This window comes from Ostrea edulis, chromosome 10, assembly GCF_947568905.1.
Source record: "Ostrea edulis chromosome 10, xbOstEdul1.1, whole genome shotgun sequence".
Taxonomy (NCBI): domain Eukaryota; kingdom Metazoa; phylum Mollusca; class Bivalvia; order Ostreida; family Ostreidae; genus Ostrea; species Ostrea edulis.
Genome location: NC_079173.1, coordinates 39,132,728 through 39,204,816, shown reverse-complemented (window position 1 = coordinate 39,204,816; position 72,089 = coordinate 39,132,728). Strand labels below are relative to the sequence as shown.

Genomic DNA, 72,089 nt, shown 5'->3' with positions numbered 1-72,089 from the left:
TTTTTTGTCAACAAACATGGTTGGTGTTGGGTGTTTCAAACCTAGGTGGGTTTTTTCAACCCTAGGTTTTCATGGCCTTTTTTTGCACCACTTTTGTTTCCAGTAAAGATTCATGATATTGTATTTTATCGTATTTGTTTTTATACCCCTTGCAACAAGTTGTGGGGGGGGGGGGTATACTGGAATCGGGTTGTCCGTCTGTCTGTCCGTCCGTCCGTCTGTCTGTAGACGCAATGGTTTCCGGGCTCTAAAGCATTATCCTTTCCACCTACCGTCACCATATCATACATATGGACTACCCATGGGATGAAGATGTTCCCTATCGATTTTTGGGTCAAAAGGTCAAAGGTCAAGCACACTGAACATCGAAGTAGCAATATGGTTTCCGGGCTCTAAAGCCTTATCCTTTCCACCTACAGTCACCATATCTTACATATGGACTACCCATGGGATGAAGATGTTCCCTATCGATTTTGGGGTCAAAAGGTCAAAGGTCACGCGCACTGGACATTGAAGTAGCAATATGGTTCGGTTTGTCATGCCATTTGTTTTTTACACTCAGAAAAGAGGTAGTTTATACCTATTACCAACACCCTTTGGGAGATTGGGGTAAGCGGGGGTATTCTTAGTGAGCATTGCTCACAGTACCTTTTGTTTGTAACAATATTGTGGCTGGGAGAACGCTGTTGTGTATTACTTTTATATATTGCATTTCTAGTCAAGATGTGGGTATGTCTCCCAGCCAATTTCGTTCTGTATTTTTAGGACTCACATTTTTCGTCATTTTAAATAAATGACAATGATTTACACCTAATACGTTTTTCTGTTATGATCTATATGGAAACAAACAGAGCTGCAATATTGCCTTGGAGTAAGAGCAAATTTTAACATAAACATGGTTATTGCAAGTATTATGAATGTTATTTTTGTCAAATCATACCATTAATGTGAACAATTTTTTTTTTAAATTTTACTTTCTGTACGCGACAGCTCATTGTAACATTCATTTTGTTTTGATTGATTATACATATTAAAACTTACAACACGTGTAACAGTCTTTCATCATCGACAAAATATCATTTGCCTCATTATCTTGATAATAATTTCATAGACTACTAAATTCATATTCATACACAAAGACCTAGTCAGTTAGATCTCAAAATGATGTAAGAATTTTATCATGTCAGGGAGTAAGACACGGAGAGACTTAAACATAACATTGAAAGGCAATAATTATTTTTTAAAAAGTTATGTGTTTTGGACAGATTTCAAAGCAATCCGGTTTAAAGCTTGATGATGTTTGTCCGTCCGTGTAAAAAATTGGTTGAATTTCTCTGCAATGGTAAGGGTCATTTACTACATATTTTGCCTGTACTTCATCAGTTAGCAGTTTTAATTTCCATAAATACCAGGTTTCTCCGATCTAGTTCACACTTGAAAGATTTTCGTCCGAAATCAGGCCATGTCGATTTTGGCGGTTTCTGGTAATTTCCATAAAATAATGCCTGACATGAATAAATTTTGACTCTGTTAATTAAAATGTTTGGTGATGGTCAACATGTCGGACTATCGGACCGTCGGAATATTGGACCGTCGGACTATCGGACCGTCGGACTAACGGACCGTCGGAATACTGGGCCGTCGGACTATCGGTCCGTCGGAATACTGGGTTTGAACCGTATATTAATAGGTAAACTATCGGTGGTTTCACTGCAGCAATATTTTTACATCTAAATGTTATACCATATTGTAATCTTTCCTCGTCTCAGCTTTGAAACTTGTCTTTTCGAAGAAGAAAAATCTTAGTAGATATCATTTAATGTTTAAAGCACTGTATAAGTGGAATGGAAACTTTAGCAGATATAAATATTAAATCTTTGCACCTTTACACTGGTGATAGGATATTCTGTAAACCTTACCCATGGCAGCGGCAAATTCATCGAACCCCTCCCTCTCACCCGTGTCCTCCCAAGTCCCGGCGAAGTTGGCCATGTTAATGTGTCCGATTCTAGTATCAGTAAAATTTTGATGCCACAGCTAGTCTCACTCAGCTCGAACACCGGTCCAAAGACATTTCGTATCCAAGACATTTTGGCCCAGACGTTTCGGCCCTAAAAGTTGTACACTTCCGTCCATCTTTTTGAGACACATTGATTCAATTTTTGGGTCATATGAGTTACTTAGGTGACCTATTGCCATTTATCTGCGTCGTCCGTCCTGTGTTATCAATTGAACATTTTTAAATTCCATTCCAATTCTTTTCAAATTTGGTATGAAGCATATTTATGTCAGATCGTGTTAATATTATATTATGTAAAGTATATCATCAGTATGGGCACTTTTGGGAGCATTTGTGTTTTAAAACAGGTTTTTTTTTATACTGCTGCTGCTGAATATTAGAATATTGCTTAGATATTCAGAACATAAAAATTATTTTTAGATTTCATAGCTCGTGGGGCATGTGACACTTTTAACTAATACTCGGGTGAACGATTAGGTCTGTGGGTCTCTTGCTTTTCGTCTGAAACACTTTGTCCCATTTTTTTTTAATTTTTTTTTTTTTAGGGGAGGGGAGTTTATATTATCACCCGTAATTACGTCTCCACAATATATTGTACGTTGACACTTGGGATAAATGGCATCTGTTTCTGCCTATTTTTGGGTGTGTGTGTTTGTTTTATATTACCCGTATTTTCCACTCAATAACACATAGTACATTGACGCTTCGGCTCATACTAGTATGACATATAAAAAAAAAAAAGACGCACATTATAATATCCTGCAACTTTTTCACATGTTTCATTTCATTCTTAATTCATCCTTTATTCACGTGTTAGATCAGAGGGGCAAAAGACATGGGGAAAGTATATCATACCGCAGCATGAATGGTTTTCTTTACATTTTCCAACAAAATAGTTGAAGTAACATTCAATTAAGTAATATCCACAACCTCGATACATCATCCCATAATGCAAGTCAAAATAAAATACCAGTTGGTCATTTTGTTGAAGGACTCGGGGGAGGATGGTACCGGTTTGTTAGCATCCAATCCCAGAACGGCCAAATTCACGAGATTAGATGCGGCAGTCAATAGGCCGTCCTGGCCTGGGGGGTGATAAAGCCTTTACCGTACTCATACTCATAGGGGCTAATCCCGTTTTGGAACCGAACTCTGTGATACCATAAATATAGATATCACAGAGTTCGGGCCCAAAACGAGTTTAGCCCCTGTGCTCATACTCAAATTCAGCCATGTTTGTCTTGAGTACAACTCTGAGCAAGCTCCGAAGCATACTCAAAAAATGTTGAGCATGTACTTCCTTTGAGTATGAAAATGATTCTATAAAAGTTTTATAACCTTCTCTTTTGAGTATGAGTACGATTTAGAGCAGAGAGTTTGAGTACAAAAACGTGCTCAACATTTTCATCAACGAGTAAAATTTTCTGGATATGCATCTGAATTTTTTTTTTTATAAACCTGCAGTTTTTTTTTTTAAACATCTGTGCTACCTAAATCTTAAAATATAAGTAACTGACTTCATTTTATTCTCAGTTTATGGTCTTGGGGCCAGGACATTCCTCTTGTTCTGAGAAACCGCCGGAGCTATGGACATCCACTCCTATTGGATCACAGATGAGCGACCGACTTCATCGACGCTGTTGTCAACCTAGCTTCGTTAGTTTCTTAGATACGGTGTTAATCACTTATACTACCCCTCGTTTACAATATGTTACTCTGTATATACTGTAATTAATTGTATGTTGCTACACGTACAACGAATCTCATTTTATCCTAATCTAGACTGAGATTCGGCTCGGCTGAATATTTGGATTAACGCCTTCACTGAATCTCGGAGCAGTCGTTCATAATTCATGTCTGGTTTACTTCCAGTTTCGGTTGGTTCTAGCAATTAATGTGCTCTTAGGAGACATTTATCTTACCATATTCTTGAATTTTTTTTTATATGTATGTATAGGCCTATATGAAAAGACCAAATGATACAGGTCGGGTATTTTCCATTGTTATTTACGTAACTAAATTACGGGTTATGTACGTAAGTAAATTGCGGGTTATGTACGTACATGTAACTAAATTACGGGTTATGTACGTAAGTAAATTGCGGGTTATGTACCTACATGTAACTTAATTACGGGTTATGTACGCAACTAAATTACGGGTTATTTACGTAATTAAATTACGGGTTATTAAAGTAACTAAATTACGGGTTATGTACGAAACTTTATTATATACCCATCAATGTATCGTTCGTTGATACTGTGGATTTCACAGTGTGTGATCCGGTTTTCCGGATCACCACACTGTGGTTTTCTGATTCCGTATCAGTATCCTCTGAAACTGATGCCGTCACAATGACGTCATAATGCATCAACGCAACGTTATTTGTGGAAAATATTGACCACGTCACTAAACAAAACTGCGTACACAAAACAATTTCATGGTATGTCTGTGGTTTTGATAGTTTGGATTACATTTATTATCTTATAAATGTGGATTTAAAATGCATAGGGGGTATATAATAAATTTATCATTACTACAGTAACTTGATCCGAAGAGTTGGATCACGTCTCGTTGACAGGCGCGGATCATCAGATCAAACTCGACGCTTCGCGTCTCGTGTGATCTGATGATCCGCGCCTGTCAACTCGACGTGATCCGACTCTTCGGATCAGGTTACTGTAGTAATAATATATATATATTACGGGTTATGTACGTAACAAAATGATAGGATATTTACGTAACTAACTTACGGGTTGAGTACGAAACTAACTTACGGGTCAGATGATTTTAAAATTATATTCAACATCAGCCAAAGTGTATTTTTTAAATCTTGGTAATGATAAATTATGCGAATATTCTAAAAGATTTAGATGCTTTTGAAATCTTTCCATACTTATTACTTACTAAATGTACATGCACGTGATAATTTTGGATGGATGATTATTTGATTTGAGAACTGCGCGAGTACTTTCGGATTCACCACTTCAGTTCCATGACATTTCGTCGAGCCCTTATGTTAGCTGCAGATCTGTAGCTCTCTGGGAAAATATTGAGACAGATTAGAGAGCTACAGATCCACCCCTTCTAAAAACCTGCAATTTACGGCACAGAAAAAAATGTGCATGGTTGACAAATTTTGGGTCGAAGTGTTCAGCTTTCGGGGCAGACTCGTCTTTGGGCCTAACGTCTGGGTACCGTTGAATCGATTTCTAGTTAACTATAGTTCTTTTCTTATTTAAACCCCCACCGAATGAAGTTTGAAAACTTAGTCAATCAGAACCGACTGTGTCATTAATGAGAACGAAGTATAAACAAATCGATATGTTGAGGATTTTCTTATCTTGAATCTGAGTTCTTCTGCACGTACCGACACCTACCACTGGAAGACAATTGACTCATGTTCAACATTATTTAGCTTACCTGAAAAACTTGATTTACTTTCATTAAATCCCATTTCATCACACCAAACTGGCATTCATGTTATAAGCAAATTCTAACCTACATTCATTACATAAGTTTCCTTATGCAATTTACATAATTTGTACTTTTCAATTATCATTGTGCCTCATCAGAAGAATATCGATATGTATGTAAAACTTTAAACCTCCCATGTGCATCTCTCTCTCTCTCTCTCTCTCTCTCTCTCTCTCTCTCTCTCTCTCTCTCTCTCTCTCGTGATGATTCAGTGATCGGGTGATCATTCTACAATAATCATAACTAATACGGTGTCTCACTGCTACTGATTGTAATATTGAGTGTATGTAATGCTTCCAAATATCGCCCCGACTGATGATAGTTATATTCCTGACCAAAGCGCAGTAATGATGAACAAACGTCGTCAGTTTTAGCTGAAAAGAAATAGAAAAATCAGTAACAACGGCCAAGAACTAGATTCCTGTTATTTTACAAAAACCCGCCTTTTTCTGAAAATGAAAAGCTTCACATCCTTTCTCAAAACACTTTCAGACTTGTATACTTTTCCAGCTGACTGCCACGGTGGTTTAGAGGTAGAGCGTTCGCTCCTCATGCGGAAGATCCCGGCCGCGACAGACCGAAGTCGTTAAAACAAGTAATGACAGTTACTCAGCCAAACACTCGGCATTCAGGGCCGTAAGTAGGGTTCTAAATCAGGGGAGGCAGGGGATTGGGGGCCGCCGATTGACTTTACGACTGAAAATGACACTTTTTAAATCCCAATTTATCATGTTTGTGTTTCATTTGTACTATGTAAAGAATCGTAATATGGTGTCAAAGACAAAGGTGCTTGTCTTCATTTTAAACATATATCCTATAATATAACATTTATATAATTTTATTTTCTTTTTTGCCAAAAAATCAGACGAGGCAGTTGCCTCGTCTGCCTCATCGGCAGTTACGGCCCTGGCATTAGGTGTGAATGTCACGGGTCCTCGGAGATGACCTTCAAAACGGAAGTCCAATGTCATTCTCGAGAGGGACGTTAAACAATCAATCAATTTGCCCAGTCATGCAAGAGTTTCCAATACGATCTCCGACTCATCCAAAGATTTGTCTCCCCTCCTCCCAATAACTTAGATATATACAACCTTTTATAATACATATGAGCTGACTTTACATTTTTATTAGTCATTACATGTGCCCCAGCCGCCGCGGTGGCCGAGAGGTTAGCGCGTTCGCCCTGCATGCGGAAGGCCGGGGTTCGAATCCCGGCCACGACAGACCTAAGTTGTTTAAAATAGGTAGTGACAGTTCCATCGCCAAACGCTCGGCATCAGGTGTGAATGTCACGGGTCCTCGGAGATGACCCGTGTCACAGTACGGTAGGTGTGGCACGCTGAAGAACCCTCACTGCTCAATGGCCATAAGCGCCGAGCAAGCTCCAGTCAGCTCAGTATATTCCGTTACGCTCCAACTCCAATATCATTCGTAGGGGAAAGTAGTCCCGGAGAACTGACACTGTACGGAGTTTGAGCGCCGAGCATAAGCCCAAAATTGAAGCCTTTCACTGGTCTTGGTGACGTTTCCATATGAGTGAAAAATTATCGAGCGAGACGTTAAGCAAGATACAATCATGTAAACCAAGTTTGTAGAAACAAGATGGGATGCCAGTACCTAAGATATAACAAATATAGATTATTGTGAAATGTCGTGTATGACCTTGTATAATTTTAAATATCTTTAAATTGAGTGCTGTGATCGTACTAAAATTCCTGTTGATTTATTTAAAAATGTGAAATTTTCCCATATGATTTGAGTTACAAGTGTATGAATTGCTTTCATAAATGAAATGCTCTATAGTGAAGATACGAAGTTTCTTATTTATATTTAAAATCAGGCGCAAGTAAGAGAGTGCTTTAAATTGAAATCAACATAGACATTTTATGAACATACATGTAAAGCAAAAAGAAAGAAATTTGATTTATGAAAATGGATGAAGGTATAAACTGCTTTGTGCCAGGATACTTTATGAAGAGCTTACCACACCGTAAAGCATCGCAGTTTACATATACCTTCATGTATTTTTTTTTTAAATGAAATTTATTTTTCATATATATATTTACATTCTATATTCATGTCTGTAGCTATAAAACAGACATGTATGTTTATCAAGATCAATACTGCAATGTTTACCACTGCAGCGCGTTTATAGTGAGGAATTTAAATCGCTTTCATTACAATATTGTATAATGTAAATATTCCAAAATAAAATCGATTTCCCTGATATCCACAAGCAAACAGCTGAAGTCAACCTCAACACTGTTTATCAAAGTGTTATTTTCGGAATGAAAGCCTTGTATATTTTGTATTATGGACGTATAAAACATGATACTTGTACAAATATTTCAACAGCAGAAACAAACTGTATACGGTATTCTTAATATTGATTTTTTAATATAAATTTTTATGTATATGTTGGTAAACTTTTCTCGAGTACCAAGAGATTTGTTGCCGTGCGAAACGATTTGGTATAGACAAGACTCCTTTGTTCCAAGTGTAAAACACGTGTTAAGTCAAGGTTAAAGACCACAGTCAAGGTTAAAGGTCACTTGCTTATCGGTATCTCATCGATAGATGCAAACAAAACATTGATGTAAATATCTTTATTTGAATCGCGATGTCGATAAAAGTATCGTGAACTGAAGTACAGATGACACCTTTAATTATAACGACATATTGGAAAAGAACACTCAGTCACTTTAAGCATTCCAGCAAATTACTTCACAGAGCTCCTGAATGACTGGAGACAAGCATCTGATACCGGAAGTGTTCACAGGTCACGTGCTCCCTACAGCCGTTTTTGTTTGCTAGACATTGTCTTCCCAGCCGAGGTAACCATCTACAACAGGAAATGAACTAATTAGTTAAAATACCAGTCGTCATTTCAATTAATAGTGACGATTAACGGTAATGCGGTACGACAGATTAACGGTATGACAGATTAACGGTAATGCGGTACAACAGATTAACGGTAATGCAGTACGACAGATTAACGGTAATGCGGGACGACAGATTAACGGTAATGCAGTACGACAGATTAACGGTAATGCGGTACGTCAAATCAATGGAAATACGTTACGTCAGATTACCGGTAATGCGGTACGACAGATTAACGGTAATGCGGTACGACAGATTAACGGTAATGCGGAATGACAGATAAGAAGTAATACATGTACGACAGATTAATGGTAATACAGTACCTCATATTAATGGTAATACAGTACGTCAAATTAATGGTAATACGGTACGTCAAATTAATGGTAATACGGTACGTCAAATTAATGGTAATACGGTACGTCATATTAATGGTAATGCGGTACGTCATATTAATGGTAATGCGGTACGTCAAATTAATGGTAATACGGTAGTACGTCAAATTAATGGTAATACGGTACGTCATATTAATGGTAATACGGTACGTCAAATCAATGATAATACGGTACCGTGGTCATCCTGTCTCCGTCCACCTTTCTGTTCACTTTGTACTCTTTCCATGTATCATCGGACTTGGCCTTCATATCTTCATTGATTTCATTGTCGCTAACCACATGCACTGTGAACTAATATAGAAGATTAAAAAATCATGAAATGCACACATCTAATATACAATTCTTTGTCATATCTTATTTTTACAAGCGTATGTATGCTCTTTGCATTTTACTGCAATCTGGGGAAAATTTGAAAGAATGAAAACCTACAGGGCGAAGGAAAGGGAGGGAGAGAGATGTAAACTTCTCCTGGACTCAGGTGAGAGGGTGAGAGATGTAAACTTCTCCTGGACTCAGGTGAGAGGGAGAGATGTAAACTTCTCATGGACTCAGGTGAGAGGGAGATAGATGTAAACTTCTCATGGACTCAGGTGAGAGGGAGAGAGAGAGATGTAAACTTCTCCAATAGAAGCACTATATAAATAGGATTTTCAGACTTAGGTGAGAGGGTGAGAGATGTAAACTTCTCCTGGACTCAGGTGAGAGGGAGAGAGAGAGATGTAAACTTCTCCTGGACTCAGATGAGAGGGAGAGAGAGATGTAAACTTCTCCTGGACTCAGATGAGAGGGAGAGAGAGATGTAAACTTCTCCTGGACTCAGATGAGAGGGAGAGAAGTAAACTTCTCCTGGACACCTGAGTCCACCTCTGGAGTTTGCCACACTCTCCATTTTGTATTTTTTTATGGTATTTGTAAAATTTATCACTGTACTCGTTGGGTTTTTACGCACATGGTAGTTTGTGTTCAGTTCGGATACAACTGGACAGTGACATATAAGTTCTTTTGTACAAAGATTTGAAAACACGAAAATAGCCCAAAGGTCAAAACCTTTCACCAAACGCATCTCTACAAATTATCTAACTTTGATATCCTTGTTTTGGTCAAGCGATTAAAGATCTATAAGTTTATAGCTTTCTGTGGTCAAGCAGTTCAACTCTAAACATAAAGGCCTTAATATTCTTGTTTGGATAAGTGTTCAAAGTCAAAAGTTCATTACAATTTTGCAGAATTTGACATTCTTATTTGGTTGAAGGTCAATTCTTCACTACCAGTTTACCGACCTTGACACCATTATTTTTATAGACCTTGACATCCTTATTTGGTTCAAGGTCATATCTTTTCTATAAATTTACAGACCTTGATATCTTTGCCTTCCAGACCAGTATCGCATTTTTCCTTTCCGATGTCGAACGTGTAAGTTTTTTCCTTGTCTGGGAAAAGGGAACTCTTCAGCACCAGTGTCCACGTGTTACCGTTGATACTGTACTTCAAGTTGTGCCTAGTCCCGCGGTATTTCTCCGTCATTTCTTTACTGAATCCTTCAACAAAAGTTTGAAATAAACCAAAATTGTCGTTCCCTAGTTGTTGTTGGTTTTTTTTTTTTTTGTTTTTTTTTATTTCTTTATTTATTTCATTTTTTAATTGTCAGGGCCATTACTTTATTTTGGTATTGATAATCAGGTACACAGAATCACGTACACACCGCCCCCGTTTTTGACAATGAACTTAATTTTACGAATTTCATATTTAAATAAAGGTAGAATAGATGACTTCCTCAGATCAAACCAGAAGTTGTATAATAAAATCGTCATCTATAGTATTTTATTTCTATTAAAGATTTTGCTTTTAAAAATTCAATGAATCAATCAAATATTAGAATATTTCTGTTGATGCTCAATATAAACACTATATAAATAGGATTTTCAGATAATTTAATTGTTTATTATCATTTCTCTTCATTTGGTACATGGTTTAAAAATTGCCAAAGTATATGACCCCCCCCCCCCCCGCCAACAGAAAATAGAAATATTCATACATTCTGTAAACCAAATCGTAAGGTACGTAAATGTTATTTTAATTTAATAAGAAATGTATACACTCTTTCTCTTTTTTTAAATGACTAAGTCCATAAGAAGAAAAAAGCCTTTAGCTTTAAGAAAAATTGTTTAATCGATATCAGGTGCACATCTTCATATGGTGGGTAATGAATGTACAGATTTTCAGAAATACGCATGCACTAGTTTCTTAAAATATGCACGGACAAAATCATGTCTACAGACGAACGGACGGACACACGGACATGGTAATTCCAATACATAACCCGGTATTAAAATCTGATCCGAAATATGAAAAAGAGTAGAAGTGGAATGAAATCTTTACCATATCGAAATCAGTATATAGAAAGCAAAAACGTGTACCTCTACATTGAGAGGAATTTCAGAAACCTACACTATAGACCTGTATATACGCTAAATCTTACCCATGGCAGCGGCAAATTCATCGAACCCCTCCCTCTCACCCGTGTCCTCCCAGGTCCCGACGAAGTTGGCCATTTTTATGAGTAAGGTTCTGATCTCAGCTAAACACCTGGCTAGATTCCTTCAACTGTTGGTTGTCAGAATATTTGATAATCCCACGATCGATGTAGTGGACTCGGGACTTTTAATTATAGTAGTTGTGCTCTAAATCCTCACCGAGTAGTTTGCTAATATTTGTGTTTAAACAAGTATTCAATATCTAAATTTATGCAGGGTCCGTGCTTTCAGCTCTTAAAAATTGCGTAATAATTAGAACGGACGGCGTCATTAAAGAGGACGAAACCTTAAGGTTCTCAATGACATCTAATTTTTCGTGACATTTCAGGTACAATTCACTTGCATCCTGTCTTTTTGTACGAATAACATGGGTATATCATATCGCCAGGTCTGTTTTAGAATAAGCATATTTTGATAGTTCCTGGTTGTGGGAAGTAACACTGCTGGATCCGCTCCTATGTATTACTGAGGGTTATACATGTATATATACGGACTACAGGGTTAAGTCCGAACTAAATTATGGTATCACAGAGTTCGGGCCCAAAATGGGCTTAGCCCCTGTGATACTGACATTACAAATAACAAAGGAGAGCAAAATATTTGGATCATTTGGAGATCGAACCCTTCATGATGAAGAAAATGAAGATTTCATTAAGAATGTTCAAAACGCGGCTGAGACTTAATGCAAAACATATGAATGCATGGGTTGATCTATACTTTGGGGCTTAGTTTGGCTGTAATAAGGTACAAACATTTTTAAAAATCCAACTGTTTTGGAGAAATCATTGAAATGAAATGAATCAAATATGGGATTCCCATACGGTATATTGTATTCGTTGTACTCGTGTATCTATATCTATATATATATATATCTATATATATATATGATTCAATATGGGGTTTTTCTGTTACACCAGCTAAAACTTTGAACCACTCTTCACATCCTGCCTCCATGCAGATTCATATATTTGGCAAAATTCTGTTTTACATGTAAAACTTATACGGTACCAATTTTGATGCACCAGATGCGCATTTCGACAAATAATGTCTCTTCAGTGATGCTCAACCGAAATGTTTGAAATCCGAAATAACTATGAAGTTTTGGAGCTAAATATAGCCAAAAACAGCGTGCCAAAAAAGTGGAGCCAAATTCGTCCAAGGATAAGAGCTATGCATGAGGGAGATAATCCTTAATTTTGAAATGTATTACATAAACGGCAGGAAATTAAGTATTATCGACTTAGATACGTACAGTGTCTATAAAAAAACATTATATATGTTCTTGTTTATTTTTTTCTTTTGTACGCACAATTTTTGTGATATATACAATCAAGAATTAGTTACGGGATCCTTGACATTCAATCTCCGTTTTCCAATCATTTTACAAATCAGGGTGGCTTGTTATTTAATTTCCAAAACAAAACAGCACACAAGCACAGAAACTGTAAATATACTGCAGAAGTTAGCTGCAGATCTGTAGCTCTCTGGGAAAATCGACAGCCCCAGAGAAACATAGGCCTGCAGAAGTATGCACGAGCACAAAGCTCGGCCATTAATCGGTTACAGTAGATCAGTGTGCTCGCCTCGCAACCTGGACCTTTAACATTTAAGGAGGTACTCTACATCGTCATAATAGCTGACTTCCTTTTAAAACATGGATGTAAATAATTATAGATATCAGCAATATTTGTCTGTTGGTTCAAACAACCATCACCTAGCTGAGTGTTGGCACGTTGACTGAGCACTAATAAATAAGAGAAGGGAAAAAAAGCACGTCGACTGCTGAAATGTTGATCGCGGGTTCGAGTCCAGCAGGGGTTTTAAATTTTTTTTCAGATTGCTTTTCTACTAAAACTGCATGTTTTGATTAATAAAGTAAATTTGAAAGTTTTCAATTTCAAAATATTGTTGTACATATCCTCCACTTTTCATCCATATCAAATTTCTCTGGTATAGCATACCTCCTTAACATTGGTAGTGACTATTCCTGACATTAACAGTGGAAGTCTTGTCTTTCAGACATTACTAAACGTCAATATTAGTCAGACATATGGACGAAAAGAGAGAAAAAATGACCTTGAAGTACATATATTTCAAGGTGATGCAATATTTACCATGATATATTGGAAATCGTACGCAAAACGTTTTTAAAAAATGAACCAACACTCACTCGAGTACTGCGCAGCATAGAACATCAGTTATATATTTGTGTGCAGTTGATACAAGTGTGTATCTATTTAAAACTCCCAAGAGCTGAATGCGCTTCTGGACAAAAAAAGGTGTTTCATTCCGGTCATCATTAACCTTTGTGCCAAGTGCGAGATGTTATTTTGTAATATATCTCAATCCCTAAGTTTTCCATCAGACGGCTGTTTTCTTCTAATTATTTAAACCCTTTTACACATTCACGGATGAGACGCCGGATCATTCCAGATCCGTGATGGTCCATGGCATTCCGTCATCACCGTGTACAAATCGTGTATGTATTTGTCGTCGTCCGGGACCATCCGGCTTGGTCAAGGCAAACCAGGAAAAAAATATGAAACATTTTTTATTTACCCCGGATTGTCCCGGACGAAATCCTCCGTATTGATCTGTGTATGTACCGTGTACCTTCGTGTATCAACAGAGAGGTCTGTGTATCAACTGAGAAGTCCATGTAGCCACCAAAGTAACCGTGTAAAGTTCGGGGTAATCCGTGTACGAAACTTTTCTGCTGAAGAACCCGGAATGGCGGATGTACACGGATTGCTCTCGGTAACTACACGGACAGTCACGATAAGCACAGGGGAGAAAGACCGTGATAATCCGAGTATCTCCGTGAAACAACTGTGGATGGACCGGCAGAAACCGTGATCTACCGTACGCTCCGTGATCACGCCGGCATATTTTAGCTACCGTGTTTATCCGTAAAGCCCCTTTCACACATTCACGGATGAGACGCCGGATTGTCAATCCGTGATGGTCCGTGACAATCCGCCATCACCGTGTACAAACTGTGTATGCATTCGGCGTCGTCCGGGACAATCCAGCTTGGCCAAACCAAACCGTGAAAAAATTAAACATATTTAATTTTTACCCCGGATCATCCCGAAAGAAAATCCTCCTTATTGATCCGTGTATCAATCGAGAGCCCCGTGTATCAACCGAGAAGTCCGTGTATCAACCGAGAGGTCCGTGTATCAATCGAGAGGTCCGTGTATCAACCGAGAAGTCCGTGTATCAACCGAAGTAACCGTGTAAAGTCCGGGGTCATCCGTGTACGAAACTTTTCTGCTGAAGAACACGGAGCATATCTACGGTCTGTACACGGATTTCTTCCGGTAACTACACGGACAGACACGATAAACGCAAGGCAGAAAGACCGTGATAATCCGTGCACCTCCGTGAAGCAACCATGGATGGATCGGTAGAAACCGTGATCTTCCGTACGATCCATGATCATGCCGGCACCGACCGGTATTTTTCCCCGGGACATACATGTATGGGTAGCTACCGTTCTTATACGTAGAGAAACCGGCGTTTTCCGTGTCTGCATCGTGATAAGACCCAATCTCTCATACAGAGTTCTCGATCCTTACAGTGCTCACGATCAGCACTGTCAGGATCGACAACTCTGTATGAGAGATTGGGTAAGACCGTGTTGACACTGGCATTACGACGTCACAGAACCCAAAGACGTCGTATCACCCCGGATGTCTAGAATTTTGCATCCGGCGTGGACCAGCTCCTGATCCGTGAGTGTGTGAAAGGGGCTTTAGGAAACCGGCGTTTTCTGTGTCTGCATCGTGATAATTAATTCATAAAACCGTGTTGACACCGGCATTACGTCACAGAACCCAAGGACCCCGGATGACTAGAATTTTGCATCCGGCGTCGACCGGCTCATAATCCGGAAATGTGTGTAAGGGTTAAACCATAATTGTCTGATTTGTGAGCATCAATATGGAACACAATGCTTCATCACCTAGTATTTACAAAATAATTTATTTATGCAAATAAAAATCTTAACCTTAGTCAAATGGCACACACATACACACCCAACTCATGAATTTCACAATATGCCTCCATGTTCAATGTAGAGCCTGAGCTCCATTGCAATAGAGGTTTACGTGTTCAATACAGCTGTAGCGGACAGCATAAGGAGGAACTTATACTGCCTCGTTAGAGAGATAGCTTTTCTAGTGATGTGGTAGAGTGTCTCTCTTGATCACGCAAGTTACGCAACGGCGAGCGTGATCAGCACTTGGCTGGGTGACCGCTACACGTTGCAAATTGGTGGCAGCGTAGTGACTCTGGTGTTTGGTAGGAGACCTGCTTCAGGTAGTATCTCTTCGGAGATCTGGGTACGGATGTAGATTCGTCCGGGGACGACGGTGGTTGTCGTCTGGAACGGTGCGTGTCGTTACTGAGCAGGTGCCAAATACTCAGAGAGGATTCACGCTAAGCTTCGGGACGAAGCTTCCCCGAGTGTGTGTGTGGGGGGGGGGGGGGGGGGGGGGGGGGGGGGGGGGGGCAGTGTAGCGGACAGTATAAGGGGGAACTTATTCTAGCTTTTCTAGTGATGTGGTAGAGTGCCTCTCTTCTGAGGCGAGCGTAATCAGAACTTGACGGGGTGACCGCTACACCTTACACAGCTATGACCCTAGTTTTCTTTCCTAAGTGTTCATGAACAAAGAAGATTCTTATCAAAAATCGGTATAATCATGTTTGCTGTGATCTAAAATCCACGCCTAGAACCTGAAAATATTTGTATGTAAAAGAAAACAGCGAGATTATGTAACAAGAGGCCCATGGTCCACATTACTTACCTGAGTCAACTTGGTCCATATCTAAAGATTTTCCCTATATATTCGCATGTAAAACTTTGATTTGTATTGTGGCCTCAACCGACTCCCGGGAGCCCTGATTTTTACAAACATGACTCTATACTATGTCATAAAACGTTCATGTAAATGTACACTTTTCTGGTCAAATGGTTCTTGGGAAGATTTTTTTAAAACTTTCTCTATATATTTGTATGTAAAACTTTGATTCCCTAAATTGTGGCCCAAGCTTCCCCATTATCGTGGAAAGTGAAAAGTTTACAGACGGACAGACAGATGACAAGCGATCAGAAAAGCTCACTTGAGCTTTTAGCTAAGGTGAGCTAAAAAGTATCTATAGTGGGAGCGCATAAATACATTTGCCGCTTGAAATCTGTTAGGTGACAATGAATAGCCGTACGTGAATGATGGGAATCCCAACACGATCCATCAGAAGCAACTGTCTAAATTTAGGTTTGAAAACGCATACATCAACGAATTACTAACAGGTATTTGATATTTTATTTCTCGTAAACTTATAGTAAAAAAAAAAAAAAAAAATTTACACAGCTTTACGCAGATAAGACCACCGATAATCTTACCTCTGGAAGTCTGAACTGGACACGTGATTGTCACTTGATTTCTTCATTAAAAATCCACGAGTGACAGTTAATTGTAAACATTTTTTTAAAAAAAAAATAACAAGAGGCCCATGGGCTACATTGCTCACCTGAGTCCTCTTGGCCCATATTTAAAGATTTTCCCTATATATTCACATGCAACGCTCTGTTCTCTATTGTGGTCCAAACATGCCCCCGGGGGCCTTAATTTTTACAAACTTGGATATGCACTGACAGGAAGCTTATATCTAAATGTAAACTTCTCTGGCCCACTATTCTTGAGAAGATTTTCTCTATATATTTGTATGTAATACGTTGATCCCCTATTGTGGCCCCACCTACCCCTAAGGCCATTATTTTAAAAACCTTCAATCTGCACTATGTCAGAAAACTTTTCTGGTCCAGTGGTTCTTGAGAAGATTTTTTAAAAGATTTCCCCCAATATGTTTGTATGTAAAGGTTTAATACCCTGTTGTGCCCCCACCCTACCCCTGGGGGCCATGATTTCAACAAACTTAAATCTGCATGCACTGTGTCAGAAAGTTGTCACGTAAAAATTTGTACTTTCCTGGCCCAGTGGTTCGTGAGAAGATTTTTAAATGACCTCATCCTAGTTTTGCATTTTGTGATTATCTTCCCTTTGTAGGGGGCATGGCCCTTCACTTGAACAAACTTGAAGGATGCTTTGTAATAAGTTTGGTTGAAATTGGCCCAGTGGTTCTGGAGATTTTTAAAAGTTGTTAATGTATTTTCACTATTTTGCAATTATCTCCCCTTGGAGAGGGTGTAGCCCTTCATCTAGACAAACTTAAATCCCCTCGCCCAAAGCATGCTTTGTGCCAACTTTGGTTGAAATTGGCCCAGTGGTTCTGGAGAAGAAATCGAAAATGCAAGTTTACAGACAGATGGACGACAGGTGACCAGAAAAGCTCACGAGCTTTCAGCTCAGTTGAGCTAAAAACCAAATAAGTATGACATGTGATACAGCCTCAGATATACGTTCCTGCGATGATTTAAGTTTCTTTTCACAAGATGGATAAATTCTGACCATACAATTTTATGATATTCCAAATTTTCCCTTATCCAAATTCTGTTTTACTGCAGTTTTTGTGATTTCTGAGAAAAAGACCAACGGTTGGTTAACAAAGGACAGATACGGATGGCAATAAATCATCCTACTGATCGCATGGAGAAAATTTGAGTAACAAAACAAGATGTGTTTGTGAAACACTGATGACTCCTTATAGCCAGTCGAGGTCATGAGGACAAAAAAATTGGGTACAAAAAGGTCTTGTTGCAAGGAAAACGCATGTGAAAAATGAAAGCCCTATCACCCTCATCAAAGTTATGGCCAAGGTTAAAGTCTTTGTGGATAGACCAAAGACTACATGTATATGATCCCCCAAATCTCTGATTACGGGGGCATAAAGATCAGTAATTTGATTCCAGTGTTAAAGGTAGAGATCAACATTGAACAAACTGTTCCAAGATGACATACCAACATGCCAAATAGCATCAGCTTTGTCAAAAGGTAAAAATATGGTGTGGACAAGGCTTACAGAATTAAAGGAAAACAATACTTTATGCATTTGATTAATGGGAGAGTCAATGATTCCAGAACAGGTATCCTCTACAATTTTGTAGTTCACACACCCACATCAAAACAAAATAAAACTGTTTATTTACATAATTTATATCAAAATATTAAGTGACTCTCTTCATAACATGTAACAATATCAAAGGACAAAAATGTTGTCCAAGATATCAAAAACTGTTTTCATTTAACAAATATTTGTACCAAACACATAGATACTTGCTTAATATGGCCTGTTCTTACACAAAAAAATTAATAAATTTCTCCTATAACACAAAGTTTTCACACACTTCAGTAGCAACGGTTTGATAATTTGCACCTCAGACAATGAAACTGTTTACAACTTGATATAAAAGAAAATCAAAGGGATAAAGCTGTAATTTGTTGATCCAAGCGGCAACTGGCACCTTTCTTAACGTTTCCTATAGCTAATTCAGACATTGTACTGTACATCATCACTGTTATTTTCAATGTAAAGTACATAATGACCTATAGTAACTACATGTTTTTGGTCCTGGATAACAATGGAAGAAAGTTATTTAAAATCATTAAGAGTGCTGCCATTAAGGGAAGGGGACACAGTTCACAAACTGAGTAGGTGTCAATGGTTTTCAATTAACTTACCTATCTACGAATTTGCAAAAGTGCTTAAGTCATAAAAAAAAATTGACTTCAATACGAGAAGTAATATCTCCGATTCACCAGTTTTTAAAAGCAGAAATATTTCGGGGCACACTGTCTTAAAAATGTATGGACAATCAAGACGGAAGGCAATGTGTTGAACATTCAAATTCAGCAAACCAAAGCTGATGTCTAATTAATTCAAAATCCGATTTAAAAATAAAAACACAAGATGTGTCACAAAACATTTTCAGTTTTTCTGAAAAAAAAACCCAATGTATGTTAGATAAAAAGAAGAGAGGCGGATACTGAAACAGTAAAAACACAACACGTACAAGTATCTGGTCACCAGTACAAAAATCATATCAACACATAACACACACAGAATGATACGGTCCTTATTTCATCCAATTTACAATCCAATTTTGATCAGAGTGTAACATGTATTATTCTGTATATAAAACTCTGTATTCAGTATATAAAACAAAGAAGACGTTCAGGCACAATTCTTCTTCCCAGTCGATGCATTTGGACTAAAACTTGTCACTCATGATCAAAATTCTGTGTGCACAGGTGTGCTAGGCATGCTCTCTGCGTAATAGGTTTTTTTTTTTTAAAAAAAAAACCAAACCCACATCATTGCTACATAAAGTAACCAACGAAATCTGTATGCAATACATCTAATACAACCCGTCTGTGATGGACTGGTTAATGCCACGTTTATGTTACATTCCTGTAGATGTAGACGTCGCCACATGTATTCACAAACAATATTCCCAGGTCTATCACAGGCCAGCATGTTGTAAAACTAAATAATGGAGTAGTTTAGAGTTTTCCCACTATTGTATACCAACAAATGAAATCACCATGCATTTATCCAAATCTGCAAGGATTAACAGACAAAGGAGGAATATTTGCTATAAATCTGAGCAATTAGCAACAATAACAGTTTTCTCAAAGCTGCACATGAAACATAATGTAACATAAGTATTATGAATATAAAACACATGAGATCTTCTAATAATTATAAGCAAGAAAACCCATTCTTTAACCTCTATTTCATCAAAAGGCAGACATACTCTCATAAAAAAAACTGGCATATTACACTAAATGCTTTGTAAGGTGTTGAAAGATATATGTATGCATGATGAAATAAATGCTTTCCCTTGCTTCAAATTCTCATCTGTACAAAAATATTGACTATGCAAGTCTCTTGGTCTCTACATTCTGGGTCAGTATGTCTCGACGCAGACACTTCAATAACGCCTCAATGCATTGTCCATCATAGCACTTTCAACGCAGTAACAATTCCCAGTTGTCTCTGTGTGGCCCTTCACTAGCCCTCTTTCTGACAGTACAATTCTTTCAGTGCCTTCAGTTCCTCAATTAATGTTTTGTTTTGATTTTCTAAAACTGCTACTCGGTTTTCCAAACACTTCACATAATCTTTCTTCTTTCTCCGGCACTCTCTGGCTGCTTCCCTAAAATCACAGTAACATATATATGTAAACTGACTCACATTACAAACATGAAAATTACAATATATAAATACTCGTATGCAATACGAATAAAGCAGTGTATTTTCTTGCTGAACATGAACTACAATCCTTATACAGTATTCAGTGTATTTTGAAAAACATCAATTTGTGAATTGTAAGATTCTGAGTAAAACTTTCTGAAGTTGACATGATTTTACTTGGTATTTAAAGTACATCATCAAGTACTAAAAGTTGCCAAAATGCAAAGGGCAATACCTTTTATGTGTGCAATGTAAATCATAACAAATCTTGCCATTGTTGTCTACTAGCAACTCTCAATATGGGGTGTTCTAGAATTATGGGGTGGGGTGGGGACAATTGAATTTCTTTTTTAACAGGTGGATTTTGAAAGGTAGTTTACATGCATAAGCATACATATTTACAAGTAACAGAATTTAGTATTAAAGACCAAACGTCTTAATGATGTTAATGTGAACCACCCTATGGCAAACAATCTTGAGAGAAAAACATCCTATTACCTTAATTTTGAAAATTTAAGACATTTTTCCACTCCTGACAACCAGTTAATTTTGTCATTCCTTATATTGTGAATTCTATACACTGTAATACTGATTTGAATTCATATTTCCTGGGCCTGTAACCAGTACAGTAAAATTGAACTCTCAATTTGTTTACATGCATGAATATTTTGTTATTTCTGTGTATATTGGCTAATGATTTTATGGATTAAAGAAAGAACGTGAAGTGTTTCTATCTCAATAACTTCACATTTCTAATACTGTTAATTAATACATATAACACACTTAGCACAAATCCATGCTTATTGTCAAGTTATACTTATTCCGTTACCAGAAGAAAATGATTTTGCTAGGATAATGATATATATATATAAATTATAAAGTTTGGTTATAACGGACTATTGTTTTGCTGGTCCTGGAGGTTTGCTATAACTGTGTTTTACTGTATAATAAAGTTAAGTTATATAACAAACTGTTTTTGTTGGCCCTGGAGGTTTGCTATAACCATGTTTTACTGTATAACAAAGTTTGGTTAAAATGAAATGTTTTTACTGGTCCTGAAGGTTTGCTGTATTTTAAAAATAAAATAAAAAAGAAGTGGTACCTGTTTTTCAGTAGTCTCAATTCTCTCTTCCTTGAAGCTTCCTCAGACAAATTCTGTGGACTTGACATGGCACTTCCTGCTGTTGCCATGACAACACCCTGGGGTAATGCCCCTGATGTGGCAATCTGGTAGGCCTGCACTGTTCCTGACATATCTAGAAATTCAATGAAAACCTGAAGTCTCCATAAGGTGAACTAGACCAGTGGACAAGTCCTACAGGGCTCATCCATACTAGGGCACATTTGAAAGATGAAGTCCAGAAACACTCCCGAGTCTCAACAATAAGCATGTTTGTTTCACCTGTCTTCAAGTTACTACACTAAATTCTTTGACCTCAATTTTCATTAATATTCAAGATATGAAAAGGAGAAAATACAAATGTGACATATTTTCTCAGTTTCACCAGAACTAAGTTGAAGTGCTAATTTTTGTAAACAGTTTTTCTTTCAGTCAAGTTAAACAGAGTACAGCTTTGGAAATTGTCCTATCACTTATCTGTACTTAGAAAGATAAATATATGACATAAATACATGTATCAAATTTATACAATAATGTGCTCCATGTTTTTTGAAAGAAAATTTTTGTGATAAATTGCCATTTAATAACAAAATGCTTAAATGACAGCAAGGTGTCAAATTTCTGATTCAATGTCATTCTGATCAAACTGAGAAGAATTGAATTGCATTGGGATTTTTGCACAAAATACACCTAACCTTAAAACAAATGCAAGACTTGATATTTTGATGGGCTTTTATCGTATCAGTTTGGGGCATAATGCAAACATGTTATTTGAGAAAAAAATTGCACATAAGTTATTTTACACACACATACAAATTTTTTTTTTTAAAATAAAGCATACATTCATGATATAAAAGAAGATGCAGTGGGGTCTAATTTTCATTTTCAAGTGACATTTATATCAACAATTTTTCGCACTTTTCCAAGATTAGGCAAGCTTTTAAAATAAAAGAAACATTTGTTTTTGTCTTGGTGGTGCATCAGTAAAAATCTGTGGTGCACGTGGTGTGAAGTAAAGTGGGTTGACACAAAATAATGTGAAGAAGTTAACTAAAAATAACCTGGTTGAGTTATTAATGAAAGGAAAGAGTACTGTGTAGTTAGATGATAGACAAGAGCAAAGGGGGATAACTCACTGTAACAAATAACATGTTTGCATTATGCCCCAGGCGATAAGGTCCCGCAGTATAGATAAAGTGAACAGCAGGACTGTCACTCCAGTTTTTGGGAAATTCATCAGAATTTTCTTGTCCAGATTGGGAATTTTTAAATTAACATACAATTTACTCAAGTGTTAAGAGTTAAAAAGTAAAGCCCAAGATAGACTCGCTCCATTACATTCATTTAGTAACCCACACACCACACCCCCACTGTAATACATGGAGTATAACCTAGAAATCTCTGTGTTTTGACAATAGGTGATATTTCGTTTAAAGCGAATGGTTCACGATTTTCGATATGAAATATTAAAGATATAACTCATAAAATGTTGAAAGCCAAATTTTGGACCTTCTGAATGCAAGAAGAAAAGCAACATTTTAGTCTTAACTCTGTGTTATGTAAACAAAGACTCAAGTCTTTTTAGGTTTACAAACAAACCAGTGAAATATTAATTTTGTAATATAAAGCATCTTGATTTTGCAGTCATAAATTTAACTTTTAAATGACACATTTTACCTAAAGAATACTTGAAATGTGATAGATATAATAAACTTAAATCGATATCCTTTTCTTTTGAAAACTTTGTAAACAATAACATACCACAATCTTTGTTTACCAAACAAATGATAAACTCTCCAAAATGAGCTTCTGTGATAACGCATATTATAACCTTAATTTTTCGTGAAACCTTTTAAACACATTTAAAGCAGTAAATTTTGATCATGAAACAAACTTGGGGAAAATCGTGAATCTGTCCCCTTTTAGAAGCTCATACCCATAAAAGGGGGCACTATGCAGACACTGATAAACAAGGGACCCAAGAACATTTCTCGAATTTTAACTCTTTCCAGATAGATGATATTTGAGTTTGGGTAATAGAAAATAGTCGCAGGGGACCAAATCTGGCCTGGAGGTAATAAACTTTTTTGAGCACAATTTCATTCTCAAACTCCATGCTCTAAATTGTTATACTCAAATGGAGTGATTTTTCGAGCATGTTTAAGTACATGTCTGCTCAGAGTTGTACTCAAAACAAACATGGCTGAGTTTGAGTAAGGTAAAAGTTTTAAAACCTCCAGGCCTGGTGAATACGGAGCATGTGGGAAGACCGTTACCTTCTCCGGCTTAAAAATACTGTTATATTACATGCCTTACGGGTGGGTGCATTATCACGCAAAAGTTAGAGGTACTGGAATACCATTTTCAGGTGCTGAATTTTGTAGTAGTTTTATAGTTTTTCAGATCATTTCTAAAGAACTTTCCTATGTCAGACCGGTTTTTAGTTCACAATGCACGATTTCTGTTAGAAAAGGCAAAGATGACATTATTTTTGAAAATCCCCAAATTAGGAAATTTCTAGACTACTAATTGGAATATTATTGCTTATTTTCCAATTGGGTTGGAAAGGGTTCCTTAGTTTGGAATCATTTTAGGGAGATTGACGACCATGAGCAGCCTCCAAGAAAATCTCTTAAACACAATATATCTACAGACCATGAAGACAGATAGACGAAGTGAAACCAATACTCATGCCCCATACTTTACTTACGGGGTATAAAGAAACATCTAAGCAGGAAGGTGGTGTCCTTCACTTTCTGGTGTACTTGTGTACATGCTGCTATTGAATTATGTCTTTAGCTGTTCAACGTATTCAACATTAGGACTGTGCATTATACACTCACCAGGGATATAAAACTGTCCATCTGGCCCCTGTGCATACTGTACAATAGTGGCACCTGTGGCAGCAGAGGTGGTGGAAGGGTTGGCATTGGTCATTGTGAGCGTCTGTAAACCCTGGGACACCGCTACTCCGTCGGAGTTGGCAATTTGTATCGTCCCTGCAGGAAGAACTGAAATAGTTTATCAGTGTTTAGCAAAAGAAATAAAGACATTTCAATCTTGCTTGCAAATGACAACAAACAAGATCAATATGTCATGTTTGTGAAATACTACCGAGTACATGTTTCTGATACAAGTTTGCAAATGACAACAAACAAGATCAACATGTTAGACATGTTTGTGAAACGCTACTCGGTACAATTTCTGAAGCCAAGTTTTGTTGTATTTATTTTGACATTATCCAGAGTACTGTCAAAACATGCAAGTCTACTGGGGGAACCTCACAATTTGATTTTTAATTCAGTCTTGAAAAATTTCTTTAATACCTTTCCCATTTTAATAGAGCAATATACAGAACCCAATACATTACACAAATTTATGGGACTCAAGACCCGGTACCTGAATTGTACGAACAGTACTATATATCACCATACTTTCTATAAGTTGTTACATAACCTTTTTCTGACAAAGATTTGACCTGGACTTTTTCGTTCTCTGACTATGAATGGTCTCTCATGGAACATCAAGGCTAAAGGACATATCAAAAACAAAATGTTCCTATTCTTGAGCTTTTCAGAATAAATATGTAAATATATAACTGAAGATGCTTTTGATGTGTATACCTATCCCATATGTTCCCATTCTTGAGCTATTCAAATATGTAAATATATTACTGAAAATGCTTTTGATGTACATCTATCCCATATTAGATTTTGTCCATAGGGCATTGGACTTTTCCAATATCAGTGATGTGCTATGGTACGCAAAAAAAATAAAATCTAAATGGCTATAAATTGAAAGCCTGCACTGTTGTAGATTTTATTTTACACCGTTTTATCAAGTGTATGTCATGACAAGTACCATAGATACTATCAATCTTATAACTATCATACATAATACAAGCTTCAAACTAGTACTTAAATATAAAGCAATACATTTAGTTACAGTGCAAGGTTAAGAAATTTAACTGGAAACGTTCTTAATTCAGAATATTGAATATTCAATGTGGCAATATTGTGGCTTATTGCTTAATGCGATTTTTTATCCTAGAGTTACTTTCCCTTTTAAAGAAGGAATAAGGCTATAAATAGCTTCATACACTTTCCTCTTTTATGTAAACAGCAATGTCCGTCGGATGGGACATTAAAGGGTGTCCCGTGTCAAGGATCACAACCCCCTTGGCACACAAAATATCGTTTCCCTGATTTTCGAAAAACTGTAGGCTCACTGGGGGCCGTCAGGGAAACTCAAACACTCACAACCAAACACAATTTATTTCGTTAACTGCCGTAAAATATTGCCAAAACAGCGTAAAACCTCAATCAATCATGTAAACAGTAAGAGATATAAATCTGTGAAAACACATTGAAATTTTGTTCCTACCCGACTTACCATTCATTTAAGATGATATCCTTACACATGTACAGTAAAAGTTTACTAATCTGACATGTTCCGGGAAACAAAGTTTTTTGTCAGATAAGATAGAATACCAGATTTCATGGTGAAAGAAAATGGAAAAATATGATTGGAAATGAAAACTAGATTAAACAGGTGTCAGATCAGACAATCCCAACAATAAATAAATATTGTTTCAAATAATACAGGATGCAAGGCTTACATTTTTAATAATGTATTGGGTGAGATTTAATACAACATACCTAATCAAGCACTAAGGTAGGTAGCTGTTAATTCACTAAGATAAATTAAGTTATACAGGAGAACATGACCCTGCAATATAATTGTTATAGAGATAAACAAAATGTGTTGAGTGAGAGGAACCATCAATATCTAAGGATCATAACTCTGCCAAAAGTAATACAACCAGACGCCTGCCAGTACATGACATGCGTATTCTCACGTTATATCTACATCCTAAATTTCAAAATGTCCAAGTATAACAGATATGATGAGCAGAAACTTCCAATTGGTTGAAATTTTTAAGTCAAAGAGACACATCTCTGTCAAATATTAAATCAGAACTTGACCCGGAGTTCTCATGTTGTACCTGTATGCCATACAGTAAATGTGTTTTATTTATACTCTAAAGTGCGATGGCCTGCGCCAAAGTGCAATGGTTTATTGATGTTGGATGTCAAAAGTGTGATGGTTATGCCACAGTGTGATGTTCCCTCTCCTCTAGACACACTATGTATACTACAGTGCAGTTTGGTCTGGCACGCCAAATTGCTATGGCCCATCATTTGTAGGTGAACCATACCATACTGCTATGGTCTGATACGCCAAAGTCCGATGGTATGGTGTGTGTGATGTAACATTGACATCATTTGTAAATCTTTCGTCGAAGTTTGCACTAACGAAGGTTATATATCTAGTGCAATATGCAGCAGAAATTAATTTTCATGAGTTAGTGTGGATTTGATTTAACACTTTCTAAATGTGCTATATAAAAAAAAAATATAGATATGCAATACATTTATCAGAAGCTGCTTTCTGCAAAAATACACAACCATAAAATGTAATACAATTACAGTATATCATTTGATTATGTGCATCCACAGCAGAGATAATGAACGAACACCGAATTATGATAGAATGACAAGAATGGGTAACACTACATGCCCCAACCAATTTCATGACGAGGCATAAAAATCATTAGTACTGCTAAACATTGCAATACCTGTTCAGGTAAAAACCTGAGAAAAAATCAATAGGAACTTTTGCACCATCTGTATCATAAACACAGCCTTTCACATTAGAAATTCAAGTTCTTTCAGCAATATGGCATATTGCAATTTAATGTTGGAAGGGTGTCCGAGAGTCAAAAGATCTATTTTACCTCTCAGTCTTTTCCACTCAATATCTGAAGAACCCTTTGCTATATCAAACTTATCCAGGACTGAAGGTCAGGGGTCAAACTGTACATACTAAGATAGAGTCCACTTAAAATCTTCAGAACCATTCACCTGACAGACATCAAACTTAGTTCACTGGTTTCTCTTAAGAAGTAGATATCCCCAATTGATTTTGAGGTCATGTGATTAAGGGTCAAACTGGACACAGTAAGGAGTAAATGATTCCTATTAATTTATAGGTCACAAGATCATACTATTGTGGGCATAAAATATTGTCCACTCAATACCTTGAGAACCCTTTCCTTGGCAGACATCAAACTTGGTATGGACACTGGTATGTGTAGATAACCCATATAGATTCTGAAGTCACAAGGTCAATGATCATACTACTCTGGACATAGGATACTGTCTACTCTGTATCTTGAGAACCCTTTGCTCAACAAACATTAAACATTGTACACTATTGCCCACAAAAAAGTAAATGGCCCCCATCTGTTTTCAAGTCACAAGGTCAAATGTCTGCTCAGTATCTTAGACCAAAAAAATATATATATGTTGGTTTCCACTTTCACCTCAAAATTTTTAAGGGTCAGTAGGTAGGTAGTTTTTTTTTTTTTATATAGGTTGAATAATTTTCTAATGATTTAGTATTCTACTATGCAGTGTGCGAAACTAACTTTAAAATCCTATAGACTTTCAGTCCATAGTCATTTCATTTCCTATAGACCACAACAAATTCCTGTAGACTGAAATTTAACATGCAATATTCATTGTTATTAAAAAATAAATAATAGACACAAATTCGATTTGGAAATTCATTCATATTTTAATTATATTCTTTTTCAATTTCATGCACAAGCTTTTCAATTAGAATTTTCGTTTTCTTTTTCATTTTGATCCAGTTCAGTTTCACTGTCTGATTCTTCATCTAAGTCACTTCTACTACGTTTCGTTTTCTCATAATTTTCTGCGACTTTAGCCTTGCTGGAACTTGTACTGATCATGACCGCCTTCCGTTTGATTCCAGGGAATGCATCTTCCACATATTTTTAATCGTTCAAAAAAGGACATTTCAAATTTGCACGAAAACAACGTACATTGAAGTAAATATCAAATTGATCCCCTCTCCCCCCAAATGGAATAACCTGATTCGAATGATTTGTAATTACTTTGTGGAACATTTTATTACAGCTAAGGGTTGAACAGAAACATAAGCGTAATACATATAAACTTGTCCTGCTTCTCATATATGTTAATAAGCGGCGGGAAACCAGTTTTTTACTCAGAATTCCTATAGACAAGTCGGTCTATAGCTATTTCAATCGTTTTAGACCGACTCGGTTTTCTATAGACATTGTCTATCGGTCCATGGTTAATTTTGCACACTGACTATGCATAAAATAAAGTGATCATTTAGTAAACAATTAAAGTTATATGATGAATCAATACATTTCTTCACTTTACGGTAAACAAAGCTGTTTCTGTGTTTTGAAATCTGTCTAGTATTAGTGCATTAAATAAATAACTTAATAAGTCAATATATATACTCTTGTTGTAGTGATGACAGTTGCAAAATCTGTGAGAATGGAAAAAAATGTGTTAGGGATGGCAGAAATTTATAGGGTAGGTCGAGAAAGTCGAAACCAACATATATTTTTATTTTGGCCTTAAGAGATCAAACGTATATAACCCAAAAGTTGATGTTTTTCAATATTGCCATTGGTATGGAGTAAACTGCAGTGTCAGTAGTACTTTCCTGATACTGGACCCCCGAGATGTTGAAGGCAAGGGGGGTGGGGGTTAGGGGTAAAGTGCAGCGTCAGTGGTACCTTGCTGATACTGGACCCCGGAGATGTTGGAGGCACCCTCACCCGAGTCTCCGTCCTGACTCTGACTGCTGTTAGATTCTTCTTCTATCTTTGATACTGCCACAGGTGATGAGAGCTCATTCAGAATTTTCCTGTCCAAGTAATCACAGCAGCATCAGTAATGAAAACAAGCATGTATAGAGGTAATACATTCGACTCAGGTTTTCAATAGACACCAATCTGAAATAACTGTGATAACATCAGTGTTCACCAAGGACTCTAAATTTTACTGGACATCTGGTCCAACATATCTGTTCAATTCACCAGTTTGACCATCATTTTACTAGATCAGAGAACAATTCATATTCATCTAGAATAGCAGGTACATATTTAATGAATGAATGCTGTAGTTTCATATAATTTCCATCAATCATAGGAACAGAATAACTTTATCACAAATGTCAACAAGTGTTTTCTTTTCATCATTGTTCATCTGGACAGTCTGACTCTATGGGAAATGCATCTGGACACTGGACTTTACTCAGTCTAAACAAAGCCCTGTCTTAGGGTTGCATGATGTAATAACAGAAACACATTCCCCATACACTGCATTTGGACCACTTAAGGCCACATTTAAAAATATGTTTGTTTCCCCTCTCCCGACCCTAAATTTCAGAGGAAGGTCGGTAGGTAGGTAAACAGTTTTTTTTTTTTTAGCTAGCAGAATTTTATTTATTATGAAATTCCCATAACCATTAACAATGCCCGATACCAAACGTCGTGAAGCACATCATCCATGTTTCCTCATCAAACTCGTATAGTCAGTTCTCGCGTAAATTCTGCTTTGATTGCCACGTTTTGCAATTAGGGAAGGTGTCGATATTTCGGACAGTACTTCATGTATTTTGGAAATGCTCATTATCTAACCACTAAACTTAGGCATTGGACTACATGTATACATATTGGTTGATTCGACGAACATTGGGTTTCATCAGAATTTTCTCTGCTATTTATGCCACATACTAACACTTAAATAAAGTTAGGGAGAATGTTGCAACTATGGACAATGGTGTTAGTTTTGGACACATGGTGTTATAAAATTGGTAAACTCGGTTGCTGTCTTTTATTTATGGTTCACTGACATTTTATGCTTTTGTTTTTTGCACATTATCTTAATTTGTATATGATAGTGATTTTGATTATATTTTTAAATGATATCGGTAGATCTAGTTTACCAGAAAACATTTCAACGGGACTTGATTTTGCCGATCAAACAAAATGGATGCTGACATCAACCAATCAGAGCTGAGTTACACATGTGCATATAATTAGGTGTTTTCCAGTTTGTAAATATAGCATTAGTTCAGAAATAAGTTAAATTGAGAATGCTTCTGATTGACTGTCAAAAATATCGCATCCGTCCGAAATATCAACACTTTCCCCTACTGAAGAACACAACTTGCACACTGGATGCCCCGAATTCTCTTGTTTCCTCGCTCCTCGTATAGACAACATTTCTCCATCTCGATCTTGCAGATCACTAGTCCGAATTGCGAACCGAATTCAATGTTAAACTCACTTGTAACTAATCAATAAAACAATCATGATTCTTGTACTTATTAATATCGATTAAAAGAAAATATCAATCCAAAATTCGATATTAAACAGAAACCAACAGTTGTAGTCAACCGAATTTTCACTGCCATTTGAGCAAACGAGTCTCGTGACTCAAAACAAAGCTCGACAGTTTGATAAAATGTTTTCAAGAGACTGTTTATGTGATGAAAGAACCCATAAAATCGATATTAGTAAGTACAAGAAGAATCGTTTTATTGATTAGTTATGAGCTTAAAATTGAATTCGGCTTGTAAGTATTTGAAATCAGCCAGAGAATGCCGCCTCCAGCTGGAGGCGGCGAAATTTCTAGATTTCGGACCAGAACACCTCCTGTATTCGTATTATTATTTTTTAATTTTGGATCGAAACCAAAGAAGATATAGAAAATTTTTGTCATTATAAAATACTGATCTGCACCAGAAACGACCTTGAAATTTTCTTAAAATTAAAAAAAAAAAACTTCACCAGAATGGCGTAATAAAAACTTATGGGTCGGTGTGAATTTTCAGACTCGGTCGGGCGAGGGGAAACAAACAATATTTTTATTTTGGCCTAACATACAAACACATGAAACTGTTCTACCTGTACGATGGTCTCCTTGAGAGCATTTCCCGCCTTTTCTTGCTTTCTGAATCATCAGACAAATCGTCATCTACTGGAGCCACCTTGAAAACCAAACTTATTATAGAAGTATGAATGACAATTAAATTGCACATGACTATCACAAATTTACAAAGATAAAACTTTTAAAAAATTCAAATCCCAGGACTTTTTTTTTCCAGATTTCATTCTGACATTAAAAATATGTGTTCTATTAAAAAAGTTCAATGGATATCATAATTCAAGACAATACAAGCATTTTTCCCCACAGAAACCAGTTCTTTATTTATTGATATCAAAACTACATGGATAAGGAAAATAATTCCATTTGGTATGCAAAGTCTATTCTGCTGAGTATCAAATTCCTTTAAAACTATACATTCTTGATAATTTCCCCTTGTATACGTGTCCATGTACATCATGTACATATATATAATAGGGTAAAGGGGATTCAAATAATTGTTCAACTCCAAATGAAAGGTCATGGGGGAAATTATCAAGAATCTATAGTTTTAATAATCACAAAAGCTCACTAGAGACTATGGATCAGAAGACATTACATGTAAGAGCTTTACAACTTTCTCATACAAGATTGCCAAATTTCTGAGAAATTCATGTAACATGGTCAATATTTGAAATTAATGTGGGTTTTTTCTTCATTCTCCATGGTTTGTCAAACTTAGATTTTAAGCAGTTTAAATTGAAGATTTTTATATTATATTATGAATCCATTTTGCCAAGTCATCATGCTTATTCACAGCAGTGTACAAAAAGTTACAAAAAGTAAAAATTGTGAAAAATTACACTGCAGTGAAACAAAGCATCAATTCATAACCAGTTGAGCTTACTACAAACCAGTGAATATGAATTCACTCACCTACTAACCCATACACATACCATCGTAATTCTGTCTAACTTTATTGTGACGGAATAAAAAGGCTGTACACAGTATCCTCAAATGCTGTGTGCCATTTTCTAAATAGTGCAACTATTGTAAGAATCAATGTGTTGAAAATCAAAAAGGAATGACCTTTTTCCCACTAATTTGACTTTTATGAGGTTATACATTGTAATAAAGATGCATCGACTATACACTATTAGTTACAAAATGGTCAAATGTATAATTAGGGGGTGGGGTGGGGGTGTTATCTCAGCTTTTACCATGTTTAAGTAATGGACTCTTGTGTTTAATTCAATATCTATAATACATGTACACTATACATATATATATATATATATATATGTGTACATACCCGAACTACTTGGATGGTCTGTACATTTGGCCCAGCGGTCTGTATGACTGATGGTGTGTTGGAATGAATGACAGACTGAACTTGTATTGGTTGGTTTAGTGAGGGCATATGTACCACAGATAATCCAGAACTGGTCTCTAAATCTGCTGCTTGTGAAGCGGTTACTTCAGTCATCTCTGTATTGGAATAAAGAATATCATTAAAGGGGCATGGACACGATTTTGGTGAAAAAATAAATAAAATTCTAAGTAATATGGTAATTCTTGATGCATGTAAAACAGCTCAATAAGTTTACACAAAGATATATTGGAGACATCTAAACTTTTCATTTTCAAAACAAGGTATGAGCCCTGTTTACATTTGTAAGTTTACGTTACATTACTCGGCTATTAATACTAACATCAAGTTCACCGATACGGAGAAAGAAAGAAAAGATTTAAGATATTACTATGAAATTTTTCAGTTCTTACTTCTTTGTGCTTGCTCCCTAAATCAATTTAACGATATAAACCTGTGATTTTTAAAGACTCATTTTAGGTCTGAATATCTACCCTTTCCTCTTCCCAAAATTACCATTTCCCCCCAAATTTAACTTGCACTTTCCCCATAATAAAAACTGGTGAAAAATGTATTTGTTATAAAATAAGTTCAATGTGAATAGTTTATGTACGACACGATAAAGACGTATCAATTCTAGATGATTTAGAAAGAATAGTCGAAAATTTTAAGAGCTTAAAGAAAAGAAAGTTAAATAGGTAAAATAAAAGAAGAATGACATCAATGTGCAGGGATCACCATTAATGGTTGTCCGATTGCCCGAGGAAAGTGAAAACCCAGTTCGTACAAGTGAAACTCAATACACACTTGCCCGATGGGGCAAGTGATTATTTAAGTAGGAAATGTGATTATTCTGATAATTGTGTTAAGCTTGATGAATATCAAATATTAGAACGTAAAGTCCAACTCCATATATTAGTTTTCTTTACCAAATTGTCAGATTATAGCGAAGGCCCATTTTAGTAGATCATACTGTATCACCAATTGACAGAGAGAGATAATTACAATTACTGGTTGACAGGCTTATTAGAGTCTTACATATTTCGGACAAATAAGTTTTTCATTCGGACAAGTAAAACTTTGAGTTTACTTGCCCAAAGTGTGTCTGATGTTTTGTTTGATGATATATTTAGCATATTTACAATAATTACTAGGTTTTCCCAATTTGATCAAAATGTTGACAATTTTTCCCAATTCGAAAGCCACAGGACCCTTTTGAAAAAATCAGTGTAAATCCATGTTGAAATGCTGCACGCTATCGACAAACTTTTAAGAAATCTTGGGTGTTCTCATCATGGCACACATGGTTTAGGATTATTTGTTTACAGACCACTGAAATGCGCACACATTCAATTCACTCTAAATATAGATTAACACCATGTTTAGTGTTTACAAACACGATTTAGGGAGAAGGGATTTATCATGTGTTTAACAGTTATATAACTAATTTATACGAAGTGTATCCTGTGCAAAAATATTTTTAATCCACTTATTTGTAAAAGATCTAACAAAAAAACCTGTTAATTTCACTCTATCAAAAATTATGTCCGTGTTCCTTTCTGATGTAATTTTTGAGTCAGATATAATCATTCTGATGTACTTGACAGCAAATTTTTAAATAGAGTTTTAAGTCCAAACTTCTTTAGCTTCTAACAAATTAATTGACTAAAATTCACAAGCTTACTCTGAGGCCCAGAACAACAATCTAGGTGAAATAGATATGCCACTGAAATACACCCCTCCACATCACAATGAAAAATTATGATGACACATAAATCTCTCACATGCACAAAACTAATTTGCATTATTTGAAGGAATTTCAACAGAAGTATAATTTTAATGGGTATAGATGTCTCAATAAACATAACTGCCCTAAGTGAGGAAATAATTTAATATCAAGCAGGATAAATTCACATTATATGGATACCCACAGGGCTGAACTTGCACCCTGTGGAACCAAATCTCCAGCCATCATGTGACCAACACTCAGATTCACCCCAAAAGAGAGAGCATACGATATATATACAGTGGCGGATTTAGAGGGGGGCGCAGCCGGTTCCCCTTCCCCCTAAATTTTAAAATTTAAGGTAAATCGCTGTATCTTGTTTCGGAAAATGTACTAAACGATAAAAGAAGCAATGATTTCTTCCATTCAAGGAGAAATAAATGACAAAATCCTTTGATTTCTTGAATTACTTTATTGGGAGAACTTAATTTTTTCCAAAAAACCCTTTTCTTTTTTTTTTTATATTAATTTCACCTTATTAAAATGATAGAAAATAGTACAAATGACTTAATAGTAGAAATATTTCAAGCCCACAAAATCTGTAAAATCCAGGAGCTTCTGGAGGCTTTGCCCCCTGGTCCCCCACCAGGGTTTCGCCCTGGAACCACTGCCTCGTAATTAAAGTGGTGCCCCCCGTAACTACAATTCCTGGGTCACCCCTGATATATATGTATGTGTGTGTGTAAAAACATAACCTAAAGTTTCCTTGATCTTGAATTTAGTAATAGTATTAAAGGGACTGATTCATGATTTTCTCCAAAATTTTGTTTTTCACTTTTAATGATCAAAATCTACTGTCTAATGTGTTTAAAAGATTTCGCATAAAAATTAAGGTTATACATTATCACAGAAGCTCATTTAAGAGAGTTTGTTATTTGTTTTGTAAACAAAGATTGCGGTATGTTATTGTTTAAGAAATTTTTAAAAGAAATGGATATCGATGTAAGTTTATATCTTTCAAATTTCAAGCATTCTTTGGGTAAAATGTGTCATCAAAAAGTTAAATTTTGTGACTATGCAAAATTCAGATGCTTTATATTATGAAATTAATATTTCACTGGTTTGTTTGTATACATAGAAAGACTTGAGTCTTTGTTTACAACATACAGATTTAATTAACGCTAAAACATTGCTTATACTTTTGCATTCGGAAGGTCAAAATTTTGGCTGTCAACATTAAATGAGATAGATCAATATTTTTAATGTTTAACATAAAAAATGCAAAATATTTTTTAAAAAAATCGTGAACCATTCCCTTTAACGTATATATATATATATATTCTTTCGTTTATGACGTCGTTATGTACGTGAAATGTTAGGACGCCTTTATGACGTCAAACCATTTCAAAACTATTTTAAAATGTAACGCCTGAGGATTATAAAATGAAAGCGCTTGCGTTAAATTTTTAACTTTGTGTACTGTTTATTCTATTTCTTTTAATATATATATATATATTTATATACATGATAATATCTCGAGTACTCAAGGTATGAAACAGAAAAATAAGAGATTTTCTACACTTTGTCTTTGTTTCAGTGACTTGACAACTTCAAATTCAATAAAAGCAATTCTAAATCTGATTTCCCCCAGATATCTAAATTTGTTTACTATTGTGGGCATGATTTGATAAGTAAATTTATACCTTAAATATATCAAAACCTAATAAATTAAAACAAACTAATTTCTAAATTCTTCTTTTCAAATTACCACACGCAGGAACTTCCAGGGACTTTGCCCCCTGGTTCAACACCAAAGTTTTGTTTTGGACCCACTGGAGGTCCCAAGTACCCCTTGTCAAGTTGGGTACAAGTTAATGTGTGCACATGTGACAACTTGGCCATAGAGCCTGTACAAAATTGAGAAAATATTCGAAAATTCTGAGCACTGTTCCCTGTTGACTTGTAAGTTCTCTGACAACTTCACAATATCAATAACATCCAATGAATAATATATGCACTTCTTTTTATGTTTTTTTATTTCCAACTGAGAAAACAATAGTCCCCATTGTCACAACTGCCAGTCAGCGACACATTGACTAAATCCTTATGGTCGTCATTTGCAATCTGAACTGGTCCTAAGCAGAATATACCCTATTCAAATTTCTTTTTCTTATACCGGGTGCAATTCAAGAAAAAGAATCTGAAAATTCCCGGGAAAAGTCAGTTGAAAAATTAGATTGGTAAAAAGGAAATACCACATACATTTTTCATCCATCTTTGATAAAATTTCATGTCTCCGACAAACACGTTTTTTCACAGTAAACACCGATTCTACTCAGCTGTTGTATTTCGTCAATCGAGTACTTACCACTTACGTACTTTTCGTCACCAATTTTGCAGCAATCGGACTGGATAAATTTGCAGAATACGTAGTCGCCACGTCAAATTACACGATCAGCGTCACAATCCCAAACAACAAGAACCGCATACTTTGTATTCCTACACCAGAGTTTCCGCAGACGAATCATTCGATTGGTTAACAAATATAGGATGACGTCATCTCACCTATAGGAATGAACTACTTTTTCTTGCGGTTTTCGTAAAAGCTGTTTGTAAAAAATATCTAAATGCATAAGTGTTATAATTTTCATTAACTTATTTTCAGAGAGATGGTAATTAACTAAAAATGCTATACACTTTAAACAAAATTTTAAAAATTATCGGTCGGCAACAATATTTAGGTGACCTATTTTTTCTGTAAGGTTTAGCGCCGAGCGGTTAACCGGTAGGTCAACTATTCATGATTTAGAACAGGATATAAATCATATACTGTATGGTCAATCATTTATTTCGCAGTTTGATAAAAAATACAAGTTTAGAGTAATATGTGGACGGGAATTTATAAAAATAAACCAAAGTTGTTTGAGTATTTGGTAGGCGAAGGCGCTGTGTACACAGCATACGGGCACCGCGCGCACCTGATTCGTCCACGGGATAGAGTGCACATACCCCGTACACCCTCCTCTTTTGTTTTTACTCTGATTGATGGACAATAAAATCAATATTGGTGATTTATGAATAGATGGAAGAAAATACAACGGATCAGACAGGAATATTCTCTGGTCAGCGTCAGGTGTTCAATCAGTGGAGGGGATTGAACTAACCCCCCCCCCCCCTTTACTAAAAAAAAAAAATTAGCTCACCTGAGCTGAAAGCTCAAGTGAGCATTCTGATGAAATTTTGTCTGTCTGTCTGTAAACTTTTCAAATTTACAGGAAAGCTTCCTGATATAGTGCAGATTCAAGTTTGTTTAAATGCTGACCCCCAGAGATAGGATGAGACCACAATAGGCCAAGGGGATAAAAGTTTGACATACAAATATATGGCTAATTCAACTTAAACAGTAGATTATCATCCGAGGTCACAAAAAAATATGGGGCGGATGGAAAGATTTTAATTTTTATTTCCCGTAAAAAAAAATTAATGACAAAAGGCACCACACAAAGTGTTAATCAAGTGCATGAACATTCAAAGAATCCTCAGTTGGTAGAAGATATAAAACCAACATTCTGTCACTTCAATCATTCACTGGGAAGTTTGTCTGAAATTGTAATTTTTGCGAAAATAAAAAAGATTGATGGGACGGGGCCCTTTTTTGAGGGGTGGGTGGGGATGATAATCTATTGATTAATTTTAATTGGCCTAGATCTATAGGGAAATTTTTTAAAATATCTTCTCAAGAACCACTGGGCTATACTAGGAAAGTACAAATTTACATGAAAGCTTTCTGACACAGTGCACAGATTCGAATTTGTTAAAATCATAACCCCTAGGGTAGGATGGGGCTGCAATAGGGTATCAAAGTTTAACATACATATATTTAGAATCTTTAAAAGTCTTCTCAAGAACCACTGGGCTAGAAAGTTTTCATTTACATGAAAGCTTCTTGACATAGTGCAGATTCAAGTTTGTGAAAATCATGGCCCCTGGCGGTAGGTTTGGGTCTAAATACACTGTAGGGATCAAAGTTTTACATGTATGCGAATATATAAGGAAAATCTTTAAATATGGGCCAAGGTGATTCAGGCGTGCGATGTGGCCCATGGGCCTCTTGTTTGTTTTTTATATAGAAAGGAAGTCCCATTTTTGCCATGTTCCCCCTCTAATTCTTGGGTAGAAAAGGTATTGTGGTGGTCTGGCGGGTTCGATCCCCAGAACGGGCTTTTCTTTTGGGTTGTGGAAAAATGAATGCAAATAATGAAATATGCCGACACATTTTGATAATTGATACATCGTTTAAAATTTAAATTACAACCCTTCCAGATAGTATCATGATTTTGCTTGCAGGGGGTGTGATTTCAATTTCAATTTTTAATTATGTATTAATTACGAAAACATTTTCATCTTTTTCTCCAGAATCACAATGTTTTAATCCAAACTTGGCACAAAGTATCCTTGGATTAAAGGCTCCTAAGTTTGTTCATTTCAGGATTTATGCACCCTAACTCGCATTTAGGGAGTATATACAGTAATTAAAAAATCTTCTCAAGAACCACTGGACTAGTAAAGAAAAAAAACTGTGTTCAAATCATGGACGCACGGATGAAGGTGGCGCCATTAGGCCAATTCAACTTAATTAGTAGATTATCATCCGAGGTCACAAAAAATATGGGGCGGATGGGAGGATCATTTTCTCCAGACCATGCAAGCATCCACAGGTAGTGCAATTTGGAGTTAGTTATTAATTAAAGTAGACCTATACTCGGCCTATGTCACAATGAAATGTAAATGCGGAACCACGTACGCGTTCATTTTCCGAAATGTGGTACTTTAACGATATCGGTTTGATTTTCACATGGCAATATGAATGTCTGATATCGATTCCTTGTAGGGCATTCTTGTCAGCTGCGGTCAAATTTTAACTCATCCCCTCTCATTTTTTTCAAAATTATTGCCAATATTGGGGCGGCATCTCTATTACGCGATTAGTTCCTTATTGAGATTGCATCTACTTAGATCGGCATAAGTGGTGTACATGTACATATATATCCAATTTATGTACATGATTTCATGACCAGTAGATATTCATATAAAACTTTGTCACAGCTAGGATACAAGATGTAACACACATTACACACATGCATTAATCATATAAGCAAAACCATCAAAATTCAGTTTGTTACTTTCGTTTTACATCTCATTGTGAATAGCCTGCTCTAGAAGAATGTTTTTCTTATAGAATGTAAAATCTAATTGCAAACCACATGTATCTTATAATACTTATAGTTTAACATAGTTCAACATTATCCAAGGTTGTATAAATATACTCAATTTCACATGTCGTACAAAAATATGATAAATAAATGTATAATTCAAGATTTGGGGGGGGGGGGGGGGTGTACTTGTAGAGATTATAGCTTTTTAAATGATATGTCAACATGATTTTCTTGCACAAATCCTTTTTCTGAGATAATATTCTTTAAATTAAAAACAATTTATTCAATTAAGGTTTAGTCCATAAAAACTGGAGAAAAAGACTAATATTGACATCAAATGGTATTTTCAACAGTATTTCTTTTAACATGTTTGAGCTCACAAAGTGTACATTATGAAAATAGTTATTCAAATTTATTAAAATAATGATTACATATCATTAAATAATGGGTTAGTCTATGTTGCTTATTACAGCCAATTTATTTAGAAAAAATAATTATTATAAAGAAAATAGGAAGGAGGAGTACATTTTCATTAATGATGATTATATGTGGATGGGGTGCTTACTTTTGAGAAGCAATTACAATGAAAATAGCATGTTAACATATATATTTTTCAATCTTTATCTATTACTGAAATATATATATATCTCATTTAAGGCAATTTTTTCATGATTGAGTCCATTTAAGGCCGAGTAATATAGGTCTACCTTAATGCAAGATTTTATTGTACAATGTAACAAAAGTTTCATTTTTAAAAAATGATGGGGAGGAAATGTGGTGACTAGAAGGGAAGAATCAGTGATTGTTAGTAGGTATTATATAGGGAAGAATCACTGATTGTTATTATTAGGTATTATATAGGGAAGAATCACTGATTGTTATTATTAGGTATTATATAGGGAAGAATCACTGATTGTTATTAGGTATTATATAGGGAAGAAGCACTGAATGTTATTAGGTATTATATAGGGAAGAATCACTGATTGTTATTATTAGGTATTATATAGGGAAGAATCACTGATTGTTGTTATTAGGTATTATATAGGGAAGAATCACTGATCGTTATTATTAGGCATTATATAGGGAAGAATCACTGATTGTTATTATTAGGTATTATATAGGGAAGAATCACTTATTGTTATTATTAGGTATTATATAGGGAATAAGCACTGATTGTTATTATTAGGTATTATGTAGGGAAGAATCACTGATTGTTATTATTAGGTATTGTATAGGGAAGAATCACTGATTGTTATTAGGTATTACATAGGGAAGAAGCACTGATTGTTATTAGTAGGTATTATATAGGGAAGAATCACTGATTGTTATTATTAGGTATTATATAGGGAAGAATCACTGATTGTTATTATTAGGTATTGTATAGGGAAGAATCACTGATTGTTATTAAGTATTACATGGGGAAGAAGTACTGATTGTTATTAGTAGGTATTATATAGGGAAGAAGCACTGATTGTTATTATTAGGTATTATATAGGAAAGAAGCACTGATTGTTATTAGGTATTATATAGCTTGTGGACAACTTTCCAAGTTCTATTACAGTCTATTTTTAGAATGTGGTTTATAATAACATCACTCTGTATATTTCAGGTTAAAGCCAATAATAGGTGAGACAATTGAACCGTGGATGACACCAATCCTGCACTAAAGTATATTTTTTACTTTCTTTGTTGTCAAATTTGCTCTGACCATTTGATTTTCTTAAAAGTAGGTCAAATTCCAAAGTCAAGGTCACATGGTTAGAAACTTTAATACCAAAAAGTTTTTGTCACAAGAATGCATGTATACATGACCGACAAATAAGACTAAAGAGTCCTATCACTCACTATCTTAAAGTTAAGAATAAGGTTAAGGGTTTGGAATTTGGGCCAAGGTCAAGGATCTTGTATGAAATGTCAAGTCTTACCATAAGGAATCTTTGTGCAAATCATGAAACCCTTGAATGGTTCAGGAGATATAAATGAATAGGTTTAGTTTTCTTTAAAATAGCTAGGTCGAATGTCAAGGACACATGGTTAAAAACTTTCATACCAAAGAAAAGATCATGCTACAGGAAATCCCTATCAACTATTACTTAAAAGTTATGAGCAAGGTTAAAGTTTCAGACAGACAGGACAAAATACCCCCATTGACTGTAGACACAGGGGCATAAAAAAAGGTTAAAGTTTCAGACAGACAGAACAAAATACCCCATTAACTGTAGTCACAGGGGCATAAAAAAAGAAAAATTTGAATCCATACAACTTGGGAACATTAATGCAATTGAATATTGATTTAGTGTGGGCCTGCTTCTTTTGAAGACAATTTGTTTTAATTCCTGTATATTTCCATATAAAATTTTGACTCCCCTATTGTGGCCCCATCCTACCCCCGGGGACTATGATTTAATTTTTTTTATTGTACTGTATGTCTCGAAGGTTTCATGTTTATTTCCACTTTTCTAGCCCAGTAGTGCTTGAGGAGATTTTTAAAAAGATTTTTGCTATAGATATATATATATATCAGCATATAAAACTTTGATTCCCTATTGTGGCTCATTTCTGATCCTAGGGACCATGATTTTAACAAACATGAATCTAATCTATGTCAGGAAGCTTTCATGTAAATTTCACTTCTTCTGGCCCAATGGTTCTTCATAAGAAGATTTTTTAAATGACCCCACACTGTTTTTGCATTTTTAAAAAAAATTATCTCCCCTTTGAAGGGAACATGGCCCTTCATTTGAAGAAACTTAAATCCCCTTCACCCAAGGACTCCCCTCCCACTCCCCAATGGGTGTCTATGATATTGAATACAAATGTATACAGTTTCTTAACGTGTATATATAATCTGTTTACGTAGCTTAGTTGCTCTACTTTTAAATTAATATGGATTTTGTTAAATGTAAATATAAGAAATAAAGAACATTTTTCAGTGAAGATGGCATTATAAACTGCAACTACTGACCAATCTGTTGGCATCATAACATATAACAGTAGGTAGCAATTACAGTTCATCAGCAAATGTTCACTGAAAAACGTTCTTTATTTCTGAAATAAATGTAAGTTGGTCAATCAATATTAATTTATCATGTCAGATAGCATTTTAGATAATCATGATGTATTTGATTCAAAAGATTTCTAATTTTTAGCTCAAGTGAGTTATTCTGATCACCTGTTGTCCATCTGTCTGTAAACTTTTCACATTTTCATCTTCTCCAGAACCTGGGCCAATTTCATCTAAACTTGGTACACATCATCCATTGGTGAAGGGGATTCAAGTTTCTTCAAATGAAGGGTCATACTCCTTTCAGAGGGGAGATAATCACAAAAAAATGCAAAACTAGGATGGGGTCATTTAAAAATCTTCTCAAGAACCACTTGGCCAGAAGAGCTGAAATTTAGATGAAAGCTTCCTGACAAAGTGGAGATTCAAGTTTGTAAAAATCATGACCCCAGGGGTTAGGAAGGGACCACAATAGGGGATCAAAGTTTTACATGGGAATGTATAGGGAACCAAACTTGGCACAAAGCATCCTAAGATGAAATTTGTTGATATGATAGGCCATATCCATCTACAAGGACATATGATAATTGATGAATTTGTTTTCAAGTTTAATAATTAAGTTTGGAAATTGGTGAATTTTTAGTTGTTACCTTTGCAAAGGTTTTCTGAACCAAGTTGCTTGTATAATGATAGTTTTGCTCAAGCTTGTTTATTGCTAGGAACTGCTGTTCAGGTGAGCGATGTGGCCCATGGGCCCATTGTCTGACCTAGTCACTATCATCTGAACTATTTAAGGGATGGTAAAGCTTTTATATTTTGTATAAGGATTCTTTATGGTAAGACCTTTATATACTTTGATGTTTGATCTTGTGAACTTGACTTGGAAATCTTGCATCTACTTTTATTAAGAATCTTAACCTATTTAATATCGCCTGAACTATTTAAGATAGAGCCTTCATATGCTGTATATAGATTTCTTATGGCAAGGTCTTCATATCATACCATGATCTATGACCTTGTTCTTATCCAGAACAGCAAAATCATGTTAGTCATATTGGTGTTGAGGCATTTCTGTGTTATGAGAATTCATTTCAGTTATGCTAGAATTCATTTCAGTTATGCTGTGATCCATTGGGGCTATGTTGGGGCCACAATATGGGATCAAAATGTTTATGGGGAAAAGATTGATAAAAAAGATCTTTCAAAATTCACAACAGTTGAAAAATGGCAGGGCCATGGTGACTCAGGTGATTGATGTGGCCCATGGCCCTCTTGTTTTTAGCTCATCTGAGCTGAAAGCTCAAGTGAGCTCTTCTGATTGCCTGTTGTCAATTGTCTGTCTGTCCATCTGTAAACTTTTCACATTTTCGACTTCTTCTCCACAACCGCTGGGCCAATTTCAACCAAACTTGGCCAAAAGCATCCTTGGGTGAAGGGCTTTCACGTTTGTTCAAATGAAGGGCCATACTCCCTTCAAAGGGGAAATAATTACAAAAATAGGGTGGGGTCATTTAAAAATCTTCTTCTCAAGAGCCACTGAGCCAGAAGAGCTGAAATTTACATAAAAGCTTTCTGACATAGATTCCGGCCATTATCACCTGCATATGGTGTTTATATCTCTCAACTGATTTTATACGCAAGAGCTTGTTCCACGTATAATCAGTTTTTAAATCGAGGCAAGCTACTGACAAACAGGTTGATGGTACAGGGGTTTCAACAGTCTCGATTAAAGTCAGCATTTTGCAAATTTTATGGTCGTTATAACAATTTAGTTCGTCAATACAACCTATCATTGGGTAAAATGCTGTCTGACATGTTTCATACCGATTGTTAGGTCGTTCTTCGCACACTGATTTTCACTATGGGTGACTCTGTTTACTTGATCAGGATATAGGGCTCACGGCGGGTGTGACCGGTTGACAGGGGATGCTTATTCCTCTCAGGCACCTGATCTTACCTCTGGTGTGTCCAGTGGTCCGTGTTTGCCCAATTATCTATTTTGTATTGCTTATAGGAGTTGTGAGATTGATCACCATTCGTTATCTTCACCTTTCATAGAGCAGATTCAAGTTTGTTAAAATCAAGACCCCTAGGGGAAGATGGGCCACAATAGGGGGTCAAAGTTTTACATACAAATATACATATATAAGGAAAATCTTTAAAAATCTTCTCTAGAACCACTGGGCTAGGAAAGTACAAATTTACATAAAAGCTTCCTGACATAGTGCAGATTTAAGTTTGTTAAAATCATGAACTGGGAGGTAGGATGGGGCCACAATAGGGGATCAAAGTTATACATACAAATATATAGAGAAAATCTCTAAAAATCCTCTTCTCAAGAACCAAGGGGCCAAAGAAGTTTATATATTTACATGAAAGCTTCCTGACATAGTGCAGATTCAAGTTTGTTCAAATCTATGATAGTGCCGATACAAGTTTGTGAATATCATGGCCCCTGATGATAGGTTGGGGCCACAATAGGGATCAAAGTTTTACATACGAATACATGTATATAGGAAAAATCTTTAAATCTGGGCCAAGGTGAACGATGTGTCTCATGGGTCTCTTGTTTATTTAAATCAGTTGAAGTACATGTATAATCAAATACTGATATATAATATGTATGTTTTAGCAGTGTCAGACATGTGGCTGCCAGTGTTTATCTCCCTTGTCGCAGTATTCATCACAGTAAAATACATGCTGAGTCGATTGCGGCTCAAACAGAAAAACAGTGAACTTTATGTACTTATAACTGGTTGTGACAGTGGCTTTGGCTATTTAGCGGCAAAGATGTTTGCTAGCAGAGGAATACATGTGTTTGCGGGATGTCTCAAGGAGTTTCAATCTGACACGGGACCCTCTGAGCTTTTGATCCCGATTCTGTTAGATGTCACCAACGAGGAACAGATCAAGAACACCGTTAAAACCGTATCAGATCGACTTCCTCCAAACCACGGTAACAAAATAAAATGATTTATCGTATTAATACACATGATCCAAGGGTGGTGGATCGGGAGGTGGGGGAGCTCAGGAAAAAAAACTTCTTAAGGATACATGTACATGCAAAAATATGCCTAAAGTTTGATAAGTTGAGATCAATGAGAATTATCGTTAGTATTGTTGCATGTGTACATTGTATTTATAGACCATGGTATTTTTACTGGTATTGCCATGTTCTTCACGGTAAATGGGGTTTTGTTTTGGCCCAGACGATTTTCTAGAGCAGCAAGCTTAGTCAATTCCGATGGTGTAGCTAATAAAATCCTGATTTTAAATTTTTAAAAATCTTCTTCTCAAGAACCACTGGGCTAGGAGAATACAAATTTACATGAAAGCTTCTTGACATAGTGCAGATTCAAGTTTGTTAAAATCATGACCTGGGGGGGGGGGGGGGGATGGGGATGGGGCCACAATAGGGGATCAAAGTTTTACATACAAATATATAGAAAAAAATCTTCTCAAGAACCTCTGAGCTAGGAAAATACAAATTTACATGAAAGCTTCCCGACATTGTGCAGATTCAAGTTTGTTAAAATCATTAATTTAATTGATTAAATAAAAAAAAAATTAATTTTACAGGACTGTGGGCTGTTATAAATAATGCTGGAGTTGCCCTGCACACAGGACTTTGTGAGGCGCAAACCCCGGACAACTTTAAGGACTGTTTAAATGTCAATTTCTTTGGAATGGTCATGGTGGTCAAACACTTCCTTCCGCTTCTGCGCAAATCTTCAGGGCGCATCATCAACATGGCTAGTATTGCTGGGAGATTTGCTTTTCCTATGTCATCTCCGTATGTTGTTTCTAAATTTGCAGTGGAAGGTTACTCAGAGTGTTTAAGGTAAGGTATAAATATATATCTAGCTCAGCCTCCACAATTTGCTCGACTTGTATGTTTGCATTATTTACAAAAAATTGGCGTATCCAAAGTGTTTTGGACCTCCACCCCACCCCCTGGAATTTTGCCATTTAATGAACAATTTTTTATTAAAATGCTGCAATTTTATGCTATCGGGGCTTCGCTCCTGATCCCATCTTTATTCTAAAAACACTTGATGCAAGGAAACAATAAAAATGGATGCATGGGGTGATATGAGTACAAATGTAAAATTCATTATAAATAGTAAGGGACTTGTAAATCCTCCTTGTATAACTCTATATAAATTTTCCCCACAGTTTTGGACTTCATTGAGAAATCATTGGAATTAAAATACATTCCATATCAATATAGTAAATTTTATTCAATTTACTTATGAAAACATAAAAGTTCTCATTATCATCATCTTTGAAAAAGAAAATCATAGCAATTCGTTAATCATAGACACAATATTGCATTGTTAGGTTTTGTGTGCAATAATTATATAATTTCTAAGTCAAACACAAGCAAGTGCCAAACTCTCCCCAGCCCCCCAACACTACACTATATCATATGCATGTACTGTATACATGTATATACATTTGATGGGGGTTGGACAGGGTTTGGAACATATAAAAAGACTAGTTTAAAAAAAATTGACATCTACATAGCATTGTCAGACATGTTGGGAGAACTCCTTGTCCCCTACCAAACATACACAAAGAGGTTACAGTCAATGGTGTCATACAATACAAATAGTAAGATGTTAAGTGTGCTGAAAATAAAACAATGTTAAGTGTGATGCAAATAAAACGGTGTTAAGTGTGCTGCAAATAAAACGATGTTAAGTGTCGTACAAATAAAACGATGTGAAGTGCTCTACAAATAAAATGATGTTAAGTGTGCTGCAAATAAAACGATGTTAAGTGTCTTACAAATAAAATGATGTTAAGTGCTCTACAAATAAAACGATGTTAAGTGTCGTACAAATAAAACGATGTTAAGTGCTCTACAAATAAAACGATGTTAAGTGTCGTACAAATAAAACGATGTTAAGTGCTCTACAAATAAAACGATGTTAAGTGTCGTACAAATAAAACGATGTTAAGTGTCGTACAAATAAAATGATGTTAAGTGTGCTGAAAATAAAACGATGTTAAGTGTGCTGAAAATAAAACGATGTTAAGTGTGCTGAAAATAAAACGATGTTAAGTGTCGTACAAATTAAACGATGTCAAGTGTCGTACAAATAAAACGATGTTAAGTGTGCTGAAAATAAAACGATGTTAAGTGTCCTACAAATAAAACGATGTTAAGTGCTCTACAAATAAAATGATGTTAAGTGTACTGCAAATAAAACGATGTTAAGTGTGCTGCAAATAAAACGATGTTAAGTGTCCTACAAATAAAACAATGTTAAGTGCTCTACAAATAAAACTAAGTTAAGTGCACTAAATATAAAACGATGCTAAGTGCGCTACAAATAATATGATGTTAATTATGCTACAGATATGATGTTAAGTGCACTACAAACAAAACAATGTTAAGTGCACTACAAACATTGTACAAACAAAACAATGTTAAGTGCACTACAAACAAAACATTGTTAAGTGCACTACAAATTATACAATGTTAATTTGATTATTTTACAAATAAGATGTTAAGTGCACTACAAATCTGATGTTAAGTGCATACACTACAAATTATACAATGTTAATTATGCTACAAATATGATGTTAAGTGTGCTACAAATAATACGGTGTTAAGTGCGCTACATTGAAATGTTGATTTGCACATTTCTAGTACATGTACTTGAAAGCAAAATGCATGCTTCATATGCAAGCTTCCAAAAGATTCCTTATTATTTTGCAGACGGGAGCTTTATCATCAGGATAATTTGGTGTTAATTATTATTTTTCAGACGGGAGCTTTATCATCAGGATGTATCTGTACATGTTATAGAACCGGGAATATTTGATACCGGTATTCTCGATCGCGCGCAGCCTGTTGAGTTTTCAAAGAGTACATTTGACTCACTCTCAGAGGAAGCAAAAGATTACTATGGCAGGGACTTTATCCAGAAATGTGAGCTTTTTTTTTAAATTTCATAATGTCAACAATATCAGAAATAATATACATGTACATTATATAAATGTTTAAGATCCATTAAAGAATACAAGGGGCTCATTCATGGGTCACACCACTCACCTGAGTAGTCACATTTTAAAGACGTGTGTGTGTGCATCAATATGAACCTCGTTAAATGTCCTTATTCTGGTGTGTGTGTGTGTGTGTGTGCATCAATATGAACCTCGTTAAATGTCCTTGTTCTGGTAATCAAAGGATTTTTAGCTCTTCTGAGCCGAAGGCTCAAAGAGCTAATGCTATGGCCATTTGTGCGGTGTGCGTAAACTTTTTAGAAAAAGGGCTATAACTCAAGAACCCCTTGGCCAATTTTCTTCAAATTTGTTACAGGGTATCATTGGCCCAAGGGCTTTCATACATACTAAATAGAGGGATGTGACCCTTTAACAAGGGGAGATAATCAGGAAAATATAAACAAAAGTAGTGGTTGCTAAAAAATCTTCTTCTCAAGAACCACTGAGCAGATTATCACCAAACTTACACATAAGGATGAGGATATGTTGTAGATTAAAAATTGTTCAAGGCATTACCCTGGGGCAAAGGGCGTGGTCTCAAGGTCACTTCAAAGTTGACCTAAATTTATATTTCCTTAAATCTTTGATATTTTAGTCATTATAAGGACTAGGATCATCAAATTTTGACAGTTGATGCATCTTAGGACCTTGTGTCAAGTTGTCTCAAAAGTAGGTCACGGTGACCTACTTTTTGAATTTTGCAGGTATTTATTTTAAAATTAATTTTGATGCATATCTTGGACATTTTGAAGCCTATGATCATCAAAACTTGTCAGTTGGTGGATCATGGGACCTTGAAATGCGTCAACTGAAAAATAGGTCACCGTGACCTACTTTCTGAATTTTATGGCTTATCATTTATAGATATATTTTAAGTTGTTATTTCAAATACCGAGAGGTTTAGAATCATCAAATCTTGTAAGTTGATGCATCTTGAGGCCTTGAAACATATTTATAAAAAAAAAAGTAGGTCACAGTGACCTACTTTTTGAATTTTGCAGATATTCAAATTTCACATTTTCAATTTTAGATGCATATTTTGGGCACTGTAAAACCTAGGATCATCAAACTTTGTCAGTTGATGCGTCTTCAGTCTTCGGTTTGTGTCGACCAAAAAGTAGGTCACCGTGACCTACTTTTGGTATTTGACAGCTGAATTACTATATTTCAGACACTATTTGACCTACAATCATCAAACTTTGTCAGTTGATGCATCTTAAGTCTTCGGAGTGTATCGACCAAAAAGTAGGTCACTGTGACCTACTTTTGGCATTTGACAGTTATATTTATATATTTCAGTCACTAATTGACCTACAATCATCAAACTTTGACAGTTGATGCATCTTGAGTCTACGGAGTGTGTCGACCAAAAAGTAGGTCACCTTGACCTACTTTTGGAATTTGACGGCTATATTTATATATTTCAGATACTATTTGACCTACAGTCATCAAACTTTGTCAGTTGATGGGTCTTGCATGTTCGAAGGGTTTCGACCAAAAAGTAGGTCACCTTGACCTACTTTTGAAATTGGACGACTATATTTATATATTTCAGATACTATTTGACCTACAGTCATCAAACTTTGTCAGTTGTTGGGTCTTGCATGTTCAAAGGGTTTCGACCAAAAAGTAGGTCAACTTGGCCTACTTTTGGAATTGGACGGCTATATTTATATATTTCAGATACTATTTGACCTACAGTCATCAAACTTTGTCAGTTGATGCGTCTTGCATGTTCAAAGGGTGTCGACCAAAAAGTAGATCACCTTGACCTACTTTTGGAATTGGACGGCTATATTTATATAATTCAGATACTATTTGACCTACAGTCATCAAACTTTGTCAGTTGTTGGGTCTTGCATGTTTGAAGGGTGTTGACGAAAAAGTAGGTCACCTTGACCTACTTTTGGAATTTGACGGCTATATTTATATATTTCAGATACTATTTGACCTACAGTCATCAAACTTTGTCAGTTGATGGGTCTTGCATGTTCGGAGTTCGCTGACCAAAAAGTAGATCACCATGACCTATGATTGGAATTTGACAGCTATATTTCAATATTCAGATACTAATTGGCTTAAAATCATCAAACTTTGTCAGTTGATATTTCTTGGGTTCTCAAAATGTGTAAACCAAAAAGTAGGTCACATTGACCTACTTTTTTGAATTCTTAGGATTTAACTAAAGATTTAGAATACTAAGAGGCTAAGAATAGAAATGGTGGGGTTGGAAAATTTATCAGAAGAGCGATTCTAGGCCCTTGGGCCTCTTGTTAAAATATGTATCTGAGCTTGACTACCATTAAAGAAATATGGTTTGTATGTTTGTATTGCCTTGCTAAGAGTTTTTGCACCGCACTTTTATTCAGTTTGTGAGTAAAATGTCCAGAGTTTACACATCAATAAATTAATTCCTCAAAAAGAATTCTCTCTCTCTCTCTCTATATATATATATAAATATATATATATATACATACATACATGTTATTGTGCAACAGGTGCAATATCTATATACCTGGTAAGCCCCCCCCCCCCCCCCCCCCCATAATGACCTCTCCATAATGGTACATGTATGTAGAAATGAAAGCTATCTTTCTGTATATTGCAGCATGGGAAAAAATGGGCCTAATCAAGGGCAGTAAGGACCTCAGTCAAGTAACAGAGACCTACTACCATGCCGTCACCGCCCGATACCCCCAGGCATACTACAGGGTGGGCTGGGATGCCCAGACTTTGTTTACCGTTCTCATCCATCTACCCGTGTGTGTCTCAGATTTCCTGATCACGTGGAGACAAGCCAAACTTGCTGGTGTTCATTGATGACTTACAGGGCTGCAAACACCAACGCTAACATACTAACTAAATGTATAAACTGTACCGTGAGGTAGTGCCCGGATACTTAATGTATAAGCTGTACCGTGAGGCAGTACCCGGATACTTAATGTATAAACTGTACCGTGAGGCAGTGCCCGGATACTTAATGTATAAGCTGTACCGTGAGGCAGTGCCCGGATACTAAATGTATAAACTGTACCGTGAGGCTGTGCCCGGATACTAAATGTATAAACTGTACCGTGAGGCAGTGCCCGGATACTTAATGTATAAACTGTACCGTGAGGCAGTGCCCGGATACTAAATGTATAAGCTGTACCGTGAGGCAGTGCCCAGATACTCAATGTATAAACTGTATCGTGAGGTTGTGCCCAGATACTTAATGTATAAACTGTATCGTGAGGTTGTGCCCGGATACTAAATGTATAAACTGTACTGTGAAGTAGTGCCCGGATACTTAATGTATAAACTGTATCGTGAGGCAGTGCCCGGATACTTAATGTATAAACTACCGTGAGACCGTGCCCGGATACTAAATGTATAAACTGTACTGTGAGACAGTGCCCGGATACTTAATGTATAAACTGTACCGTGAGACTGTGCCCGGATACTAAATGTATAGACTGTACCGTGAGGCAGTGCCCGGATACTAACTTACTGTACAAGGAGACTGCAACATTTGGAATGGTGAGAAGGATAGTTTTTCTAGAAAACCTGTTAATCTGTCAGAATTTGGGCCAAATCGACGTAACAGTTTCTGAAAATGATTATCACAGAACTAATTTACTATCACATATTGGTGATGTTATATAACATTGGACATAATTAGTTGTATATATGACGAATGTCACAAAATCTGCAGACTTTAGAAATCACATCAACAATAGGTCACGTGATTCAATATGGCTGGAAAGTTCTATAAATTGAAAAGTATGCATTGTGTTATCTGAACACAAGATTTACATAGGTATTGTATACACGTTTTATCTAGTACAGTTTTGTATATGTTGCCGATTACTAGTAATTAAAAGTACAAATTGTGTGCAAGACACAGTACGTGTATTTGATATATTGACAAGTGTCATGCAACTGAAACTGCTTAAGAATATATCATAGATCATTATTTTGTGCTTATATATATTTACATTGTATGCCTCATGGGGGCTGTGTGTTTTTTAAATAAAATATCTGGTAAATACATCTCTTATCCTACTCTGTGAAAATTAATCCATGCTTCAAACAATTTAGACATGTATACCTTGTTTGAAAGTAGATTTATATATATATAATTATGTATATGTAGTTGTTGATGCCGAGTTCAAAGGTTATTTGAGTTTCTATATGCCTATGGAACGGGAAGGGAGAAAATGCATCGGACCAGACTGGGATTCAAACCAGGGCCCCTTAATCTCCAGTCAGGTGCTCTACCAACTGAGCTATCTGGCACCAGCGATCGAAGCCGTCTGACCGCTACATTCCCCCCTCCTTAAATGTCTTCACACTCCGAAGACACAACCCGATTCTTATTGCCTCTGGCAGGACTTTCACCTGCAAGTTTAGAGGTGGTCAACGGCACCAAGTGAAAGGTGAAGATAGCAAACATTGATCAATCTCCTAACTCCTATAAGCAATATAGAATAGAGAGTTGGGCAAATACCGACCCCTCGATATACCAGAGGTGGTATCAGGTGCCTCTATTTTGTATTGCTTATAGGAGTTATGAGATTGATCACTGTTCATTATCTTCACCTTTATAGGAGTTATGAGATTGATCACTGTTCGTTATCTTCACCTTTATAGGAGTTATGAGATTGATCACTGTTCGTTATCTTCACCTTTATAGGAGTTATGAGATTGGTCACTGTTCGTTATCTTCACCTTTATAGGAGTGATGAGATTGATCAGTGTTCATTATCTTCACCTTTATAGGAGTTATGAGATTGATCACTGTTCGTTATCTTCACCTTTATAGAAGTTATGAGATTGATCACTGTTCGTTGTCTTCACCTTTCCGAATAAAGTCTTCCACAGCTGTTTCATATTCAGATGTTTCAATGAACATAGACTTAACGGCAAACTAACAACTCAATTTTGACAAACTTAATATGGCCTCAGCTTCTCTATCGTCAACTTTCCATATTTACATAGCAATACTCTATTCGATACGAGAAAAACATGCTCTTTAAGGAGGTAATCTACATCGTCATAATGGCTGACTTCCTTTTAAAACATGGATGAAAATATAAATATAGCAATATTTGTCTTTTAATTTAAAGGGACTGATTCACGATTTTCCTCCAAATTTTGTTTTTCACTTTAAATGATCAAAATCTACAGTCTAATATGTTTAGAAGGTTTCACAAAAAATAAGGTTATTTTTCATGACAGAAGCTCGTTATAGAGAGTTTATTATTTGTTTTGAAAACAAAGATTCCGATGTGTTCTTGTTTACGGGGTTTTCAGAATAAATGGATATTGGTTCAAGTTTATTATATATATCACATCTCAAGTATACTTTAGGTAAAGTGTGTCATTTAAAAGTTAAAATTTGTGATTGTACAAATGAATATGCTTTTAAATTACAAAATTAACGTTTCAATGGTTTGTTTGTTTACATAAAAAGACTGAAGTCTTTGTTTACATAACACAGATTCAAAGCTAAAATATTGCTCTTATCCTTACATTCAGACGGTCCAAATTTTGGTTGTCAACATTAAATGAGCTATATCTTTAACTTTTAACATCAAAATTGAAAAACATTTTTTTTTTTCGAAAAACGTGAACCAGTTCCTTTAAAAATTCTCGTCTAGCTGAGTAGGTTAGAATGTCGAGTGATCGTGGGTTCGATTCCAGCAGGGGTTTTAAATTTGTTTCAAATTGCTTTCTACTAAACTGCATTGTTTGACTAAATAAAGTAAATCTGAAAGTTTTCAATTTCAAAATATTGTACATATTCTCCACTTTTCATCCATATCAAATTTCTCTGGTGTAGCATACCTCCTTAGATTGTTTTTAACCAAGACAGGGTACTGATGTTACAGTGGTTTCAATAGTTTAAGGTCAGCAAATTCTATCGTGGTTATTATGGTCCAATGTGCAGATACAACCTGTCAATAGGTCGTATACTGTCTGACGTGTTTCATGCCGATTGTTAGACAACCCTTTACAAACTGATCACTCCCGTTTCCCTGAAGCGGATGTGACCGGTCAACAGGGGATGCTTACTCCTCCTAGGCACTTAACCGGTCAACAGGGGATGCTTACTCCTCCTAGTCACTTAACCGGTCAACAGGGGATGCTTACTCCTCCTAGGCAATTCATCCCACCTCTGGTGTTTCCTAGGGTGCAATCCCGTGGGGATCCGGATTAGAATAGGCGTTTGTTGTAAAAGGCGACTAAATGGGGCTGTTCTTCGGATGAGACTGCAAAAACCGAGGCACCATATCACTGCAAGTGTGACACGATAAAGATCCCTACCTGCTCACAGGCGGTAAGCGCCGAGCATAGACCTAAATTTTGCAGCCCTTCATCGGCAATGGTGACGTCTCCATATGAGTGAAACATTCTCGAGAGGGACGTTAAACAATATTCAATCAATCAATCCTAGGATGCGTGTTTGCTTTGCTCTCAAATAAATAAAAATAAATGTTTATTCGGTATATACATACATAGAAACACGCATACATGAATACCAAGGATAACCCTTGAAAGCTTATTTCCAATGGGGTCCTTTGATGCATGGATGTTTGCGTTAGGGGGTCATTTATGTGGGAGGAAACCCACGTGTCCCAGCGGGCGACCGCAATACCCTCTCATATACAACTACTGTCGATCACGGGGGTCGAACTCGGGTCGCAGCGGTGAGAAGCGAGAGCGCTACTACTAGAATTTAAAAGATTGATCACTGTTCTTCATCTTAACCGTTATGTATCCATTCTAGTAGCCCCAAACATGAAATATATCTAGTTTATTTGATGAAATACAAAAGAAAATGCATGTAATGTTACGTCGTTACTTTCTTCTCCGATCCCTTTTTGGCGCCTGTAAGATAAAGATCATTTCAAGTTATAACTATGTCTTCTCCACAGCAATTGGAAGACTGCATTTTCTCTAATTCTTCTAATTACTTGCCTATATGAATTGCCACAACAGGATCATCGCTGCTGTGACTGATATGGAAATGAGCGTGCCCATCACCTCCCACGTGCACTTGGTTTCCGGTACACCCTCCGTTATTGTAATCACCGGAAATGACGTCGCAGTATGTGCCTTGCGGTAGACCGGTTTGAAGGTTTACATTGATGTCCGTTGTACCCGCGTTTATTACGATGAATCCCTTGTTTCCTCTGGAGAAAGCGATGGCGTAGTCACCATTGTCCCACCAATTTGCCATCGTCGTTCCCATAACAACATTACGAAAAGCGACCATGTTGTAAATCTGACGCCATCTATGCTCACAAACCTACAAAAACTCAATCTATTGTAAAATATTTTTATTATACCAACATGTATGTCAGTTCCGAAATTGAACTATGCTGTCTGACGTGTTTCATACCGATTGTTATGCCGTTCTTGGCACACTGATTTTGACTAGGGATAACTCCGTTTACCTGATCAAGGTATAGGGCTCACGGCGGATGTGGCCGGTCGACAGGGGATGCTTACTTCTCCTAGGCACCTGATCCCACCTCGGGTACATCCAGGGTTCCATTTTTGCCTAACTCTCTATTTTTTATTGCTTATAGGAGTTGTGAGATTGATCACTGGTCGTTATCTTCACCTTTTATTTAACCATCGAGAATGTATCTCTGCTGGTGGACAGTCTTTCTCTGAGGATACTTGTCGCTCGATATATGTTCTTTCATGAATATACACAATAACGAAACAATACTGGCTGACACATTGCCCAGTATAAAAAGGTGTCACTCTGTGGAGTCTATAGGGAGCACAGGCTCCAACAGCTTGTTTTGTGTCTCTCGGATTATCCTTCTCGATATAAAAGATTTGTCATATGTATAGTCAAATAATTATCAGTATTGATACAAAAATCAAAATTCATATACCCAAATTAAAGATTGTCATGTCCCTTTAAGAGATATTTTTGATGATTCCTTTTCAAGTATCAAGTGCTCGATCTCAAAATGTTCCCTAAAAAATTGTAAAACTTGTGATATACTGATCACTAGAAATTAATTTAGTAACAATCTCACCGGACGTAGTTTCTGTACCAAAACTGTTGCTTACCCTATTGAGTGCAACCTAGTACATTGTATGTGGCTTAACTTATGTGGGGAAAACTAAGAATTCATTTAATAAAAGAAGAAAGATTTCAAATAAATAATGGTGGTAACCAACTTCCTTACAGGCATTTTAATTCACCGGACCACTCCATCTTGTCCATGAAGGTTAGGATTTGGGGGGGGGGGGGGAAAATTACCATCACACAAATAGTCCAACATTAAGCACCCCTTTTCGTAGACAACGAGAATATCACGGGATCAGGACTCTAGGTATTGCATTTCCATATGGATGCAATGATAATGTATATGTTGTGGGAAATTTGACTGGTACACAAGGAAATAATGTGAATGTGATTAGACTCTTCCCCAATATTCAAAGACGGAAACGCAGTCATGGACACCGTTCATATAAAAGACCAAGTATAAATGATGTCAAATCATGCCGCTACTTCCTTAAAGCAATACAAGCTGTAACTGACGGCAAATAAACTGAAAAATAAAAGAACAAATATCTAACATATTTTTGATTGAATATATATAGCTTAATAGAATCAGAGTGAATCTGAAGTAATAAACCCGTCAAATCAGCAGAAAATATCGATTCATGAATCATTGTCATCCTGTTAGTAATTCCTGCTCGTAATATCCGATGTGCATTGACCTCGAAGGTCACCAGTTCGGAAAAAGCGAAAGAGAGGCACTGAGCACGTGTCAGATTTGTAAATAATTTAACATTTTGTATAAAATTCATTCGAGTAGCACATTTGCGTAATCATTGCTTTCTTACACGTAGTGTCATTCATGAAACGGTGTAATGTTTTAAAACAAACGACACGTGTAGTTACTCGCGTCAGTTTCCGTCTTTATAAAACCTCGGCCTCAGCAACCCGATTATGTTCGGCAATCCTCGTTCCCGTATCCGTGTTTACGACGGAATGATGGTTTATACGAAACGGTCATTGTAAGTATGCTCTCAAACAATATTCCCTTGTTTATTTTTGCTGAATTTTTCTTCAGATCTTGGGGAGTTATATTAGTTATAACGATAGGTGTTATTTAGTGCATAATTGAATAGTTGAAAAAATACCGTCAGTTACAGCTTGTATTGCTCAAATTTACAAACACAGGACGGCATCCGTCAACATAAACAACACTCTTCGTCATAAAAGAGTTCAGTCGTGTATTCCAACTTATATCAAGTTCAAGTCTACACCCTGTATTATCTACAGCTATACTTCTCCTATTGCATCCAAATTTGTTCAATTATAAACAAACTTTGCAATGCCTAGATATAGACCATCTTATACTTAATCCACCTACGTGTTCTTGTTCTTCGTCTTTCAACTATAGTCCAACTGGACAGTCCCGTGAGGATCCGGGTTAGAATAGGTCCTCAGTACCCCCTTGGCTGTCATAAGAAGCGACTAAATTGGGCGGTCCTTCGGATGAGACCGCAAAAACTGAGGTACCGTGTCACAGCAGGTGTGGCAGATAAAATTCCCTCCCTGCTCAAAGACCGTAAGCGCCGAGCACAGGCCTAAATTTTGCAGCCGTTCACCGGCAATGGTGACGTCTCCAAATGAGTGAAAGATTCTCGAGAGGGAAGTTAAACAATATTCAATCAATCAATCCAGCTAGATATGTTATTACTGGTGATGTTGATATAGTTGAAAATGAGGACCTCAAATCACTTATTCTAAAAGGTCCTAAAGACAGAGAACCTCGGTCTTTCAATTGACGACTTCATCTCTATTATGAATTCAGTCGAGGATTATGCCAGACAATGGGCTAAATATGAAAAAGAACTTGATACATAGTCAGAATGGATTAAAAGTGTAAAAGTAATATTAAAATCCCGCATCAGACACATTTAACAAAAGTACGTACCATCTATCCTTCTGTTTAGTAAACCAAAAGTAAATATACCAGAAGTGGTGTAAATCAAATGTGAATTCTAAAAAAAATTCTAATGAACTTTTAGTTAACTCTAAATCGCAAAGCTTTTTTTCAAATCAACAACATCAAATTAACGCAAGACTTTTCAACACTTTATACACGATGAATTAATCGTCTGGCATAATCTTCAACATGTATATAACTTGTAGGAGTTATGAGATTGATCATTGTTCGTTATCTTCACCTTGCATGGTGATGATATCTCTCAACTGATTTTATACGCGAGAGCATGTCCTGCGTATGGTTCATTTTAAATCGAGGCAGGATACTGACAAATAAGTTCTTGTTACAGGAGTTTCAATAGTCTCGTTTAAAGTCAGCATTTCGCAAATTATATAATGTTCTTATCATGACCTAATTTACAAGTTCAACGATCTAGTTCGTCAATAGAACCTGTCATTAAGTCATAATTATGCTGTCTGACGTGTTTCATTCTAATTGCTAGGCCGTTCTTTGATACTGATTTCAACTACGGATTACTTTGTTTAATTAACTGACCAGAATATAGGGCTTACTGCAGGTGTGATCGGTCAACAGAGTATGCTTACTCCTAGACACCTGATCCCACATGTGGCGTTGCATGTTTTCCATACTCTCAATTTTGTATTTCACTCTAGGACGGTTCAAATTAGTCAAATCTTTTAATGTTAATGTATATATTATATAATGTAAAGCCTTTCATCAATGTATGCACTTTTGAGGCAGTGAAGTTGTAAGAACACCTCTTGTTTCACTCTGTTGCTGAGCATTATAGAATTTAGCTTAGAAATTCAGAACAGGAATTTTTTTCTAGATTTTAGCCCTTGGGGTAGTGAAACTTTCCACTAGTATTCATGTGACCGATGAGGCCTGTGGATCTCCTGTTCATAGTTCGTTTGATTATGGAGATTCTAAACTTCGGGTGATATTTGAGGTATAATTCGAAAACAAAGGTACTATAGGCAGACAGAGTGACAGAGGAATAGTCGGACGGACAGTCACAAATTAATGTCTTCCGTTTTCGCTGAAGCTGGGGACAAAAATTAAATAAATAGGATTACAAGGAAACAAAAACTAGAAGAACTAAGAAGGGGACCACGTTAGAATTTGTAATAATCTAGACCGACATTTTATATACCAAAACGTGGTCTTTTTATCATTTTTACAGTAAATTGGAATGGTTGGGGGACCCAGCTGGTAGTAGTTGTCAGAAATGGTAATTAAATGTCACTTAATTGAGTGACTTGAAATCTTGTAGTTCAACGAAATTACAGGATGTCTTGCTCTTCCATCAAAACACTTACCCATCCGTTTCCACAGGACATGTCGGATTGAATTGTCGCTCCTTTGATGCTCATGTCGCCATTGTGAGGAGGGCCTTGCCAGTTATTAATGTCATCACCACCTTGGATGTTTCTGTTCCATTTATAGCTACTCATCACCCTTGTAAAACCGTAAGGATGCGCCAACATAAACTCTGTCGCCATTTTGTAAGCACGTGGTTCAAAAAATGTTAAAACGCCCCCTTTTAAAGAAAAAAGAGCATTGAAGTCATCGATAATCAAATTAAGACGTCTTTTACAAAATCAAAATTGTATTACAAATTTCTGCATGTTTTCATACCTCCGCCACCATGGCCCCTTTGGTTGTCATGGTTATCTATAAACACAACGACGTCATTTGAGTTTGGCATGCCCCACTGTTGACCCCAAGTACGCAGCCATTTCGCTTGATTTCTGTGTCTAATGAAACAGTGAGTAGTGTGAGCGAATGATGCAAGTAGTTTTAGTGAAGGGTTTCACATCGAACAAATTATCAAAACATTGAAAGGCTTACGAGAATAAGAAAAAAAACTTTCCGTACCTAAATACATCAGCCAATTTGATTCCATAAATGAAGTTTGTAACTCGTGCAAATCCGGTGTACTCCGACGCGTGTATAGCCTCGTGCCCCATGTCAATCACTTCCTGGTAGATAAAGGGCTTGGTTCCTGACGGGAAGTAGGCGGTGTTCAAACCATTGAGTCTGCCAAACACGGAGCGAAGATCGCCAGGCCACATGTGTTTCGCGGCGTCCACCCTAAACCCAGCCACCCCCAGACTGATCAGATGATTTAAATAACCCGCCACTGTGTCTCGGACGTAGTCTTTGGAAAGCTTTAGATCCACCAAGCTGACCAATCGACAGTTTCGGACTTCGTTTGGATCGTTGTAGTTGTGGATGTTGCCGTCTCCTGTTTGACATTCAGAGCCACTGTTGAAGTCCCATGATGAGAACGGCACGCCGGGATAACTCAGACTGTTTCCGTCCCAGTGAGATCCGCCCGTGCCTGTTCCTGAACCCCCAGACCCGGTCATGTGATTGATCACCACATCGGCGTACACTCTACAGCACATAACATAAAAAGGATGTTTATAATATCATCGACAGCTAAACAGAGATTCGACTCTGCGGTTAAAGACCAGTAAATCTGCCATTCCAATCACTACCTTAACGAAGCAAATACTTTGAATCTTGTTCTTCACTGGATCCAATCGTAACATCTCGGCCATTTCCGTAAGCAACAAATACAGTTACTTGTCGCTTACGGAAATGGCCGAGTTGTTACGATTGTACCGTAGCAAAATACGAAGATTTATGAAGTGACGATATGATTTTGTTGTTGAGTGTCGAGGATTGGCCTCGTGTAACAGTTTGAAACTGTCATATCAATAACCCAAAGTCTTACCGGACATTGACCTTATTGCACCTCTGTACCATGTCCCGGAAGTCGTCCTCGTTACCGCTTCTGGTGGTCAGCTTGTAAGACACGGGTTGATACCTTTCCCACCATGGTCTGTTTGGACTGGTAACAACTCGGTTCTCATTTGGCGGCGAAATCTGAAATGTTTCCATTTTAACTTGCTATATAGCTGATCTATGTTGTCTCATTCAATCAACAGTCACCGTGGGATTAGTTTAATTCGCAGTAACCAACTTTCATGAACATAGGAGTTGCCCAGACTACGAGTAGGCGTTTCCACGCAAATGAGATAATAAATATTTATTATTCGTGATAAAAATTCATTCCTTTTGCAGTACAGTCTGATTGGCCAAACAAGATTATTTATTTTCCGATAATGATTATGAATTTCTCACTCATATAAATGCGTCATAAGCTTCAGGCGAAGTGCCACAAATTTTGACCAATGCGTGACGCTCTCGAAAGTCCCGGCCCTAGCAATGGGGGTTTTTACACCCCCCGCAACAAGTTGTGGGGGGTATACTGGAATCGGGTTGTCCGTCTGTCTGTCTGTCCGTCCGTCCGTCTGTAGACACAATGGTTTCCGGGCTCTAAAGCATTATACTTTCCACCTACCGTCACCATATCATATATATGGACTACCCATGGGATGAAGATGTTCCCTATCGATTTTGAGGTCAAAAGGTCGAAGGTCAAGCGCACTGGACATTGAAGTAGCAATATGATTTCCGGGCTCTAAAGCGTTATCCTTTCCACCTACAGTCACCATATCATACATATGGACTACCCTTGGGATGAAGATGTTCCCTATCGATTTTGGGTTCAAAGGTCACGCGCACTGGACATCGAAGTAGCAATATGGTTCGGTTTGTCATGCCATTTGTTTTTTACACTCAGAAAAGAGGTAGTTTATACCTATTACCAACACCCTTTGGGAGATTGGGGTAAACGGGGGTATTTTTAGTGAGTATTGCTCACAGTACCTCTTGTTTATCGTGCCAACATGTCATATACATGAACGAAAGACCCGTGAATTTCACAAGGAAGGAACAGAGTCACTACTATGTTAAGGAGGTACTCTACATCGTCATAATGGCTGACTTCCTTTAAAAACATGGAGGAAAAAATCAATATCAGCAATATTTGACTTTTCCTTTTCAATTTAAATACCCTGCCGAGTAGGATAGCATACTGATTGGTTGCAGGTTCAAGTCCAGCAGGGGTTATAATTTTTTTTCCAGACTATCTTCTACTAAAACTGTATTTTTGACAAAATAAAGTAAATTTGAAAACTTTCAACTCCAAAATATTGTTGCATATATCCTCCACTTTTCATCTACATGTACATTAAATTTCTCTGGTGTAGCATACCTCCTTAAATGTCTTAGGTTTAACTCGACGCTGATTGGGATTCAAACCTGGGCCTCTCGGTTGCCAATCGACCGCTCTGAACTAACAGTAAATTCCTCCGAAAACGTATCCATCAAGGTCAATCTAATTAAAATTAGATGTTAGATCCGCTCGCGTAACATGTTATGTATGCGAGTACGCGAGCGGATCTAACATCTAATTTTAATTAGATTGCCATCAAGGTGTGAATGAGATTATAAGGAAGGAATTCATTTAATAACAATATTATTGGGTAATGCAGATTGTGCTAATAAAGAATTAAGGAACAGTAGTTGCAAGATAAAATTAAAAAAAAAAAATCGGAATTAAGAAGCAGGATCCTATATGATCAATGAATTGTTATTCAAGCAGATTTCACGTAAGGTGAGAAAATGCAAATACCGGCATTAATCATAGAACAGGAAAACGTTCGAAATTTGGACAGAAATAACATTGAAATGGATGTAATTCCTACCCACGTTATACATATACGAAATGCGGATCATTTTCTACTGTCTACCCTTGCGTTAGAGATTCTCAATCGTAACATCACTCGACGTTTCCCGGAAAAGGCCGAGTGATGATCCGATTGGTTAGATTCTATCTCCGTAAGCCGTTTGACGTCATCACGTAAATTAAGGACATAGGATACCCCCCAAAATTTGTTATAGAATTTCATATATAAATGACCGATTTACATTGTTGTTTAATCAAATAGGTACTGACTAAACCCCGGTCTCGGTCCCGGTCTTCGGTCTCGGTCCCGTGACTAAAACTCGGTCTTCGGTCCCGGTCCCAGATTTTTTTATTCGATAAAAACAGAAATTAACAGAATATTTGAGTCCCTTTTCTCGGTATCTTAGGTATGTCATCTCATGCCTGCATTCTGATAGTTGATTGATCATATTATTTTCTTTTGTAAAATAATATGTGAAAACTCCGGGACCGGTGGGACCGACAAATGAAAACAATGCTAAAAGCCGGTCCCGGTCTCGACATTTTCCCCCAATAGCTGCTTTAATCTACCTTTTCAAAAAAAAAAAAATTAGGACGTGATAATCAATGTCATCCCTTTGTATACATATATGTTTCTGATTTATTGTGCGTGTGTGTAAGGGGGAGAGGGGGGTATTTCAAATTTCTTTATATTGATGATGTCAGAACCGAACTCAAAGTACTACGTGACATTTTCTCCCAAATGCAGACGTTGCACTACATTTTCATTAGAAGATAAGGATGTAGAAGAGAAATAATATATATGTATTTATCCCGGCGTATTTGTTTGCAATTTACAGTTAGTTTATTTGTTCATTTATTTTATTTCAGGTCAAAATCAGTTTTCAAAGATTCATGGTTTGTCTTCCGAACCCGATCTCTTTATATGTGGATACTTGTATATAACTATTGAATAATACCTATAAAAATATTTCTTCCTTTCTTATTTGATATTCAATGTCCTTCCCCCCCCCCCCCCCCCCCCCCCCAGTTTTTGTTCTTTTAGATACAATGCTTTAAAAAAGTTGCACCTAATATATTTATAGTATAAAGTGTACGTCTGCTCACCAAAAATGTCACAATCTGTATTCTTATACAGAAGATCCCCTCTGACATTAGATAAACTTCAAATGATATATATATAGTATGTTTTACTTTAATATAATGTGATAACTGTATTTATTGTGAATAATTATATACGTAAATGTACAAACATGTTAATTATGCTGCACAAAAACTGCTTAATTATTTCCTATTTTCAAATTATCTTATATTTTCAAAATGCATAAATTTGACATAAACTGACATTTAATGAAATCTACATTTTTAATTATGCAAAATGTACATGTACATTCATTCAAGAAATTAATTTTAGTTTTGAAAATACAAATACTCTTAGCGCTTCGTGAAAAGTATGCCTGCGTGAAGCATTTCAGTTCATACCCTCAAGTATTTTTACTAACCATTCAAAAGTTATGACTAAGGTAAAATATTTTCAAAAGTAGACCAAGGTGAGGAATGGCATGCAAAGAAAGGTCTTGTCACAAGGAATACACATGTGAAATGTGAAAGCCTTATCAACATTCATTCAAAAGTTATGGCGAAGGTAAAAGTTTTTGCTGATAAACAGACGGACGGGTCAAAAACTAAATATGCGCCCCAAATCTCCGATTACGGGGGCAGAAAAATGAAATTGAACATTTGCTTTTCAAAAGCGTTATTCTTGTATTGATATTAAGAATCTTTCTGGAAAAGGGGGGAGGGGCTGTGCGTGTGGACGAGAGTGCACATTCATTTTGTATCGCTATCAACAATAATTATTCATGTTTCAAAAATCATCATAAAATTTAAGGACAATATTTTTTCTTTTTCATTTCACTAATGAACACAATTTTCTAAAGTACTTCATACATTGTGCATTCTGGTCTCTTATATTTTGCACTTGCACGCTACTTTGTATTATTCTAATTTACATAGCGGCTTTTCTTCACTGATGAAAACCACTAATATGACGTCATAATTTAACAACTTTAGGCGATTCCCACAATACCCTCGCAAATGAGAGAGAGAGAGAGAGAGAGAGAGAGAGAGAGAGAGAGAGAGAGAGAGAGAGAACAGCGACCGGGTTCGGAATACACCAACATTGAATTTGAAAATTGTATCAACCGTGTGGTCAGGTGTTTGACCTGAATGAAAAATATGAATTTTTTAAAAACTATATGCAACAGTAAATTACAAACAAATACACCAAGGATAAGTACATATATTTTATTTCTTTTCTACATCCTTATCTTTTTATGAAAATGTAATGTAATGCGTTCATTTGGGGAAAAATGTCACGTAGCCGAGTTCAATTTTGACATAAAAAGGAAAACTGGAATAAAACACACACACACACACACAATAGAAGAAAACTATATCGTCGGTATTAAAAAGATTTAGATTCAATATCAAGTTGAAAAACGAACAACAGAGTGTAAATCATTTCTGCAACCATATGGTCTTCCTTTCTTTGTCGGAGTATAGTGTTTCAACTTCAGATGGGCATTCAAAAACTAATTAATGTACAATTAAATTTTTAATTCGTGAATGTAGTTATTTTTGTTCTGTGTATTTATTGAATAATTATATAAGTTGTGGTCTATAGATACATTGTGTGCACTTCCCATGTTCAGGGTTTGCACATTATTACTTCACCAAGCTGCCATTGTTTTTGGTGCTTCTGTGTACAAAGAGAGTGAAGAACAAAATTGGGCGATTTAAAATAAAATTAAGAATTTTTAATCCACTTTAAACATCAGAAACAATAAGTTACGTATACAAAGTGTCACAAATCTTTATAATCACGTTTCCATCTTTACACACAGTTCTAAGTGTCATCGTTTTAAAAATCCAAAGAACCTCAGGATCCGTTCCCTCCATGTGGTCCTCCGTCTCGCCACCACACGGGGTTCCTCAGCAGGAGACAGCTCGGTGGTGCAGAGGAACCTGTACCGGAGAGAATTTGGTTTCACTGGTTTGGTCTTTTTTTGAGTGATCCTGGGTAATCCTTGATCACGAGGTTCCGGAACGAGTTTGAATGTTTCTATATTGGATAAAAATAACTTCCGTGGAATAAATTTAGGTATTTTGAGAGCTGGTTTCAGTGCAGACAGAAATTTAGTTTTGTCTAATTTACTTCTTATCTCCTTGGTCTTTTCCTTAAGCTCTTGCAGAATAGGAATCATTAAGCAAGCATGTTTTTTCTGCCATTCATATTCCTTTTCGCGCTGTAGATCTGGATCTGAATTATTCTCAGCCTTTTCTACAACGAGGCTCTTTTCAATCGTAACTACAGCGTGTAGTTTCAGGACTGTTGATTCCGAAACATGCTTTGATTTTGTGTCCAGTTCTTCACCACTGCATTTTGGTTCCGCCGTCCTCAATGTGTCTCTCTTATCTACTCTTTCTGTGGTCGTCTCCAATGCATTACTTTTGGTTTCCGTCGTTGTATATAACTGAGTGAAATACGTGCCATTTACCCATGACGGCAAAAATGAGCAAGTATTTGCATTGGCTGCTTTGAGATTTTCAATTCTTAAGATTGTGTCTCTGATTCTGTCATGCGGAACAAAATCATGACTTTGTTCACTTCCTAAAAACACGTCGTTTTGAAATTCCATTTTTATTACCACAGGAATGTAGATACTGACTCCAAGCAAGCGTTTGTTTTGGTTTGGTGGTAAGGAAGTGTATTATGACGTATTATAAATCGTGTGGATTATGACGTATTATACATTGTTACGTTCATAAACTGTGAACTGTAAAAGGTGTGAAATTTTTTGTAGACAAGTTAGATGTAATAAAAAAAAAATCTTTAGGCTTAATATTGTTTCATTATTAATAATTCAAATATCGAAACCAGTTACTCAAATTTTATTCTGCACTCGTTCTTAACACAACAAACAGGCATTCAAAAACAATATTCACGCGTGCACAAGTAATTCATATAAATATATATCACAAAGTAAATCTCGGATCAATTCTAATAATGCATGTTCAAACCTTTTTGAATGTAATGCGTTTAAGCGTTTTAGGTCAGTCAAAATATGATTTTCTTTTGCGTCTGTTGACTGTAGATAGTTCATTATTATGAGCCAGAGAATAAAGCTCAGAGTCGTCAGTGGGTAGGGCCTGGGTCCCCGAGACCAAAGAAGTTCAAGACGCAACAATCTGCTGGCAAGGTGATGACCACAGTATTTTTGGACTCAAAAGGCGTTATTATGTTGAACTTTTTACCCAAGAGAAGTACAACAATTACAGATAGTTTTACAAAAAATTTTACGATTTGGGGGGTGGGGGTGGGTGGTGGTATCCTCTAGCTGTCCTTAAGACAATATTTAATTTAAATAAGCGGTCACACACACACACACACACAATAAATCAGAAACATATGTATATACATGTTATGCATTGAGTATCACATCCTTATTTTTTTTTTTCTCAAAAGGTAGATTAAAGTGGCTATTGAGGGAAAATGTCGAGACCGGGACCGGCTTTTAGCATTGTTTTTATTTGCCGGTCCCACCGGTCCCGGAGTTTTCACATATTATTTTACGAAAGAAGAAAATAATATGATCAATCAACTATCAGAATGCAGGCATGGGGTGTCATATCTAAATTCACGAGAAATGAGGCTCAAATATTCTGATATATTCTGTTTTTATCAAATAAAAAAATCTGGGACCGGGACCGAAGACCGGGTTTTAGTCACGGGACCGAGACTGAAGACCGGGACCGAGACCGGGTTTTAGTCAGTACCAATCAAATAATAGAAAACCCCGCGTACGTTACGTCGTTAATGTGACGTATTGCAACATTAGGAAAAACCTGTAATTTTCCCAGAAAGCTACAGATTTGAAGATCTATTGTATAGCTGACTTGCCAATGACAATAAGATTTATCAATCAATCAATCATCCCATTATCGACCCATCCGATCAGATACCAAGGGCCGATCAATAGAACAGATATTTCAGGATTGTTGGGAATTTAAAAACAGTCGAAATGGTGGATCTTAATGTTGATTAAATTGTTTATGATCAATTGATCTGCAATATATCATGGGAATGAAACTTCAATTGAGAATGAAACAATACATTTACAAATTTCTTAATTATTTTAAACCACCCGCGATGCACGCTGTGATCTTTATCACTAAGGGGATACCTGGACTCCACAGTAACCATAGGGACCTAGGAAGCGTTCGCACTCCGCGGCTATGTCACTCCATTTCCACTCAAACAGGTGCGTGATTGTGTGGCGGCCCGGGGCACAGGTCGGATTACTCCAAGTGCCACCCTGGGCTGTAATGATAATAGATTTAAAATAGTCACAGACAGAAAATATGTTGAAGATTCATTTTAGAAATAAATTTCTTTTTTGAAAATACATGAGCGGATGAGCTTTACTCCAGTATACTCCATGAAGCGCGTCATCGCTTTATAAAAAGTGTGTTGGTTTATACCCACCTGTATTTTTAAAATTGAATATTTTTCTAAATAGTTACATTATAAAGAAAGGTAAAGATAATGAACAGTGATCAATCTCATAACTCCTATAAGCAATACAAAATAGATAGTTGGGCAAACACGGATCCCTGGATATACTAGAGGTGGGATCAGGTGCCTAGGAGGAGTAAGCATCCCCTGTCGACCGGTCACACCCGCCGTGAGCCCCATATCTTGATCAGGTAAACGAAGTTATCCGTAGTCAAAATCAGTGTGCCAAGAATTTCCTTTCTTTTGGGATTCCCAACCGTTAGATTAAACGTACTATATTTATCAAAATCCCTCCACACATTGTTCACATTCATGAGGGAATGGCTACCATGACAGTTGGTAAAGATATTGAAAGTAAAAACATTGGCAATGCAAATAGATCATCGCTAGTGAAGGTTTGGTTCTGAAGGCATGTATAGATCATCAAAATACGCTCTCCACATTCCGTGTGTCTGTGCCTTCGACACACCCATCTTTGATGCCATAAACTTTGGGAATAGTGTTTGTTAATTTATTTCAATTGATAATTCTACACAATTGTATATAGAATATTTCAAGTTAAACATTATTTAAGCTTACTATATATTTGATCTAAGTCTCACGTTTACAGACGGGAAGAAGAAATTGTGAAAAAGTGAGACTGAGATTAAAATTGAACTCGTCTAAGGCTTATGACCCTAGAACCAGAGGTGGGATCAGGTGCCTAGGAAGTGTAAGCATCCCCTGTTTACAGGTTACACTCGCCGTGAAACCTGTAAGACGTGGCACCTGACTGAAATCGTTACCGGAATGGGATCAGGTGCCCAGGAGGAGTAAGCATCCCCTGTTTACAGGTTACACTCGCCGTGAAACCTGTAAGACGTGGCACCTGACTGATATCGTTACCGGAATGGGAGCAGGTGCCCAGGAGGAGTAAGCATCCCCTGTTTACAGGTTACACTCGCCGTGAAACCTGTAAGACGTGGCACCTGACTGATATCGTTACCGGAATGGGAGCAGGTGCCTAGGAGGAGTAAGCATCCCCTGTTTACAGGTTACACTCGCCGTGAAACCTGTAAGACGTGGCACCTGACTGATATCGTTACCGGAATGGGATCAGGTGCCAAGGAGTACAATCACCCCCATCAAAACATACATTCAAAATATATACAAAATCCAAATTCAAATAAATAAAAAATAACAAGGAAAAATTAAAAAATGCAAGGAATGTTTTTTGGGTGTTTTTTTGTGTTTTTGTTTTGCTTAAAAAAAAAAAAAAAGAAGAGAAATTAAATCAACTTCATTACGACTGTATCATTTTCAGGGGGAAATTTAGCTCATGAAACGTAATATTTCTGTAACTCTAAGTATAAAAAGAGTTATGGAAAATAACAAACAATACAATATACACGTCTCATACATCTATATATGTAAGTATGAACGGCATTAAGTACTTACCTAGACCTAAAGAGAGGACAACGACTAGCACCAGGAACATTTCTATAACAGTAACGGTGTCTGTCTTATCAGTGGCGTATCGAGTCTTAAATTGTACGTACCGGAGGTGAGTTTTCGGCACAAACCCTATCATGTCATCTTATTGCATAATAAGTCAGGTGACACAAAAAATGTGCCTAAAACCATCCAATTTCGAGAAATAATTCCACTACGCAGTATCATATTGTGTTAAAGCGGGCAATCCCAGGTATCGCGTATTATGTAACTGCGTGTTATATCATTAGTTATTTTCATTTCAGTATAATTAAGTGAATAATTAAAAAAAAAAAAAATTTTGAAATGGATCATGAACATTTCTTAATTCCAACCGCAAATATTTCAATTGATAATTCAAAATTTTTAATTCTATTTGTATTTATTTTTGTTTATCTTATAGACTGAGCCATTGCAAGCTGACAAATATTGACATTGGAAGACGAAATGGTGTATCAAAATTTCACACTTGAAGCCGGCTATTTTCAAATGTTTCATAAATTTCAGTTAATGTTGAATTCTTTAAAATTGACGAGTACCGGGTATTTAAAAAAAATCGTTAATAACGTGCCAACGCCTGCCGCGACATGGGACCTACGTTTTTCAGGTCATATCCGAAAGACCCGTGATTCTCAATTAGGGCACATTTGATTGAACAACTTGAGTTACGCGAGTTGCTAGAGGTGTAAATAAAACGTGTAGTCCACAACATTAGTGTTGAACACGGATTGGAAAAGTTTACTCCTGATTTTAGCGGGAGCATCAGGTGTTCAACATGGCGGAGAATGAAGAGAAATATCGAGATTGACATGTGAAATTAAAACTTTTTGGAGATATAAAGCAAAATTACCATGAAAAAGACAGCTAAAGTTTAAGTAACAGATTTAAAAAAAAAAAATTAATATAAAGCAAAATTACCATGAAAAAGACAGCTAAAGTTTAAGTAACAGATTCAAAAAAATAATTAATATAAATATTTGTAAGCAATTGCTAGATGTATGTTTTGATTCCAATATACTGTAGATAAAGTAAATTGTTGGGGGTGAATTATATCATATAAATACGGTCTACGTTTGGTTTATTCTGATATTTTAGGACTGCATGTACATGCATACTCATGTAATAGGAATGAAATACTATTTGGTATCAAAATAAACTACTAGATTTAAATAAATTGCCATGGATACGATTTTCATATCAAACGCCATTTTTCAAAACACTAGAGCAACAGTTATCATTTGGGGGCGGAGCAAGATGTTTACGTCTTATGCTTGAAAATCATAGTTAAATTCCTAAAACGTGTTCAAACTTCAAAATGAAGAAAAATTCATGTCAGAGTCGACAAAAGAGAGCCATGGGTCCTAAAGTTCACCTGAGTGTCACACAAAGTAGCGGATCATTAATCAAAACTATTGTGAGTAGAGGGTGCCATTGTGTATCTTTAGAACTCGGAGAGCTGGATGTCCTTATGGACAAAAACCCAAAACAACAACAATGTACTGATGAAGGTTGTTAATCGCGCTAACGACTACCGTGAAACGGTCCGAATGACCGCCGACTACCGTGAAACGGTCCGAATGACCGCCGACTACCGTGAAACGGTCCGAATAACCGCCGACTACCGTGAAACGGTCCGAATAACCGCCGACTTCCGTTGCTAACGAAGCAACAGTCATTATCTATGTTAAATGTCTTAAAAGTTTGACGTGTAGTCACCATCGAGAATCTAACCCGACGGGCCACCCGTTTTCAAAACGA

General features: G+C 36.5%; 4 protein-coding genes and 1 pseudogene across 18 annotated transcripts; 1 reads left to right on the top strand and 4 right to left on the bottom strand.

Moving 5' to 3' along the window:
- Positions 1 to 2,007, bottom strand: part of LOC125666046 (fatty acid-binding protein-like) — a 12,113-nt pseudogene extending 10,106 nt beyond the window's left edge.
- A 6,078-nt stretch (positions 2,008 to 8,085) lies between these two features.
- LOC125666040 (uncharacterized) lies at positions 8,086 to 11,703 on the bottom strand. The gene is made up of 4 exons (XM_048899147.2): positions 11,246 to 11,703; positions 10,123 to 10,304; positions 8,941 to 9,057; positions 8,086 to 8,336 (listed from the first exon to the last, which is right to left on the bottom strand). The coding sequence occupies exons 1-4, from the start codon at positions 11,316 to 11,318 to the stop codon at positions 8,286 to 8,288; spliced, it is 423 nt and encodes a 140-aa protein (XP_048755104.1). The 5' UTR covers positions 11,319 to 11,703; the 3' UTR covers positions 8,086 to 8,285.
- Positions 11,704 to 18,400: 6,697 nt separating this feature from the next.
- On the bottom strand, positions 18,401 to 36,964 carry LOC125666039 (cAMP-responsive element modulator-like). Of its 8 annotated transcripts, none has more exons than XM_048899141.2 (7): positions 36,822 to 36,964; positions 32,671 to 32,846; positions 31,400 to 31,482; positions 29,222 to 29,352; positions 24,423 to 24,590; positions 21,562 to 21,715; positions 18,401 to 20,421 (listed from the first exon to the last, which is right to left on the bottom strand). In XM_048899141.2, the coding sequence occupies exons 2-7, from the start codon at positions 32,842 to 32,844 to the stop codon at positions 20,277 to 20,279; spliced, it is 855 nt and encodes a 284-aa protein (XP_048755098.1). In that variant the 5' UTR covers positions 32,845 to 32,846; positions 36,822 to 36,964; the 3' UTR covers positions 18,401 to 20,276. The 8 variants fall into 8 exon arrangements, with proteins under 8 accessions (XP_048755098.1, XP_048755102.1, XP_056007277.1 ...); XM_048899145.2 differs by having other exon boundaries at positions 24,423 to 24,578; XM_056151302.1 differs by having other exon boundaries at positions 24,423 to 24,578; positions 36,833 to 36,956.
- A 257-nt stretch (positions 36,965 to 37,221) lies between these two features.
- LOC125666037 (dehydrogenase/reductase SDR family member 9-like) lies at positions 37,222 to 52,720 on the top strand. 8 transcript variants are annotated; one of them, XM_048899137.2, is made up of 6 exons: positions 37,222 to 37,238; positions 41,279 to 41,337; positions 45,309 to 45,629; positions 46,253 to 46,514; positions 48,451 to 48,614; positions 51,297 to 52,720. In XM_048899137.2, coding segments are annotated over exons 2-6 (960 nt in total). In that variant the 5' UTR covers positions 37,222 to 37,238; positions 41,279 to 41,336; the 3' UTR covers positions 51,509 to 52,720. The 8 variants fall into 8 exon arrangements, with proteins under 8 accessions (XP_048755094.2, XP_048755096.2, XP_048755093.2 ...); XM_048899139.2 differs by lacking the exon at positions 37,222 to 37,238 and adding an exon at positions 37,251 to 37,575 and having other exon boundaries at positions 41,279 to 41,295; positions 45,306 to 45,629; XM_048899136.2 differs by lacking the exon at positions 37,222 to 37,238 and adding an exon at positions 37,251 to 37,575.
- A 2,752-nt stretch (positions 52,721 to 55,472) lies between these two features.
- Positions 55,473 to 70,500, bottom strand: LOC125666035 (alpha-amylase-like). The gene is made up of 8 exons (XM_048899134.2): positions 70,299 to 70,500; positions 68,530 to 68,666; positions 61,424 to 61,575; positions 60,559 to 61,080; positions 60,319 to 60,437; positions 60,000 to 60,220; positions 55,652 to 55,982; positions 55,473 to 55,561 (listed from the first exon to the last, which is right to left on the bottom strand). The coding sequence occupies exons 1-8, from the start codon at positions 70,429 to 70,431 to the stop codon at positions 55,524 to 55,526; spliced, it is 1,653 nt and encodes a 550-aa protein (XP_048755091.2). The 5' UTR covers positions 70,432 to 70,500; the 3' UTR covers positions 55,473 to 55,523.
- Positions 70,501 to 72,089: the final 1,589 nt, after the last annotated feature.

Coding starts and splice junctions, on each gene's coding strand:
- LOC125666040 (XM_048899147.2), bottom strand. CDS start 11,318: ATGGCCAACTTCGTCGGGACCTGGGAGGACACGGGTGAGAGGGAGGGG. Junction 9,058..10,122: donor TGGAAGGCAAAGATATCAAG/GTCTGTAAATTT, acceptor CTTCTATATTAG/TTCACAGTGCATGTGGTTAG. Junction 8,337..8,940: donor ACGGAGACAGGATGACCACG/GTACCGTATTAT, acceptor TTCCTGTTGTAG/ATGGTTACCTCGGCTGGGAA.
- LOC125666039 (XM_048899141.2), bottom strand. CDS start 32,844: ATGACTGAAGTAACCGCTTCACAAGCAGCAGATTTAGAGACCAGTTCT. Junction 29,353..31,399: donor TCAAGGAGACCATCGTACAG/GTAGAACAGTTT, acceptor TTACTTGGACAG/GAAAATTCTGAATGAGCTCT. Junction 21,716..24,422: donor TGGACAGTTTTATATCCCTG/GTGAGTGTATAA, acceptor TTGAATTTCTAG/ATATGTCAGGAACAGTGCAG.
- LOC125666037 (XM_056151297.1), top strand. CDS start 39,044: ATGGACGCACGGATGAAGGTGGCGCCATTAGGCCAATTCAACTTAATT. Junction 45,630..46,252: donor TCGACTTCCTCCAAACCACG/GTAACAAAATAA, acceptor TTAATTTTACAG/GACTGTGGGCTGTTATAAAT. Junction 48,615..51,296: donor CAGGGACTTTATCCAGAAAT/GTGAGCTTTTTT, acceptor TGTATATTGCAG/CATGGGAAAAAATGGGCCTA.
- LOC125666035 (XM_048899134.2), bottom strand. CDS start 70,431: ATGATAGGGTTTGTGCCGAAAACTCACCTCCGGTACGTACAATTTAAG. Junction 60,438..60,558: donor AAATTGGCTGATGTATTTAG/GTACGGAAAGTT, acceptor CTGTTTCATTAG/ACACAGAAATCAAGCGAAAT. Junction 55,562..55,651: donor TGTTGTGGCAATTCATATAG/GCAAGTAATTAG, acceptor TTTATCTTACAG/GCGCCAAAAAGGGATCGGAG.